At 38.1% G+C, this 71,478-nt stretch overlaps 5 protein-coding genes and 1 long non-coding RNA gene across 10 annotated transcripts; 2 read left to right on the top strand and 4 right to left on the bottom strand.

Moving 5' to 3' along the window:
• Positions 1–6,711: 6,711 nt before the first annotated feature.
• On the bottom strand, positions 6,712–9,388 carry LOC104451973 (receptor like protein 22). The gene is made up of 2 exons (XM_039314547.1): positions 7,297–9,388; positions 6,712–6,971 (listed from the first exon to the last, which is right to left on the bottom strand). The coding sequence occupies exons 1-2, from the start codon at positions 9,386–9,388 to the stop codon at positions 6,712–6,714; spliced, it is 2,352 nt and encodes a 783-aa protein (XP_039170481.1).
• A 13,301-nt stretch (positions 9,389–22,689) lies between these two features.
• On the bottom strand, positions 22,690–25,446 carry LOC104451972 (receptor-like protein 35). Its single transcript, XM_010066513.2, has one exon. The coding sequence runs from the start codon at positions 25,444–25,446 to the stop codon at positions 22,690–22,692; it is 2,757 nt and encodes a 918-aa protein (XP_010064815.2).
• A 12,986-nt stretch (positions 25,447–38,432) lies between these two features.
• LOC104449661 (magnesium dechelatase SGRL, chloroplastic) lies at positions 38,433–41,472 on the top strand. 3 transcript variants are annotated; one of them, XM_039315137.1, is made up of 5 exons: positions 38,433–38,746; positions 39,417–39,593; positions 39,789–39,947; positions 40,395–40,541; positions 40,994–41,472. In XM_039315137.1, exons 1-5 carry the CDS (start codon positions 38,597–38,599, stop codon positions 41,057–41,059), a joined length of 699 nt encoding a protein of 232 aa, XP_039171071.1. In that variant the 5' UTR covers positions 38,433–38,596; the 3' UTR covers positions 41,060–41,472. The 3 variants fall into 3 exon arrangements, with proteins under 3 accessions (XP_039171071.1, XP_039171072.1, XP_010062196.2); XM_010063894.3 differs by having other exon boundaries at positions 38,440–38,746; positions 41,022–41,472; XM_039315138.1 differs by lacking the exon at positions 39,789–39,947 and having other exon boundaries at positions 38,434–38,746; positions 41,022–41,472.
• A 5,314-nt stretch (positions 41,473–46,786) lies between these two features.
• On the top strand, positions 46,787–47,922 carry LOC104449660. The gene is made up of 2 exons (XR_726602.3): positions 46,787–47,164; positions 47,275–47,922. It is a non-coding gene; the product is annotated as an uncharacterized LOC104449660 (long non-coding RNA).
• Positions 47,923–56,716: 8,794 nt separating this feature from the next.
• LOC104449659 (TOM1-like protein 4) lies at positions 56,717–62,825 on the bottom strand. Of its 3 annotated transcripts, none has more exons than XM_010063892.3 (10): positions 62,618–62,825; positions 61,871–62,025; positions 60,987–61,065; positions 60,627–60,725; positions 60,427–60,540; positions 59,054–59,199; positions 58,528–58,609; positions 58,210–58,295; positions 57,944–58,135; positions 56,717–57,587 (listed from the first exon to the last, which is right to left on the bottom strand). In XM_010063892.3, the coding sequence occupies exons 2-10, from the start codon at positions 61,978–61,980 to the stop codon at positions 56,969–56,971; spliced, it is 1,527 nt and encodes a 508-aa protein (XP_010062194.1). In that variant the 5' UTR covers positions 61,981–62,025; positions 62,618–62,825; the 3' UTR covers positions 56,717–56,968. The 3 variants fall into 3 exon arrangements, with proteins under 3 accessions (XP_010062194.1, XP_039171474.1, XP_010062195.1); XM_039315540.1 differs by having other exon boundaries at positions 61,871–62,083; positions 62,618–62,806; XM_010063893.3 differs by lacking the exon at positions 62,618–62,825 and adding an exon at positions 62,305–62,582.
• A 4,266-nt stretch (positions 62,826–67,091) lies between these two features.
• LOC104449658 (NAC domain-containing protein 17) lies at positions 67,092–71,100 on the bottom strand. The gene is made up of 5 exons (XM_010063891.3): positions 70,626–71,100; positions 69,318–69,595; positions 68,932–69,234; positions 67,907–68,468; positions 67,092–67,564 (listed from the first exon to the last, which is right to left on the bottom strand). Exons 1-5 carry the CDS (start codon positions 70,822–70,824, stop codon positions 67,209–67,211), a joined length of 1,698 nt encoding a protein of 565 aa, XP_010062193.2. The 5' UTR covers positions 70,825–71,100; the 3' UTR covers positions 67,092–67,208.
• Positions 71,101–71,478: the final 378 nt, after the last annotated feature.

Genomic DNA, 71,478 nt, shown 5'->3' with positions numbered 1-71,478 from the left:
GCACGTTGTAATCCCGATGGTCGAGGGAGGCATTGTCGTGAAGAGTCATTAGTCATTTTGCTTGTCTTGCAATTAGTTTGGATATGCTTTTGTGAAGATGAAAAGCGAAGATTATCCTGTTTTTCAGTTTTTCAGTTTTTCGGATGCTTGAAAACATATTTTATTTGGGAAAATTTAAAAAAAAATTATAAGTACGATTTTGGTTGTAATGTTTCTTTGAAATTGAGAGGTTTCTTATCACCGTCTTTGTTTTGTTCACATAGTTACAATTTCGAAAACTACTTTTCTTCAATTGTGAGTTATAAGATTTAAAAAGAATCATTTTTCTTAATTTTGTTTGAATACATCTTCAATTTGAAACCAAACGTAGTTGGACGCCACAACTGGACTAGTAGTTTTTTTGTTTTTTTTTTTTTTTGGGAAAGAAAGAGAAAAGAGAGAGGGGGGTGGTTGTCAATTGTGTAGAGGAAATTGCACGGTTAGATCATGGTTGAATGGGAAAAGACACTGCTATTTTGTGAAATGCCATTTTGTCTTTGGACGTGTGGGTCTTAATCGGTCTGAAGTGGGTTTGTTCCTAATCCATCGAGAATCACATATCTCTATATGGATGTTATTAGATCATTTACTCTCTTTGATGGATCGATCTCCGTACTTCACCTGCCCATTTGGGATAATGACATCAACAACAACTCCTAAAGATGGTATGGACAAGTTTTCTAACCGCCCTCTTTCTATCACTTCACAGATATGGACAGTGGTCACATAAAGAGGCTTCGCTTTTCTAATCTAATTTTCTGTACAGATACATTGATAAGCTCCCCTATCTTTTATTTAGTACACAGTTTCAAAGCCCAATTGAAGAAACGTTATTCTATCTACCTGAAAGATGTAAGGTTTTTCAAATTACTCATGGTTAGTCCTAGCACGATGCTGCATCCTAATCCTATTTCCACAGCCCTTGGCTTGAGAATATCCACGAGTACTGTGAGGGCCTTGCCTTCAGGAAGCACGGAGAGTTCCCGTGGTGCCTTGGAATTAGTACAAATTTTGGATAGCGGAAATATGCACAATCTCGGGTTTCCATGCTAGGATTTTGCTTGAAATGTGTTGAATTGGTTCCCCGAGGAATAGATCTTGTTTATTGATTGGAAGAGACATATAGGACCTCTAGAGACGTGACATTTGTCAACTCAGTTGGGATCATCCCACTTAGTTCCTTTGAAGAGAAATCCAACCATCCAAGCTTTGGAAAGATTCCTGAAAAGCAACGTATGTGGCATTCCAGATTGATATGAGAGGTTAAGCCCCTCGAGTGATCATAACTCTCCCATCGAATTGGCAATTTTTCCACAGAACTTATTTTTTGACAAATCAATGGTCGTTAGGATCGCTAGAATTCTAACAATTGGCACACCCTGTCCTTTCATTGTTGCAGGCATGTAATCCTGGTAGTAACCTTGGTCCATGTACCGCAACTCCTGTCGATCCTGGTCAGCCGACATCATCACTTTCAGGTTTGCATAGTAGACGCTGGGCAGAGGACTGATGAGCTCATTGGAGGAACAGTCGAAAATGCGCGACTGCAAAAAGGGAAATGCAGTTCCGGGGTTGGCTATGGAGCCATGAAGTCTGTTCGATGGCAGGACCAAAACCCGCGGACTAGGAAGTATTTCCCACCATTTTGGGAAAGTATCGTTCGACTGGGTACCGCCAAGATCCAGCGCTTCAAGTTGCTTGCAATTGAATAGAGTGCGGTAATGGGCCTTCAAATTGATTTCCATTGAGGTGAAGACTCGTCAGGGCTGCATTTTCAGTGAACGTCAATGAAATCGTGCCAGAGAATCCATTCTCTTGCAAATCCAACACCCAGAGGCGGTCGCTGACGTTCAAGAGCAACTCAGGGAGTCCAAACATTACCTCGTAAATGAACGATCTCGGAGCTATAATCAGAGACCAAATCAACAGCAAGAGCTCCGACTAGTGCCGGCATTTGAAATCACGGTCGGCAAACGAGTTTTAAGTGCGACTTCCTCTCTACGAGGTCTCCGACCGCGGAACAGAGTTGGACGGTGCCGGCCCTGCAATCCTTCGGAACTTATGCTAGCGGTGACAGCGAACAGATGGCCACCTCCTAGACGACCCGCAATCCTCGAGGACAAACTTCCTATGAATATTTTCTTCCGGAATCTTGGATCTCACTCTGTGATGTTTAGAAAATGATGCTTCTCTCAAAGCGTGGATAATTCTGGAGCGGATGAGAATGGTGGATGAATCACCGCTACGCTGGTGAGCAATCGTGGAATCATTGCGTCCCTGCTCTCCCCAAATAAAAAAGGGAGCTGGAAAATAAAAATGAAGTCTTGTAATTGTAATTGTAATTGCTCCCGTTTATATATATGGGCCGCCAGCCCATTTCACTCCAAGGAAATCTCCTACGATTTTTTGCCATCCACCCTTTGTCCCAGTCTTTAAGAGATAGGGAGTTAAATGATTAAACCGTTGGGCGCCATGTAAGCCGGGTCATGTAGCATGGGAATCTTGGGAAAGGGAGGGAGTGGCACAGTTCAAGGTCGGATTAGGCCGAGTTCTATTGGGTTGGGCCCAACAGGCCGTGTCAATCTCGGTTAAACTGAGTTGATCCGGGTCTTTGCAATCTTTCATTATTAACAAAATTTCCTCAAAACACCAATACGGAAAATTCAGGCATCAATAATGATCCAATTTTTTTTTTGTCCAGGAAAAAATCAAATTTTTGTAATGAAATATTAACATCGCACCTTTTTCACAACAAATCCCTTGAGGTCAAGCCTAAGACCTTGGCGCTTGTTCTTGGTTCTTAGCGATAGTGCCCAAGCCCCGGAACCAAGACAACCAAGCTTAGGTCCCTTGTGGCTAGGTTCATGACTCGAAAGCTCAGGCTCAAGTATTCCAAAGCTAGGCACGAGACCTAAACGGTGAGCCTAGTTTCCATAAAAGAAAGAAAATAGATTGTTCACAATTCATGAAATTTTTAGGTTATGCAAATTTAATTGGGAAAGACCACCAAAACCCCAAACTTTGCTTTAAGTGACAGATTTACCTCAAACTTTTTTTTTTTTTTTTTGTGACACGAAAAACCCCAAACTTTGCAACCGTGATACATTTACCCCATTAAGAGCATTTTCGTCTTATTCTTTCTGTTTTTCTTTTATTTATTTTTCTTCTTCTCTCCGCGCCCGGCGGAGGGAAGCCGCGCGGCGAGGCCGCCCTCGTTCGACGCAAGCCCTCATCGGCGTCCGGCGAGGGCCTCCTCGCCGAGATCCGGGCGAGGGCCCTCGCCCAAAGCCGGGCAAGGGCACCCCCGGCGTCCCCGCGAGGGCCACCCCTCGCCCCGTCGGCGTCGGCGAGGGCCTCCTCGCCGCACCCTCGCTAGATCCGCGAGGGAGGCCCTCGCGGCGTCGGCAAGGGTACCCTTGCCGGATCTTGCGAGGGTCCGGCGAGGGAGGCCCTCGCCCGACACCGGCGAGGGCCTCCCTCACCGAACGCCGGCCTCCTATGGAGGGAAGAAAGAAGAAAAAGAAAAAAAGAAAGAAAAAAAATTTTAAAAAGTAAAAAGATAAAAATATCCCTATGATTTAGGGTAAATATGTCACAAAATGAAAGTTCAAGGTTTTTTGTGTTACAAATGAAAGTTTGAGGTAAATGTGTCACAATTAGCAAACTTCAGGGTTTTTCATGTCATAGAAAAAAAGTTTGGGGTAAATTTGTCATTTTTGGTAAAGTTTAGGGTTTTTGGTGGTTTTTTCCCAATTTAATTTGATACAACTTATTTGAAATTTGATTTTATAACATGTGCAGTCCTCATCTTACGGGAATAGGGCATGCCCCTTTAGAAATAATGAGAAATAATCATTTACGACAACTAACATATCTCTACATATCTCTATATAAATGCTATTACATCATTTACTCTCTCTAATGGATCAATCTTGTTACTTAACCTTTTGCATTTGGGATGATGATAGGCAAAATCAATTTTTAAAAAATTAGATTTAAAACTAAAAAGAAAAGCTAATATATATATATATATATATATATATATATATATATATATATAAAAACAGAAGAAAAAAATGGTAGGTCGTCGGTGGCGCTTCTTCCGCAGCCATCACCCTTAGCTAAAGGAGCTGGTGTGCCCTATTCTAAGTGCCCTCGCCCAAGCCTAGCGGGGGTCGCCGGCCCTTGTCTAGGGCTAGCAAGGCCTCGCCTAGGGTCGACAACAGCTTGTTGGCTCCTCCAACGATGGGTGGTGGCAACGGAAGCATCCATCGGCAACCCTACCATTTTCTTCTCTCTCTCTCTCTCTGTCTTTACAGTTTTGTTTTTTTTTTTTAAATAAAATTTAGCTTTTCCTTTTTTATTTTTAAAATATAATTTTAAAATTTTGAATAAAAATAATAAAACAATGTCACATGGAAAATAAAAATTAATTTGAAAATGCAACTAAGCATTTTCCCTTTGTCATATTGATAGTATTAATTTTAGGACTTGATTGTGCTAATTGAATAAGTTTTAGGACTTAATTGCATTTTTTATAAGTTTAAGGACTTGTTTATAAATTTTATAATTTTTAGTGAACATACCTCGATTATTATTAATGAATGAATAGTTGCTATGGTAATGGGTTCTAATTGCATAGACTTACCGGAAGAAATTAGTATGAAGTACCCATTACGTTAAATTATGAAAAACTATCTACTCCTTTTCTTTTCCATTTACTAATACTGGATATATTAAATTTGATTTACAAATTAAAATGGAATACTGAAAATGTGCACTAAAAAAGTGGACTCTCAGTCGATGTGAATATGTCGTGTCAAATTTGGATGACAATTTTGTAACAGAATTTAATATATTTACCATTATCCTTTTTAACTAGTCTGGAAATGTCAGTTTTTTTTTTCTTTTTTTTGGTCAAATGAAAATTTCAGTTTGACATGTTGAGTTTTCCCAGCAGAACCTCCTTGTCACCGAAACATTTACACGTGGTATCTGGTTTGACATAATGTACTTCATATTTTGACAAAAAATATACCACTTAATGTTCGATTATTTCATGTCAATACCATTTTCAAATAGTTCCAAAAACATTTTCTAAGGGCCTGCATGTTGTCTTTTTCACTAGTAAAAAGAAAAGGAATAAAAATCTGGCGTTCCAATCCAACTTGGATGCCCATTTGCTTGGGCGGTCCCCTTGATCAAATAAGTTCGGATTCATGTAATCGGCCTGGGTGGGTCGCGACATTTTGGCCAACCTGCATGCTTGTATTGGCTTTTTGTTATTCTACGCGTGTTGAGTGTGATCCAAAAATGCATAATTTATGCCATGAAATGGCAACATGCGTACCATATTTATGTTATCATATGCATAGTAACAAGTTCATTGATTTATCTCGATTTGGTTTCACTTTAAATTCATTAGACTAAAGTTAATTAGACTTGCTTGAAGTTACACGCGTTAATATATCCGCTTTTGGGAAATGGTAATGTAACTCTAAGACTGAGGTACAAGTCAAATTGTCTGGACATATAACCATTCCTCTTTGACCTTGTTCAATCTGTTAATCTTTTTTTCCCTTCGGTTGTCCATTTAATTGGGTTATATACTCGTATGTCTAATCTTTTAATACCTTTATCTTAGAAAAATCATCAAAAGGAGAGACCAAGTCAGAACATATAACCTATTATCATATAAATGCATTAGAAGCACATTCAAGAGAAAAGAAAAATTAAAAATCAACGAGCTATTAACCAATTGAATACGCCACCTAAATTCTCTTGCGATGCGTGAGTCTCTTATCTCGCATCCTTATGCGCACCGACCTCAAAATTAGTAAAACTTGATTATGAGGAGAAAGGGATGAGATTGGTGCATCTCCTGTCCACACGGTAACTTTTGAGTTTCTTTAAATTGTGATTTGTGGAGCAGCCCCCACGAATTACGTGTACAGCAACACCTGTTTACATCTTTGAGTTGCTCTTTGGCTTGCGACTGAGTCACCGTTATTGATTTTTCTGGTGAACAACGCCGAAGGAGACTCATAGTCACGGCCTGGATGGGGTTTAAGATAATTATATTTATATATATATATATATATATATATATATATATATATATATATTTTTTATGTGTTTTTGCAGCACATAACTATTTTTTTTCTCACATTCTCAGGGGGAATATGGGTGGAACGCGTAAGTTTCAGGAGTGGGTTTCGACTCCCACGTCCTACAAGAGGTAGGGCAAAAGTCTGAGAGTGAGTGTAGAGTAGAGAACCGATAAAAAAAAAAACTACTTTTTTTTAACTCATCCATGGGTAACACAGTTGGTTAAAAGTCCATATTTCATCGCGAGGTTGAGAGTTCAAACCCTGCGTTGCTAGCGATTTAAGTGGAGGGTCATGGTGGTGAGTTGTTGTGCTAGTCTTTTCGAGATATAGGGGCCCGGTCCTCAGGAACCATTCAGGCATGGGGGATATGTGGCGGAGTCTCGGTTACCAAAAAAAAAAAAAAAAAAACTTTTCTTTGTATTTTAGTTATTCCACAACTATTTACAAAGTCTTACGATTCCCGATTTAACACCACTACCTTTCACTTTTAACCTTCTTTATACAGCAACACTAATCAGCCACCGCAACTTCTATTTCATGTCCTCCTGACTTTCCTCTTTGCTCACAGAAAGGATCTCAAATATCGCAAATTACTCATGATCAGCCCGAGAACTATGCCACATGCTAATCCTATTTCCACAGCACCTGATTCGAGAATTTCTGCAAAGAACGAGTGTGCCCCGCCTTCAGGCAGGACAGGAGGCTCCCCTGGCACCCTCGAATTAGTACAAGTTTTGGACAACGGATACCCGCACAGTCCTGGGTTGCCACGATATGATTCTGCTTGAAATGTGTTGAATTGGTTCCCCTGAGGAATCGATCCTGTTAGTAGATTGGAAGAGACATTTAGGACTGCTAGAAATGTGAGATTTGTCAATTTGCTTGGTATCGTCCCACTAAGCTTATTTGAAGAAAGATCCAACCATTCAAGCTCGGAAAGTTTCCCCAAAGATGATGGCATATGGCCTTCGAGATTATTATGAGAAAGGTTGAGCCCCACGAGTGATCCTAGCTCTCCTATCACATCAGGAATCATTCCTTGGAACTTGTTGCATGACAGATCAATAGTCGTCAGGATCACAAGGATTTTGGGGAGAGGCGTTTCATGTCCTTTTTATTGTCGCATTTATGGATTCCTGGTAGTAACCTTGATCCATGTATCGCGTCTCCGATCCATCCTGATGAGTCGACATCATTGCTTTCAGGTTCACAAAATAGGCACTGGGCAAAGGACCCGTGAGCTCATTGGAGGAAAGGTCGAGAATGCGCAACTGCGAAAAGGGAAATTCAGTTCCGGGGTTGCCTATGGAGCTGTGAAATCTGTTTGATCGCAAGACCAAGACCTGCAGGCTAGGAAGTGTTTCCAACCATCTTGGAAAAGTGTCGTTCAACTTGTTACCACCGAGATCCAGCACTTCAAGCTGCTTGCAATTGATTAGAGAGCGCGGCAACAGGCCTTCAAATTTGTTTCCATTGAGGTGAAGACTGCTCAGGACAGCATTTTTGCTGAATGTGAGTGAGATTGTGCCAGAAAGTCCATTTTCTTGCAGATCCAACACTAAAAGGCTGTCGCTGACGTTCCCTAGACATTGAGGGATTGTTCCAGTGAAATTGTTACGAGAGAGGTCAAGAAATTGCAGGTCCTTCATTTCACAAATAGAACTAGGGATATAGCCAGTCAATTGATTGTTGGCTAGCGAGAAGAAGAGAACCGAATTTGGGAGTGGTGGAGGTAGAACCGGCCCTTGGATCAAGTTCGAATGCAGGTCAAGAAATAAAAGATTTTTCCATGGAACTTGTTTGAAGCTAGTGAGGGAGTTGTGAGAGATATTGAGATAAGACAGTGACTCAGTCCCGACATCCCACATCCATGACGGGATATTGCCATGGATTTTATTGCTCGACAGGTCCATCCAATCTACGCTGGTAGAATTTCTCAAGAATGCAGGGATTTCAGTAATATTGCAGCCAGAAAGACGGACTTTAGAGAGGTTCGGCAAGACATGCTCGGCATTTTCACTATTGCTGAGTGACAAAATGTTGTCTGAAAGATCAAGATCTGTCAGATTTTTAAGTCTCGAGAGCAATCGTAGGTCTAAAACACCGGTCAAGTTATTTGCTGAGATACTCAAGTGAGTAAGGTTCCCAAGCTGAAAAATTGAGCTCGGGATTGAGCCACCCAACTGATTACCACTCAGGTCAACATGGTCTAATGAGGGTGCAGCAAGGAACTCACCGATGTGACCACTGAGCCTATTGTTACTGAGGTCTAGGCTCGTCAAGGATGGAAGAGAGAACAGTGATGACGGTATAGACCCATGAATGAGGTTATTGGAAATGTCAAGTTGGGCTAGATTGGAAAGATTCTTTATGCTCGGAGGAATGGGGTCCGCGAAGTGGTTATGTGAGAAAAGCAGTCGTTGAAGTTGTGTCTTGTTGTCGAAGACATTGGGTATTGGACCTATGAAATTGTTGGAGGAAAGATCGAGCAGAGTGAGCCAATTGAGGTTGGACAGAGTCGGAGGAACCTGACCACTAAGCTCATTGAATGAGAAATCCAATCCAGTGAGTCGCGTTAGGTTACCAACTGACGATGGAATTGAGCCATTGAAATTACAATGGCATAGCCAGAGTATCTCCAAAGAGTGCAGGTCGCCGATGGACTCTGGTAATACTCCAGAGAAGCCTGTAAAGGACAAGTCCAAAACCTTCAAAGAGCTGTTCGAAGATGATTCAGGTAAGTAACCCGAAAGCTCCTTGTTGCCTGATAAATTGAGACATGTCAGCTTTGGCAAAAGGAAAAAGTTTGCTGCTAACTGGCCACGCAATTTACAATATCTGAGGCTGAGGAGTTCCAGAGATGGAGAGAGATTCATCAAGCGATTCAGGTCAATGCCAGACATGTTTAACCCATCGAGAATGAGCACTCTTAACATGGTCAGGTTTTGAAGCAGCATATTGGAATTTGACCCTGATGGCCTTTCTGATTTGTGAAGAGAAGAAAGATTGAGGGAATCCAATGTAGATAGTTCAGTGCTGTTTGAAGACCCTGCAGAAGAGTAGCAGGTCGGGTTTATGGGGGAGCAGCCAAGTTCAAGGCGAATCACATGACCTGTCATCTGATCGCACACGACTCCCTTCCATGAGCAACAATCCATGTCAGCATTCCAGGAAAGCATCTTTGGTACAGTGGGAATGCCGTCCGTTTGACAGAAGAAGGACGTCGAATTATTAGGCATCATTGTGTTCATGAAATGAAGCAAGTCAGACTTTTGATCAGGGCGACAGGGTACTGCTGCCCCTAGAGAGGAAGGAGAGAAAAATGAAGAGTTAAGGGCTTGAATTCCAATGAGGGATAAGAACAGAAGCAGGATGATCTGACAAGATCCTATCAAGCGTTCCATTTTTTATGTAGGGAGTAAGTGTAATAGCTGGCCGTGATGCCAACATTTTGCAGAGTTGGCTTATATAGATGTGTTGGTTACCCTCGTGGAAACCGCATAAACTAGGACTGCCAGGTCTTTGTTTAAAATTTTCCGTTATTCCTCAAAGGCATTGGACCACTTAAACTAGGAAATTCCTCCGTAATTTTCCTACAACCACCAAGAATCCTGGAGAGACTGATAGCTGCCCTCTATCAACCGTTTATTTTTGTACATGAGAAATGTGCTCGTTCCGAGCATGCGATTCTTTGTCTGCAAGTCAAAATTAAATCACCATTGGGATCTTCCTGGCATCTGTCCACAATATTGGAAAATCACAAGAGGAGATGATCCAATGTTCCACGGGATGCCGAAGATAATCCTACAAACGGGACAAGAAATGAAATGTTTGTAGAGGTCACTGTAAGTAACAGGACACCTTTGCTCAGCCCGAAGTGAACATTAGACAGCACTTTGCTTTTCCCCCCGTTTGGGTGTCAACCTCCAGAATAGATATCGATTGCTCTGTCTATTACCAAACAGGAAGAGATCGCTTCTTCTTGCTGATGGAGATCTCGTTCCAAAAGATTTAAGCTCCGTTCGTTTCATGAAAAATAATTTCCGGAAAACGTCTTAAGTTCTGTTCATTTCACGGAAAATAATTTTCGGAAAAACATTTTCTGGATTTTCCGGTGTTCGTTTGACAGAGCATAACTTTCTTTGGGGAAAATGTTTTCCATGAAAAGAAAAAAATCTTCCAAAATTAGGGGAAAATGTTTTCCTCTTTTGAATAATGAAAACATTTTCATCACTTGATCTTTCTTTTCTCACACCTCTACAAATCCTCACTTTTTCCTCACATTTCTTCTTCTTCTTTTCTTTTTTTATTCAAATTGTTTTTTAATTTTTTTTCTTTTTTTAATTCGAATTATTTTTAATTTCCTTTTTCTTTTATTTTCTTTTTCTTTTCTTTGTTTCCCATCTTCTTCTTTCTTGGCTAGTTGTCGCCCGTCGCCAGTGAACCTCGAGCTCGACGCTCCCACTCGCCAATCTAGGGAGTGGCATGCCTCGTGATCGTCGGCAAGCTCGAGGCTCGCCGGTGGTCGATCGCGGGCCATTGCCGTGACTAGCGATCGGCCAAGAAAGAAGAAGATGGAAAACAAAGAAAAATAAAAATGAAAAAATTAGTAATAGATTTTAAAAATAAAAATAATTAAAAATCAAGTTTTAAAAATATGAAAAATCCATTTTAAAAATAAAATAAATAAAAAGAGTATATGAAGAAAATATTTTCCTTACCGAATAGCAAAATATATTTTCCACTTCATTTTTAGGTTTCATCCGAACACCGGAAATTAATTACATTTTCTAGAAAAATGACTTGGAAAATATTTTCTAGAACGCCACATTTTTCGCGAAACAAATGGAGCCTAAGTCTTTGATGATTTGAGGGTGCATTTATCCTTTTTATGAGGTAGATTTGCTTCCTGTTGTGTACGGGGTCGAAGAGAGAGGTGCATTTTCATTTAAGTTCTTGCGAGTTGGTAGCAACGAGGGCTTTACTTTTTCATTTTATTCTTTTGGTCAGAACGGGGCTTTATTTAGCGACTTAGGACTAGGGGTTCCACAGATGCTTACGTTGTTGTTCAGACATCATCAGTCACTAGAACATTGCATGCGAAATGACGCCTGACCAGACCCCAGACTCGACTCATGCACATAAATCCAACGTTTGGGTCGTTAAAGTATGCGTAAACAAAATGATGTCGACGATGAGGAGGATTCTAAATGGGCCTCCACCCGAAGGACGTCTTGTGGTTCTCCGCTGCTTCCGTGCATTTGAGCTAGAAAAACGTTTGTAGTAACATAACGGGTCTGTTCAAGCGTAGACCTCAGCAATTGCGGGTCAGAAGGAGCTAGACTAACTATATTGGCAAATCGTCAAAAGTTTTAGGATTCAATCGGTCAAATTAGAAGTTTCTAACTAAATTGACATCCGTACGATAAATTTGAGACTTTTTGTGATAGTTACCCTGTCAAAAGCGAATCCTCAAATCTTCATGGCCAGCAGCAGCGCATTAAAGCAAGGGAGTCAAATCAAACGGACGACACTTAAAAAGAAGACATTGGATAACTTTAGTTACAAGTATTTTACGAAAAATAAGTAATTTAAATTTTATTTTTTTAGAATGAATACTTATATTGTTTAAAATAATTAGTCAATAAAAATTGTATTGATCGTTGATGCAATTTATATCTAAACATCTCCGTGGACAATAAATATATATTTAGTTCATCCATTTTTGCAAATGATAAAACTGATGATTTTTAGGAAAATATTGTTTAAATCATTTATTTTTGGGAAACAAATTGACCCTTAATTTTCAATATTTTTACCTAGACTAGACTAACTCATTTGGAGCAAAAATTTATCATTCTCAAAGAGGAAAGACATCGGTAAAAACCAAGAAAATCACAAGATATTTCGTGCAACTTTAATTTAAGATTGAAGGTGATAGATTCACACTCAAAGGACCCGCTCTCTGCTCTTGAAAATTAACCTGACCCCACTCAAGTTGACTAGAATGATTCACACTCAAAGGACCCATTTTGTTCGTAAAAATCAACCTGACCATTCACACTCAAAGGACTCGGTCTATTCCTCAACCCGACCCCACTCAAGTTGACTAAGGGTATGCATGACAAATTTCTATTTCTCTATTTTTTTTCTATTATTTGAAACAGGTTTGAAACAGAAATTTGTTGTTAACGCAATTTCATTTTCTGTTTCTGAACAGATTTCTATTCTAAAAAGTGATTTGAAATAGAAAGCTTAAGCTAAAATTTTTAGCTTTTCTATTTCTAGAACAAAAGTGAGAAATAAAAACTCTTCTCATCATTCACTCTTGTCGCTAGACAGCACCCACCCACCACCAGCCACTAGTCATTGGACGCCAACCACTCACCGTTGATTGCCAAATGCCGACCACTGCCACCTAGAAATAGAAATTTTATTCTATTATTAAACAAATTTCTATTTTTGAAATATAAATTTTAAGTTATTGTCAAACGTATTTCTTTATTCGAAAACTCATTCGAGGAATAGAAATAAGAAAATCAATTTTCAGTCAAAAATTGATTTCTAAAATAGAAATTTTGTCATGCACACCCTAAATAGATTCACACTCAAAGGTCTTGCTCTACTCCTGGAAATCTACCTGCCCCACTCGAGTTGACTACACTTAGATGGCAAGCCATTTTAATTCGTTGCTAGCAGGTTTTTAAATAAATTCAACACCGTCCTTAGCATGACATTATAAGGCTACATCCGAGGCCTCATCTGGACCTCCGAATCCTTCATATGTAAAGCAACTAAAAGGTAGAGCTTGGCATGGGGCTTGAAAAAGATATTATGCCAATGAGGGGAGGACAAGGCATGCAAAAGGGGAACGTTAAAATAAAGAATGCAATTAGGTAGCCCACCACATTAGCGGAAAGGCACAAACAGACCAACTAGATGCAACTCAACATGTCGTGAACCTAAAAGTTGAAATATGTATGTCATTTGTTGATATAAGCATTATCAAGATGATTTTGAAAATTTAGAAGAGCATTAGAATCGTTGGTTTCACTATAGCATGATAGAGACAGAGAGCTTGTTCTATTATGTACGATACTTCTTGAAATTTCGCAGACGGTTCCAATGTCTTCTTTCAATTTTCGCTTGACAAAAAATTAATAAAATGCTAATGTAGGATGTTTATGTATGGTCCTCTCATAAAATCCGAATCGCGTTTTTACAAAGACAAACCCAATGGAGTAATATCTACTATGATTTTCATTCATAGGAGTGTCAAGAGCTCAATCACTGATTTCCCGGATGCGTGTGTATTGACATACATACATACATACATACCTAGATATATATAATTGCGACAAAATTCCCAATAAAATTAGAATATAATTGTGCTAGCCGCCCTTTTTATTCTAATATATATTTTTCTAACTTTAGGTGGACCTAATTATACTAGTAACCAGCATATTGATATCGAATTTTCTTCAATGCAAGGATCTGGAATCTTGAAAGTGAATCTCTTGAGCATCTCACTCGTTCCAAACGTTGAAATGTTGAACTAGCAAAATTTATCAAACAATATGCACACCCATGTTATGTATTTTGAAAGTGTACTTAAAATAATTGAGATTTTTTTTCCCTTTTCTTTTCTTTCTTTTTTATTTTTTCCTTTTTCCTTATTTCCTTTTGCCAATCTGCGCCTCGGCAATAGTTAGCAGAGGTCACTATTCACAAGCAAGGGATACGGCGCCCTCACCTGACCCAAATTTAGCTAGGGTGTCACAGCCCTCATCTGCCACAATGAAAGCCCATGGGGGTCGTCGGTCCACAATAAAAAGAAAGGTAAGAAAACAAAAAATCAAAAAATTATCAAAGAATTATAAAAAATTTCCATGTGTGCTTAGGCAACAACTGTGCCACCTAAGAACGATGTGCATCCACATCAACTATTTCTAACGACGATTGGGCGGAAGAATTATATTGACAAATCGAAGATTTAAGACTAAATTAACCGAATTAAAATGTTTAGAACTAAATTAATATCCATACAATATATTTATGACTTCTTTTAATAATGATCCCTATATATGACATGTTGGCATGGCATGTTAAATTAAATATTCATTGTCTTCTTTTTCTTTTTCTGTTTTGGATAGAGAAATGAAATAATAATAAATTTGATTGGGTAAGACTTTCAAGGCAAATGACTTCCAGAACACCGTTCAACTACTTCACCAGCACGCTGCTTGGACTTCGGGTTCAGAATATTAGACCGGTTATATATGACTCACGCTTTTTCCATTTCTTTTGTGACTTTTGACACCCTCTATCACCTTAAATTGACCATAATTTACCTTGCACGTTCCAGATTTGTGATTATTTCTTACCTTTTCTTTTCTCTTTCTTTGGAAATTTTGATGCATTTAGGATTGCCAAAAACTATGTATCTGCAAATGGTTTGAATGGAACGTCTTATAATGCAATTACAATTGTCATAATTAGAAGCATTTTCTTTTGAATTTGCATGATAATAAGGGATGTTTAGAATTTTGAATGCATTGAATTTTGTCATTTTCTTAAATTTGTCTAAAAATCTTTACAAAAAATAGTGCATTGATGGCATGAAAAATAAATAAAAGTTAGAATATTAGATTCACCAAATAAAACGAAATTTAAATAGTTACAATACATGGATTACAATGTAATTATACACGTTAAAGTTAAAAATTAAACCGAATGCATTCATTAAAAGTAGTCGACGATTCTTTTATTTTTACTTGTACTTTGATTTTTTTTAAACTAATAGTTTGGAAAAGAGGGAAACCAATTTTGTCATAGAAGGGAGCAAAAGAAAAAAAGAGAAAACTGAAAAAGAAGAAAAAAAAAGTTAAGAAATAATCTTAAATCAAGAGTAAATCCCCATATTCAACCTTAAAATTTATTGTTTAAGTTTTTTTTTTCTTTTTGTCAGTCCTACTTTATTCCTACTCTACACTCACTCTCAGATTTTTGCCCTGCCTCTTGCAAGCGTGGGAGTCGAAACCCACTCTTGAAATTCACGCGTCCTCATCCCATCCCCTCTTGAGAAGGGACCTCCCCCTTCCATGTTGGAAGAGTGGCCACTGGAGCGAATCTCAATTGTTTAAGTTGAACATAGTAGATTTGTCTCTTGGTAAATTTGAAAGAAAAAAATGAAGGAAAAAAAAGAGTAAATAATCTTGAATGAAGTGGGACCCACAATAGATAATTGAGTTAATTCAAGGTCGTATGGGTGTCCAAAAGCCAAAAAATGGATGAAAAAGCACAAACCTATATGAATTGTTAATGGTGTTTTGACGGAACCCTCATGTAAGGTTCTTTAATGGTATGTCATCCATTATTAGATCCCGTATATTTTTCTTTTCTGGTAATATACCCAATAACATTTGAAAGGAAATTAGAGCATACATAGTTAGTAAAAAAAAAAAAAAAAAACAATGCACTAGTAATCTTATCTATCATGGATTCAAACGGTTGAACTTCTTAATCTCTTACCAACTATTCAATAGTGAGTAAGAAAAGTTGTTTCAGAAGATTTCTTACTAAATTGAAAATTTAATACCCCATAAAATCTTCAACTTTAGGTCCAATCCTAATTCTACTCTAATTTGTTTATCTCATAAAAAAACTCCAACATCAGGGGTAGTCCCAATTCTAACTTAAACTCTTTTTGTCAAAAAAAAAAATCATCAACTTTTTGTTTGGTCTTAATTCTACCACAATTTTTTTTTTTTTGTTTCATAAAAAAAATCATGAACTTCTACTTGAGTCCTAAAGCTGCCCCCATTGACTCTTCATTCAAAATTTCTCTTAACAATTGAGAGATTGAAAACTCCCAAGCGAGCTGCTCAAGTGTCCCGAGTTGAGTGTCTCAAGCGTGAGCTCTTTGACCATGAATGATTGAAAACTAAATGCAAAATCGAAAATCCCTAAGCAAGATAGAAGGAAGACTCTCTCATAAGTAAGAATGGTTGAAAAAACTAATCCTAATTGCTCAAATTTTAACCCAAATTTCAGATCCAATGAGATGTCATTTGGGCTTAAATAGAAATTCATCCTCAAAAGACATTTTCTTGGATATGAAATTTGGGGAAAAACTAGAATAATGATGTGAAAATGCCACATAATTGAAAGTGATTTTGAATGCAGGGTTAACTAGGTTAATATGGGACTCAAGTAAAAGTTGATGGTTTTTTATGAGAAAAAAAGTTGAAAGTAAAAATGAGACTTGATCTAAAACTTTTTTTTTTTTTTTTTGGTAAAAATGATCTAAAACTTTTGGTTTTTTATAAGACAAAAAATAAAATTAGATTAGAATTGGGACAGAACCAAAAGTCCAATGCTTTTTATTAAATGAAAAAAAGTTTATGGTAAGATTAGAACTAAGTTAAAATTATGGGTTTTTTAGGGTATTAGGCCTGCTATAAATACTCAATTTTAATTGTAAAATTCAGTTTTTTTCATTGCACGACATGCTATCATCCAAACCGCCTAATTATACCTAAATCACTGGGGGTGGCAGGCATTTGAGGCTGATAAAAGGGGCTGAAATGGTGGTGGAGCAGTTTTTTGGTAGAGTTTAGGAGTGAAGCAATTCGATTAGTATGTAGTTTTACTTGCACCCATATACACGGGTCAATTCATATGCCAAAATTACTGTCCAATATTTAAATCACGAAATGTTTGATCTACATCCTTAAGTAGTCACACTAGTTTTTTCCGCTATGACGTGCTTTGTTTAGAAAAATCATAGACTAAGAAAAGAAGAAACACATACAATATAATAATGGGTTAATACCCTAAAAAAACCCTCAAACTAGTACACCTGTGACAAATTTACCTCAAATCATTTTTTTTACCATGGAAAACCCCAAACTGGTACATTTGTGACAAATTTACCCCGACTGACTATAAAAAAACCCTAAACTGGTACATTTACGACAATTTTACCTTAAACTAATTTATTCGACCACAAAAAACTCTAAATTGATAAATTTGTGACAAATATATCATCCGCTAAATTAGATTAATACCACAAAAAAATCACAAAAATTGTAAACTGTGACAAATGATGCATAAAATCCTAAATCGATATACTAGTTAATTGTCACGTGTAATTTAACTTAATAATTTGACAATAAAATTTAATGAAAAATATCATAAGGTAAATTTGTCACAAGTATACTGGTTTGAGGTAAATTTGTCAAAGGTATACTAGTTTGGGATTTTTGGTGGTCAAAAAAATAGTTTGGGGTAAATTTGTTATAAGTGTAACAGTTTGAGGTTTTTCAGAATATTAACTCTATAATAATCTACAATTCTACATCATATATAACAAGTCATTGGGAATTCTACTTTGTAATAAGTAAATAAATTTTAATATAGTCGGACAAGGAGGAAATGAATCTTTGGAGTTGGTCTAGACAAGGAGAAAAATAGGTGGGTTTGACGCAGTTCATTCTGTATGAACACAACTAGAAATTTATAACATGGTTCTTATCATCTTAGCATCGCAATGCTGAAGATTTGACCGGCTCCCACGACTTGACCAATTTTGAGCATGGTTCTCATCTTCCTATCATCGGAAAGAAAGAAAAGCATATTGCAGAATAGGTACTAAAGTTGGGAATGACCGGCTCCAACGACTTGACCAATTGAAGTCTTTGGTTTAATGATTTTTTTTTTTTAATCTTACTTCCAAGATGTATTGGACCAAAAAAGGTCTTTGCTTAATGTTTTCTTTTAGCTAACTTCCGTGCGGTAAATCAGGGTCCATTAATAATTTCAACCGAGAAAAATAGTCTTGGTAATTCGGTGGTCATTAAACAAATTTTGAGTGTTTTCTTAATTCGGTGATCATAGTCATTACATGAATTTGACTATAACGTTTTTAATTCCATAGTGCTTTTGAATTCGGTGGTCATTGCCATTAAATAAATTTGACTATAATATTTTTAAGAAAAGATTATCTAAAAAGTCCTAAATATATTATACATATCATTATTTAGTTTTAACTTTTTGATTTGATTAATATAACCTTAAAATTTTTGATGATTTTCAAATTTAGTTTATCTAGCTAAAATTGTTTACATGGAGGACTGGTCAACTTTGCTCATCTTACATGACATGATCAATGATATGTGTTGGGAAAATATGGCTTCGAAATAGATTGAACAATAAATTCGGATCTTTAGAATAATCAAGTCAGACTTTGATACGTGATATTACTTTCTTTAAGGATTTATTTGCCCTACAAAGTTGCTAATGGTCACCGGCAAATATCCTCCACGATACAACAAAGTTTCAGCAATTTTAATATTTCTTTAGGATCTCTCTAGGAAAAAAAATTAAAAAGATGGCTGTAGTTTTTCAAAAAGAATGCTTGAAAAAATAAAATTGGTCACACACTCTCTTCTAGAAAATTGACATATATATATAAATCAGTCTTAAAAAAGTAGGCACCTCTTCGTGAAAAATTGCAGAGTGAACAAATGTATCCTTTCGAAAAAATTGCCTAGATGAACAAAGGCATCTATACCACCGCCTTAATGCCCACGATGGTTTGGGCTCTCTCCCCCTCACGAATGGGAGAAGTTCAAATCCCCTCACGGTCGCTTGGGGTCTTAAGTGTGACGTCGGAGTGGTGGGTCATCCACTAGCGTTACTCCAGGGTTTACCCACCGCCGCCGGTTGGCTGGGTTCCCAGGTATAAAAAATGAACAAAAAAAAAACAAAGGTGTCCGTCCATTCAGAAGAAGTTGAAAAAATGAATAAAATTGAACAAGTATTTTTTTCAAAGGTTGTCTTGAAGAGACACAAACAAAAATTTGGAATAATTAAAAATATATATTATTCTTATTATTTTTTAATAAATAAAATGTCGATTTTTTTAATAATTTCTGAAAAATCTCAATAAACAAAGAACAGTCTTTGAATTGTTTAAAATTAATAAGATAATGTAAGGAAAAAAATAACGAATGGATTAGTGCTAATTAAACCGCAGTGCATCAAGTGCTAAGTACGCCTAATAATCGTGTAATTGCGCACGCTGGTATGGTGGAATCTAGCCCACACTCGATCATTTCTTTAGGTACGCTAAAGAAACCCCACACTTATTAATTAGCCAACTTCCTTCCATTTTTGTTATGTGGGATAAGGAAACTTACACTTAGTTTGTTTTACAAACAAACTTCCAACAATATGATGTAGTCAAAAAAATTTTATTTCTTTCTTCTTTTGACTTTTCGTAGTTTCCTAGTGATGAACTGAAGTACTCCATCGTTTTTACCAAAAAAAAAAAACTGAAGTACTCCATCGACAGCTCTTCTTCTTCGCAGTCCCACGTTCCCTCCGCCCTCCTCTATTTGCGGTCGAGCCCGGCGACAATGAGATCTAGGCCACGCTGTACGACCTTGAGCTCTGCCGCAGAGTCGTGCCCAAGCTCAAGATCTAGCTTTTGGTTCAGTGGGCGTTGAAATTTCTTTTTCATTTTACAATAAATTCAGGGGTCGAAACTTCTTTTCGTGGAGTTTGAACTTTTTCATTACCAACTTTTTCCTTAGAAATTAATAAGATAACTTTACCAAAAGTTGATCTTTAGTTTTTTAAGAATTGGGTTCAGCGGTGATTCAGACACGAATTGAATTAAGTAACAAGGATCAAGAATAATAAAGGAAAATAAATGCAAATACTAAAAACTAACATAAATTGATAAATTAGAAACACATAATTTTTTGTTGATGATCGTGAATGCTCTACAATGCGCACGCACTAACTTTTATTGTTTACACAAAGTAACTTCTAATAGGCAGATAATATTTTTCATGCTGTTACAAACAGTTACAATTACAATCAATGAACTTTATGCTCTATGATCACATCTCACCATATTCACAAGCGATTGCAACTCTTTAAATATCGGTGGAATTAACTACCAATCATATATTCATATTCAATTGGCCTCCTCACTTGTCTCCTCTCATTTCGTGTCCAACACTTAGTAATAATGGTCAACAATTGCCATCCTACGTCAACAGCTCTATATCATGGTCAGCATTAATCATCATAATCACCAACAAGCGATTTCCGTCAAATAGTCTCTCGCGCTGTTGGAGCATCATCAGGCATTTATAATGAAAACAGAAAAGGTGTGCTGACATTGAGTGAATAATGTGAGAACAAAAGAAAGTAATAAACAAATTCATGCGGCTGCATATATCAGGAGTTGTCCCAGATCAGTCAAATGTCACCTTTTTCAGCATAACCAACTAATCCTTAATTAATCTAATTATAGAGCAGTGCCCAAGCCCTTCAAAGTTAAAACACCACCCTGTGCGTATCTTGTCCTTTCCTTTTACAGCCTTTACAATTCTGTGGTTCGGCTGCATTATTATATTCAAATGAGATCGAGAGAGAAACTATTGCATCAAAAAAGACCGCGCCATTTAATATGTTGCCCACGTGTTCTTTATTTTTTTTTATTCGGAATGTTGCCGAAGTTCACAAGCACCCATTTGAAAACTTAGACCACCCAGAACTACTAATCGAAACCAAACTGCAAACCTTACCAATGAGAAGATACCATTCATTAGTATGCCGTGGCAATGACAAGCCTTCTGAGACATTTTCCATAAATTAACAAGGACTTGATATACAATAAACCCATCTTCTCAGTATTCTCCAAGATAAAAGAATTCCACAATTGTGGGAAAGCTTCACATATCTTAATTGGCCAAAGTTTAGGTTGAGTTATCTCATAGCAGAATATCGGCCTTTCAATTTTCTCTCTCTATATCTCGTTCTCGATTTCTCTCGTTTGCATGATTCTTCCGTGAAGGCTGATGCTGTTTTCAAGTCTTCTTGTTTATTTGCCCTTGTTATTTTTTCACGTATGTGTCGTCTGCACCAAAATAACACGTTTGCATGAGAAAAAGTAATTTTCCTCATACAATCTGATGAAACAAGGAATTTACGAGTGATAATTGAAAGAATTTTAATTGGTTTTTCCCTCAAACAATTGTTGATATGTTTTCTTTTCCTTATACAATCCGAGAAAGATAGGAACTAAAATGGGTGCCAAGATAAGGTGGAGGTCAGGGCAGCCGTCGAGAACGCTGTGGCTGAGGATCAAATGATATAATTCAGGAAGCAAAAATTGCGCGATCAAAAGAAGTGGCATTAGGAGGGATGTGAGCATCATCAAGAAATAGGAGAGGGGTCCGGAACGGCATTCTTAGAAATAGGCGAGGAATTGGGAACGTGTTCATTGATCGGTAAAGGTAGAACAGAAGATGCATATGCAGACGCAATTACTCGATTAGGAAAGTGAACGCTTGGTGAATATGAAGATCCAAACACGATAAGCCCTACGCCCTGAAGGATGACAAGTGAAAATACATTGACGAGTAATAGACGAAAAACTAATGTTTAGACGGTGAGGTGTTACTGGCATGACAAAGACATCCAAAGACCCTCCGTTGCATGTAAAGTAGGTGTTTCACGAAGAAGCAACTCCTACGGTGACGATTAACTAGACATGACGGGGTCAAGAATACAAATAATCCGATGGTGATCCTCCGCGAGAGATAATTACCAACCAATCCTCATTTATTATTTTTATTTTTATTTTTTATTGCGTACTATTATCTTGATAATCTTTATTAATTGAAAGGTTGTATTTGTTTATTCGGTATATTAGAAATGATAAAATTCGGAATTATTAAAAAATTAATTATTATTTTTTATTTCAAATTTTTATATGTATTTTCAAGATAACCTTTAAAAATATACCTATTCACTTGCAACATTTTCTAAAGGGTTGCCTCTACTCATCAAGACTAAGATAAGTATGTCAGTTGTAGAATAAATGAAAATGAAGTCTTTTTGAGTTTTTCTTTCCAAAAATACATCAATCATTTTAATTATTTCTCTTGAGAAACCCTAGACAAATACTAGAATTACTATTTAGTATTCTCAATCGAGATTGTGTTGTATCTTAGAGGAAATTTTCTGGTGACCATTAACAACGTTGTGGGGATAAATAATCCCTTAAAAAAAGTAATATCACACATTAAAGTTTGATTTCATTGGTCTTCCCAATCATTCATCATATTTGCCCCATGGTAACTTTCGAGTCCCTTAACTTGTGATTTGTGAAACAGCCCCATGAATTATGTTTACGATGACACCTATTAACGTCTCCCACGTTGCTCTTTGGCTTGCAACTGAGTTGCCGGTGTCGATTTTTCTAATGAACACTGACGACGAATGCTCCTCGTCACAGCTTAGATGGGGTTTACGATTATCATCTTTTTTGTGTTTTTGCAACATTCAATGAACTTTTTTTGTATGGAATATTATTTTTTGAAGTTATTCCGCAACTTTTTACATAGTCCTAAGATTCACCATTCGCGTGAACGAGTCACACCATTGGGCAACACTGTTTTACACTTCCAATCTTTTTTTCTTTTTTTCTTTTTATGGCAACACTAATCCGCTACCATGGCTAATATGTCGTGCCGTTTGAAGGCCCCATTGGAGAAATATGTTTCCTAGCTATCTTTCTGACTTCCCTCTTTGCTCGCCAAAAGGATCTAAGATATCGCGAGTTGCTCATGACTAGTCCAACCACTATGCCACATAATAATCCTATTTCCACGGCCTCTGGTCTGACAAAATCTGCAAAGAACGAGTGGATCCCGCCTTCAGGCAGGACGGGAAGCTTCCCCGGCGCCCTGGAATCTGTGCAAGATTTGGACAATGGAAACCCGCACAATCCTGGGTTCCCAAGATAGGATTCGGCTTGAAATGTGTTGAATTGTTTCCCTCGAGGAATCGATCCTATTAATTGATTGGAAGAGACATTTAGGACCTCCAGAAATGTGAGTTTTGTCAATTCGATTGGTATCGCCCCACTAAGATCATTTGAAGAAAGATCCAGCCATTCAAGCTCAGAAAGGTTGCCCAAAGATGATGGTATATGGCTTTCAAGATTATTATGAGAAAGGTTGAGCCCCTTCAGTAATCCTAGCTCACCTATTACATCTGGAATCCTTCCCTGGAACTTGTTGCTTGATAAATCAACGGTCGTTCGGGTCAGTAGGATTTTTGGGAGATGCACTTCAAGTCCTTTCATCGTCACATTTATGGAATCCTGGTAGTAACCTTGGTCCATGTATCGCAACTTGGATCCATCCTGATCAGTCGATATCATTGCTTTCAGATTTACAAAGTAGGTGCTGGGCAAAGGACCGGTGAGCTCATTGGAGGAAAGGTCAAGAATGCGCAACTGCGGAAAGGGAAGTTCAGTTCCGGGGTTGCCTATGGAGCCGTGAAGTCTGTTTGATCGCAAGACCAAGACCCGCAGGCTAGGAAGTGTTTCCAACCATCTTGGGAAAGTGTCATTCAACTTGTTACCACTGAGAACTAGTGCTTCAAGTTGCGTGCAATTGATTACAGAGCGCGGCAACAGGCCTTCAAATTTGTTTCCATTGAGGTGAAGACTTCTCAGGACAGCATTTTTGCCGAATGTGAGTGAGATAGTGCCGGAAAGTCCATTTTCTTGCAGATCCAACACTAAAAGTTTGTCGCTGATGTTCCCTAGGCATTGAGGGATTGTTCCAGTGAAATTATTGCCAGAGAGGTCAAGAATTTGTAGGCCCTTCATTTCACAAATAGAGCCAGGGATATAGCCAGTCACTCGATTGCTAGCCAGCGAGAAGATGAGAACCAAATTCGGGAGTGATGGCGGCAGAAATGGCCCTTGGATCAAGTTCGAATTCAGGTCGAGGATTATAAGATTTTCCCATGGAACTTGTTCGAAGCTAGTGAGGAGGTTGTGAGACACATTGAGATAAGACAATGACCTGGTCCCAACATCCCACATCCATGGAGGGATATCACCGTGGATTATGTTGCGCGACAGGTCTAAACACTCCACGCTGGTTGAATTTCTCAAAAATGCAGGGATTGCAGTAATATTGCACCCCGAAAGACTGACTTTTGAAAGTTGCGGCAAGACAAAATCAACATTTTTGCTATTGCTCAGTGACAAAATGCTGTCCGAAAGATCAAGATCTGTTAGACTTCTGAGTCCCGACAGCAATCGTAGGTCTAAAACACTGGTCAGTTTATTTCCTGAGATACTCAAATATGTAAGGTTCCCCAGCTGAAAAATTGAGCTTGGTATTGAGCCACGCAACTGATTACCACTCAGATCAACATGGACTAATGAGGGTGCGGCAAGGAACTTGCCTATGTGACCACTAAGCCCATTTTTACTGAGGTCTAGGCTCGTCAAGGACGGAAGAGAGAACAGTGATGATGGTATAGACCCGCCAATGGGGTTATTGGAAATGTCGAGTTGGGCTAGATTGGAAAGATTTTTAAAGCTCGGAGGAATGGGGCCCACGAAGTGGTTATGTGAGAAAAGCAGTCGTTGAAGTTGTGTCTTGTTGTCGAAGACATCGGGTATTGGACCTCCGAAATTGTTGGAGGCAAGATCGAGCAGAGTGAGCCGATCAAGGTTGGACAGAGTCGGAGGAACCTGACCACTAAGCTCATTGAATGAGAGTTCCAATCCGGTGAGTCGTGTAAGGTTACCGATTGATGATGGAATGGAGCCATTGAAATTACAATGGTATAGCCAGAGTATCTCCAGAGAATGAAGGTCGCCAATGGACTCTGGTAATACCCCAGAGAAGCCCGTGGAGGACAAGTCCAAAACCTTCAGAGAGCTATTCCAAGTTGATTCGGGTAAGTAACTCGCAAGCTCCTCGTTGCCTGATAAATTGAGACATGTCAGCTTAGGCAAAAGGAAAATCTTGGCTGCTAACGTGCCGCGCAATTTGCAGGAACTGAGGCTGAGGACTTGCAGAGATGGAGACAGATTCCTCAAGCTACTCACGTCAATGCCAGACATGTTTAACCCATCGAGAATGAGGACTCTTAACTTGGTCAAATTTTGAAGCAGCATGTTTGAATTCGACTCTGATGGACTTTCTGCTTTGTGAGGAGAAGAATGATTGAGGGAACCCAACGTGGATACTTCAGTGCTGTTTGATGACCCTGCAGAAGAAGAGCAGGTCGGGTTTGGGGGCAAGCAGCCAAGTTCAAGGCGAATCACATGACCTGTCATATGATCGCACGTGACTCCGTCCCACAAGCAACAATCTGTGTCAGCGTTCCAGGAAACCATATTTTTTTCACTGAGCCAAATGTCGTCCATTTGACAGATGAAGGATGTCGAATTATTCGGCACCATCGCCTTCATGAACTGAACTAGGTCAGACTTCTGATCAGGACGACAGGGCGCAGCTGCCCCTAGAGAGGAAGGAGAGAAAAAGGATGAGTTAAGCGCTTGTATTCCAATGAGGAATGAGAATGGAAACAGCATAATCAGACAAGATCCTGCCAAGCGTTCCATTTTTTATTTAGAGTGTGAAGTGCAATAGCTGGCTGTGATATCAACGTTTGGCAGGTTGGCTTATATAGATGCTTTGGTTACTGCTGTTGAAAGCGCCCCCTTAAAATTTTAGACATCTTTCATGGACTATTAGGTCTTTGTTTAAGATTTTACATTACTCCACAAAACATTATATCACATCAGGTAGAAAATTCCTCTGTAGTTTTCCACAACCACGTACGATCATGGAGAGACTCATAGTTGCCCGCCGTCAGCTGTTTATTCTTTTAAATGTGAATCGCACTCATTCCGTGCATGTGATTCTTCATTGATGGGTCAAAAATTAAATCACCATTAGGATCGTTGAGCATGAAACGCAACCTGGCATTTGTAATATTGAAAATCCCAGGGGGAGATGATCCAACATTCCCCCAAATACCGAAGGCAATCCTACAAAAGGGATGAGGAATGAAGTGTTGTAGAGGCCCCTGTAAGTGACAGAACACCTTTGTTCCAACCCGAAGTGAACATCGGACAGTATCTTTGCTTTTGGACTTAATGTATCCAGCATCGGTTGCTCTTTGTCTATTACCAAACAGAAAGATATTGCTTCTTCTCGTTGATTGATCCATCGTACATTTATCCTTTCCTTAAGGTAGATTTGCGTCTTGTTGCGTACGACAGTCGAGAGAGACGTACGTTTTGCTAGCAACGAGGCTCCATTAAATGACGGGGGACTAGAGGTTCAGCAAATCCTTACGTCATTGTTCTGACATCAGGATCCCTCCAGTATCGCATGCGAAATGACGGCTACCCAAACCAGACTTTGTGCACATGAATCTAACTTTTGGGTTGTTAAAGTTTCAATAAATAAAATGATGTTGACGATTAGCATAATTCTAATTGGGCCTCGCTGGAGCCGTTGGGAAATCCGAATGATGTCTCTGTTTCGGACATTGATCTTATGTTACATAAGGCAGAAGTCAAATTTCTCATAATTCAATATTGCAATAGGGAAGAAAATCGTTAATAGTACATAACTGGATTGGATGGAATCAGACTAGATTTGACTAAACTCAATGTTGGGAACAATTGGGAACAATTTGTCAATATATGGTCGACGCCAATGTTGACGAATTCTTTTTATTTTTCTGAATTTATAATATTTATTGATTTTTTCTTTTCTTCATCAGTTATACCCTTTTCTTTTTTATTTCACTTCTTCTTCCATTGGAGACCAAGGAAAAAAGAAAAAGAAAAATTGGTTGATTAGCATTGATTAGGACCTATTTGTTTTAGCTTAATTAAAGGTAAAAAATTCTTTTATTTTCCATTTAACATTTACAATAATATTTAAATTCAAAAAAAGTTATAGAAAATTATATGTGAATTTAAGCATCTATATTTTTAATTTGTGAAAGTTTCTAGTGTTCGGGATTCATTAAAAATAATTAAAGTGTGTAAATTGCTAAGTATTTCTTAAAAGAAAGGAAAGGTAATACTCTATCAATATTGACTCTTGAGTCCTAAAGTGATGTTAAAAGGCTTCATCTCAGTTTTCATTCGGATCTTGGGATCCTCGAGATGTAAAACGATTAGAGGATATTCCTGAGAATAGGGTAGGAAAAATAAGCTATACTAATTAAGTTATAAGGCGTGTGAGTATCGGCACGTTAAAATAAAAAATTCATTCTAACAGCCTGCTCCACAAATTGAGAACAGGTGCAAGAGGCCCGTGTAGGGAAGAAATTCCTTTTTCTTAATCAAGTAACTCTTTAACCACTTCGAGGATCCAAGAAAGTTCCTTTTTTTTTTTTAAGTTCCTGGTTTGAATTGCTAAGTATTTATTAAGAGAGAGGAAAAAGTAATACTCTCCATATTGACCTATAGAAAATTTAGAGACATGATAATAATTCTATCCAAAAACATACCTTAATGCTTCCCCGTTCAAAAACCACTGATTGCGGATTTGACAAGTTGCAAACGAATCTACGTTCTTTCCCTCCGAAGGAGAAGATTCTTTTACTTGATTAGCGTTGATTTAGGATCAATTTGTTTTAGCTCAATTAAAGGTAATAAAAAAACTATTTCCCATTTAATATTACAATAGTATTCAAATCTTAAAAAAAAAAAAATATGTAGGAAATTGTATGTGGACTTAGGAATCGATATTTTTATTTTGTGGAAATTTCAAGTGTCTCGGACTCATAAAAAATAATTAAAGAGTGCAAACTGCTAAGTAGTTTTTGAAAAAAAAAACGTCAAAAGTAATACTCTATTTATATTGGCCCTCAAAAAATTTGGAGACATGATAAATAGTAAGCAAAATGTGTGAGTCATTTATAATACTTCGCTAAGTATCTTCACATTGTAAATCTCAATCATAATAGATATGGAATTATTACAATTTTGGTTATATTAATGAGTGTCCAAATACTAGTTAAGGACGTATTGTATGAGATAGCTCAATTTCAGAAGTTTGAGTAGCACATAAAACGATCTAAGTAGTTACATCAGTAATTTTAAAGTGTATCCTGAGACTTTTTCTTTTTCATATTTTCTTAATTCATATCTTTTGATAGACACATTTTGAATTTTTTTGAACCCGAAGCAATTGAAACTTTCATAACATATAATTATTGACAAGCATATTTGCATATACTCGCTTCATTATTTTTTTAAAACTGTAATTTTAAATTTGATGAGAAAAGCAAAAAAAAAAATTACTTTTTATTTTTACTTAATCCCAAACATACAGATCCTAAAATTTTCAAGTTAGTTATTTAACATATATACTAAAGGCTGGTCAACAAAATTCTCATATACGCGGTGTTGCCACCTGCCATTTTTCCTTTGAGACTAGACAGGTTTTAGAACGGGAAAGGGGAGAATTAAGCAAGAAGATGAAACTGGAACGGGTTCAAATCAGAAGAAAGATCCAAAAAGAAATTTCAACGAAAATATTCAATAATATATACTCCATTTATTTTGTAAAAAAAATGAATAATTTAAAATTATTTTTCTAGAAACGATCGATTGTATTACTAAAAATAATTAGTCAATGAAAAATTGTACTTATTGTCAATGTAATTATGCTTAATCATTTTTGCAAACAATAAAAGTGATAATTTAAAAAAATGTTTTGTAAATTATTTATTTTTCGTGAAATAAATGAACCCTTAATTTTCAATATTTTCTTTTTGACTGGACTAACTCATTCAAAGCAAAAAACTTCTCATTCTAAATAACTTATAATTGGAAATCCTATCAAAGGACAAAAGAGATTGACAAAACCAAGCAAATCACATGATATTTTGCGAAATTCTCTTATTTCAAGATTGACGGGGATAGATTTCAGACTTCAAAGAACCGCTTTGTTCCTAAAATTCAACCTGACCCCACTCGAGTTGACTAAATGTCGATGACATTTAACCAATTTAGTTCGTTGTAGTTAAAGTAAATCGAACTTGATGTAACTCAACGTGTTGTTAACGGAAAAGTTGAAATGTGTGTCATTTGTTGATGCAAGCATTACCAAGAGGATTTTGAAATATCTAGAAGAGCATGAGAATCGTTAGTTTCACTCTAGCATGACAAAGAGAGAGAGTGCTTATTTTCTCCCGTGTAGATTTTAGATTCCAGAGAACCACTTTGTTCCTGAAAATCAACCTAACCCTGGACCTGAGCAGGTCTTTAAAAAGCTCTGACCATCAGGAAAGTCTAGGTAGAGGCCCGAGTCCGAAGTCTCGATAAAAATATACCGGCTCCATTGGTTCTCCCGTCCACACCCCCCCTTACAGGGTAGGGGAACCAGCTTGGATCCCCGTGAAGCCTTCCCGGCTGAAACACGCCGGCGTGGTTCAGGGAAATGAAAGGTCCGGGGAGAACTCTCCCGGGTGGACGGACGGACTAAATTTTGATGACATTTAGCCAGTTTAATTCGTTGTAGTTAAAGATAGAGAGTGCTTATTTTCTCCCGTGTAGATTTTAGATTTCAGAGAACCACTTTGTTCCTGAAAATCAACCTGACCCCACTCTGACTAAATTTTGATGACATTTAGCCAGTTTAGTTCGTTGTAGTTAAAGTAAACTGAACTTGATGTAACTCACCATGTTGTGAACAGAAAAGTTGAAATATGTGTCATTTGTTGATGCAAGCATTACCAAGATGATTTGAAATATCTAGAAGAGCATGAGAATCGTCAGTTTCACTCTGGCATGACAAAGACAGAGAGCTTGTTTTATCCCGTACGATACTTCTCGAAATTTCGTAGACTGTGACAAATGTCTTCTTTTAATATTCATACTCGACAAAAAATGAATCGAATGTTAATGTAGGATGTTTATGCATGGTTCTCACATAAAATCCGGATTGTAATTTGACAATCACATAAAATCCGGATAGTAACTCCACAAAGACAATGGAGTAATATCTAATATGACATTCCTTAAAATGGGAAAATTACAAAAAAAAAAAAAAAAAAAAAAAGTCCTAAATTTATTATAAATTTTCCAATTTAATACCATAATTTTTTTTTTTTGGCATTTTAGTCTTAAATATTTTGCAGTTATACCAATTTAGTTCATTCAGCCAAATTTGGTCAATCAATGTCAGTAGACAACTTTTTAATAATATTTTTTTTATTTCTTATTTTTCCCCTCCCTCCTTCTTGCTTCAATGACTGGCCCTCCCTTTGGGGCCAATCACCAAACTAAGGCGACTAGCCAATGGCGAGGTCACCTTGCTGTTGCTAGTGGCTAAGCGAGGTCAACCTCGTCGAATCTGAGCAAGGGCTTACCTTGCCAATCCCCTGGCAAGAGCTTGTCTCACCAAATCGGGTGAGGTCGACCGAGCCGACTAACTTAAATTGGCCCTCCCCTTTGCTTGGTTGCCGACTAAGAGGAAGAAGAGGGAGGAGCAAAAAAATTAAATAAAATAAGGAAAAATAAAATAAAATAAGGAAAAATTCACAAAAGTATTATTAAAAAATTGTTTGTCGGTGCCAACCGACGTCCATGTCAATATTGGCCAGCCAAATTTGGTCAAATGGATTAAATTGATATAATTATAAAAAGTTTGGAACTAAATTGGCCAAAAAAAGTTTATGACTAAATTGAAAAAATTGCAATAGGTTTATAACTTTTTTGGTATTTTTTCCATCATTAGAGTACGAAGACCTCAACCACTATGTCTATCATGCCATTTGTCATGAAATTCCCCAAGAAAATCAGAATCCGATTGCCCTAGCCTTTTTTTTTTTTTTTAATTAATCTAATATATTTTACTAACTTTTGGCAGACCTAATTATACACGTAACCTAACCATCATGTCGACATCGAATTTTCTTCAACATAAGGATAAGGATCTGGAATCTTTAGAGTGAATCTCTTGAGCATGCCGACTTATTCCAAATGTTGAAAGGACAAACTAGCATAATTTATTAACTACGGGCGCAACCCTCTTATGTATTTTGATAGTGTACTTACAATAATTGAGTTATTTGACATCAATTTGTGTTAACTTATCCGGATTGTTATTATAATTCAGTTCAAATTATGCTAGCGTAAAAATCATAATTTTTATTTTACTAGCTAATTAATTGCCTCTTTCTGTAACAACAAAACAATTGTTTTCTCTTTATTAAAATATGTTAATTCGTGTTATTGATGTCATTCATGCCATATTTTCACTTTTTTCTCTGTAATTCGCGTTTTGCCTCAAGTTTTATAAAGGGTCATGTCTAGTATTACCATTTTTTTCTATTTTAGAGGATGAATTATGTTATTACAAGGAAATAGATTAATTTGAATCTAGAAATGTAATAGATTGATAGGATGAGGTCGAGGTTACATTGACCTTTTGTATCTATTATTTTCTTCTGTAAGATTACATAAGATTATGATTTTTTTCTACATTAGCACTTCGCTCCTAGTGAACTTAAATTAGAGAAGATTGACATTGACAAATATCATTGAGGGTTTTTTTTTTTTTTTTGGCATATTACGGTAGAAAAAAACACTCAAAATGACTCTTGTATTATACTAAGTTTACTTAAATCCATTCGAGCACGAAATTTCTAATATTATCAATGGCAGTTGATAAAAGTAATATTTATAATGTAAATGGGGAGAAATTACCAAAAATGACTTAAACTTATTATATAAATGTTAATTCAGTTCTAAATTTTTTAATGATTTGCTAATATAATCCTTCTAGTCATTTGATGACGTGGACACCAATTGCCCTAGGTGGCATAGCTAACATTAATGTAAAAAAATTCTGTAATTTTTTTCTTCTCTTTGTTTTTTTTTTTTCCCTTTTTCTTATTTCTCTATACAAATCCACGGCCTAGACAATGAAAGGGCAAAGGTCACTAGCGACGGTTAAGGAATAAAATTCAAAAATTTTGTTTATGCGAACACCGATCATGTCACGTAAGATGACTAACATCCATGTTGCAACAAAGCATCACATCTTTGTTTGTTTATTTTGTTTTGGCTAAGAAAGTAAGTAAATAGAAAAGGGGGATTAATCCTATTACACACTCAAGAGACAAAATTAGTTATAATATCCAATAACTATATATATATAATTGGTCAAAAAACTAAAAAATAATTAAGTAATAAAAATTGAATTTAAAAAAAATGTATATTGGTCAAGTAAAAATGTTTAGATTTTAATTGGCATTCGTATGATAATAAGTTTAGGATTTCTTCTAATAGTTATCACATGTGTGATGTAAGACATGATGGCATGGCATATCAAACCAAGTCTTTGTCTTTTCTTCTTTTTCTTTTTTCTGTTATTTTATAGAGAAATGAACTAATAATAAATCTGATTAGGGCAGATTTTTAAAATAAATATGACTCAGAAAACACTGCTCAACTACTTCACCCGCACGCTACTTAAAATTTCGGGTTCAGAATATGAGACGAGTTATATTAATCCCCAATATAAGGTACTTTGATGGCCCGCCATCCATTATTGATCTCATATATTTTTCTTTCCCAGTACCATCGACTGACCCAATAACATTTGAAAGAAAATGAGAGCATTGGATGGTTAGTTTAAAAAAAATTACACAAATTTTTTTTATCTATCATTGGTTTGAAGGGTTTAACTTCTTACCCTCTCACCAACCGTCAAACCAAGGATAAGAAAAGTCGTCCTGGAATATTCTTACTACATTGACAATTGTATCCTATAAATACTCTATTTAAATTGTTAAGTTCAGTTTTTCTAAAGCAATCAGACTACTCTGTAATTTCGCTTGCACCAACATACACAGGTCATATGATATAATAATCTACAATTCTACATCCCGCATAATTAGTCGTTGGGAGTTCCACTTTCTAAGAAGTAAATATTTTTAAACATTGACTGAAAAGAAGGAAATTAATTTTCTGGAAGGTTTGGACAAGGAGAAATCAAAATGAAAAGGACTAGCAATTTTGAACATGGTTCTTATCATCCTATCATCGAAATGCTGAAGACTTTAAAATTGTTACCTATCAAAAAGAAAGAAGAAAAACATAATGCAGAGTTGGTACTAAAGTTACGAATGACCGGCTACAACGACTAGACCAACTGGAGTCTTAGTTTAATGTTTTTATTAGATTATTTCCAAGATAAATTCAACCAAATAAAAAGGTCTATGTTCAATGCTTTTTTTCAACTAACTTCCAAGCAGTACATCAGGGTCCACTAATAAATTTGACCGGTTTTTGTAGGAAATTGGTAATATGGACACTAAGTGTCTTACTTGACACGGTGACATTAACGTGACAATTTTTAATAATATTTTCATAACTTTTCAACTTCTTATTTTATTTTTTCCTCTTTTCTTTTTTATTTTTCTTTTCTTTCTCTTTTTGCTTGGCAACCAGCTAGAAGAAGAAGGGAAGGAAAAGAATAAAAAGAGTAAAGGAAAATATAACAATTTGTCAAAATTTCAAAAATATATATTAAATTATATTTTAAAAATTAACGTTAACGTCGATCGTATCGCGTAAGACGGTCAACATCTACGTTTGTGATTTCTAGCTAAAGTCGGCCAAATGGATTTAATTAGCAAAGCGTAAAAAGCTTTAGGAATTAATTGGTACGATTAAAAGATTTAAGAATGAATTGACAAAAATACAATAAGTTAAAAAAAATTTGGTCAATTTTCTCGAAATTAACCAACAATCAGTGTCTTTGTATTCAATCAGCCTCCTCACTTTGTCTCCTTTAATTTCATGTCCAACACTTTGTGATAATCGTCAACAAATCGTCATCGTACGTCGACAGCTATATATCATGGTCATTCATAATCATCATGGTCACCACGCGGTGTTTTTGTATCAGTAGTTTACGATAACACAACCAACACTTGGCTAAATTTGTCAAGCGATTATCGTTAACTTGCCACTGTCATATATCGACAGTTGTATACTACGGTCATAGATATATATCCTAGTCATCAACAAGTATTTCCATGTTGGTAACTTAACGAAAGCCAAATCATACTTGATAGAGCTTTATACTCATCTAGATCGAGGCTATGTCGACTACAAAGACATGGTATTTTGTGTATGTAAATTACGCCCATTTTTAATTCCCTTAACTATTTGAAGAGGTATGAATGATTACCTCTCAAAAGTATGATAGGGTACCTCTCAAAAGTATGATAGGGTACGAATTAGACCTCTCACACTCTGAACTCCATAATTTGACGGTTACTTTATTATTACCTTGTAAAATTGGGACACTTACAATGATCAACACGCTTCACGAACTGTCAATAGGTGAATCGACGCTTCTAAACCATTGCTTCTTTTGACACTATATAAATACGGATTAATATTGCGAAGAACTTCAAATTGACATGTTTATAATAAATTTATTTTTAAACTAATTTTTTGATAACAAAAAATCATAAATTAGTACATTTGTAACAAATTTACCTCAAGTTAATTTGTTTATCACCAAAAATCTCAAATTTATACATTTATGACAAGTAGACCCTTAGTTAATTTCTGTTAAATTAAGAGTAAAACCTCAAATTAGTATACCTATCAACTATCACGTGTCATCCAACCTAGCAATTTGAGAGTAAAATTTAACAGAACAAGGAGTGAATTTATCATAAATGTACCGATTTGGAGTTAGTTTGAGGTAAATTTGTCATAAATGTATCAATTTGAGATTTTTAATGGTATTAACCTTATAAATCCTTGGCAAGATCTCCTTGTTATTTTTACTTTTACCCTCATTGCGTCTTCTTTTGGCGCTAAACCGACACATTTGACTTTCTAACTTCGCTTTGATTCTATGTCCCATTCCATTCCATTTCATTGCTTCAATGGCTCCTAAAAATCAAGCTGCTGCATTTTCACCTTCGACTTATCTACTTCGTTTTGACGCACTCAGGGAAAAAAAAAACAACCATCACGACTGTCTTCTCCAACTCCTCAATGAGCCCCAAGAGGATCCTGAGCAGGTGATCTTGGATCCTTGTCTCATGCATCTTCGTATTCCTCTATCCCTTAGGGGCTGTTTTCCTTGTTTCACCGAAGAAAAGGTTCCTCTTCATAAGGCTTCCATCATGGAATATGTGCGGACCATCAAGTTTGGTCGATTTAGGGTTTTTCCTTCTTTCGATTTGAAGTTCTATCCACGACATCCGAGGATCGTGTGCATTCTACTAAGGAAAAGGCCAAAATCAATGTGGCTCTTCAATTTTGCTGCTTTGATTTGAATATTGACCTAGGTTTTGTAGGTGCCATTATAGGTTTTTCCTAGCATGCAGTGTTGAGAGATATTTTCTGAGTAAAGCCGGTCAAAAAGGCCTATAGGCTCCATTTGGGAACCACTTTCTCAATAGACTTTGGGCCTCTAACCTTTAGGGAAAATATGAGTTGTTTTGCAAAAAAATTTCCAACCCTTTTGGCCAAATGTTGGCCTTGCCAAAGCTTAAAACCCAAGGTAGATTTGGGTGCAAGGGGCGGCAGGACCAAATCTGGTTGCAAGGGGCTTATAGAGGTCACGTGACTCAAGCAACATTTGCTCGAGGTCGCATGACCTCCATGAGGGATTGCTGGGGTTCACGCAACCTGTCGTAAAGGTCGCACAATCGTTGCAAGTGTCAAATTTGGGTTGCCGACAACCTAAGCTTTTTGCCAAAGCCAGCAAAGGGTTTGAATTTTTTTTTCTTTTTTTCAATAAAAATAAGAAAAGCCCTTTGCAAGAATATTTTTTCCAACTATTTTATCTAAAGTTGTTTTACATAGGACTTTTAAATTATAATTTAACAAACACAATTTGCATTTCGAAAATTCTCTTTAACTTAAAGTCATTTATATTTTCTCAAAAACTTTACCCAAAAGTTTAATCAAATGCAGCGTAAATAGTCTTGGACAATTATCGCTCATGTACATAGAAGAAACCAACAGAAAACAAACTATAGCCGTCCCATATTTCTTGTACCCCTGTCAAATCCAGGTAACTATAATTAAAACTTTGTTTCTCTTCATCCCAGCCGGTATCCTACTCAAACCTTCACATTCTTTCACTTGCATCTCGTTTCATATCTAAAAACTACCGGTGCTATAAGAACCTCATTAAATTGGTATCGGAAGTTTGTCCTATCCACCCGCCTAAAATTATCCACCTAAATATCCAACACTAAAATTATCACCAACTCCACCTCACATTCATTGACAATTGCTACTGTCGATGGAAATAACTATAACATTAGAAGGACTACTTTCTTGATGGCTCAAGATTTGTGGACATTGTGGAAAAAGGACATGCAGCTAGGAAAGAAGGTTCACGCATTTCGAAAGAGATGCTACAAAAGGATGCAAGGATTCTATGTGTTGTCTGGCAAGCTACGAAAGGATGCAAGGATTTTATGGCCTTGTTTGATTCAACTTGGGAAATGAGTTTTGGGAAAATCCAAATATCTTTTATCTAAAAGGTTTTGGGGAAATGCGAATTGTGTTTGGAAGAAAATTCTTTGCAAAGTTATTTTGACGTAAATAGTGTTTGGTAAATCTTTTTATAAAGGGCTTTTGGATTTCATTTTTCTTTTTTTTTATTTAAAAATATTAAAATATTTACTAACTCTAGTAAAGGTAAGGGTGGTTTTGGAACAATGAAAAGAAATCGAAAAACTAAAAAAATTATGATAATAGTTTTGAAAGAAAAAAATAGCTTCATCATTTCGTCAAATGTTGAAAGCCCAAAACCGATGCTTATTAGTATTGGGCTTTCAATTTTCCCAAGATCGCATTTGATTGAAAGCCCCTTGAACATACTTGCTAAACACCCCAATATTTTCCCAAGGGGCTTTGGAATTTGAAAGCCATTTAAAAAGCTGAACCAAACGCACCCTATGCGTTGTCCAGCAAGCACTCTCAAAAACAATATTTCTAAGAATAATCATTGGAAAGAAAACTATAGAAAGGGCATGGGATTACTACAAAAAGAGTCCCAAGACACAACTAAGGTACGCATTATTAGACTTCAAGGGAATTCGGGAACACTAAAATGAAAGATTATCGAGACCATCCAAGTATATTATGGAAGATTAGAACAACTAGTAAATCAAATGAGGGCTTCTGAAGATGATATCACTAACTAGGGGTAGTTTGAAAAAGAATTATTATCATGAAAAGTCCAAATTGGTACATATGTGACAAATTTACTGTAAATTAATATTTTTTATCATTAAAAACTCCAAACTTGTACTCTTATGACAAATTTATCTTTGTTAATTTCCATTAAATTTTACCGTTCAATTATTGAGTTAGATAACACGCGCGTTGAGAGGTGTACCAATTTAGAATTTTATCCTCAGTTTGTCATAAGTATATCAGTTTATGATTTTTCGTAGTATTGATCCACTTTGATAAAAACTAACATAGTAAATTTTTCATAAATATATCAGTTTGTGATATTTGATGGTAAAAAAAATAATAATTAAAGATAAATTTCTCACCGGTGTACTAATTTATGATTATTATTTTTTATAGCTAGGATGTGATGTAAGGGGCTTTGGAATTTTCTTTTTTTTTTGGGGGGGGGGTGCAAAAGGATGTGTATGGAATTGGATAGCAAGACAAAGAAGACTTTTCCCTTATATTAACTCAGAGTATGGAAACTTAATTACGTTCAGAAAATTCCTAATTGTCTTTATTATTTGACATTGAGAAATTTTATGTGTGATCAACAACATTACTAAAGTACCAATAAAATACGAAAAAATATTGTTAATAAACGTTTTAATAAGAAGAGTCGCAAAATATGCCAGAATTTTCAATAATTGATAATTTTCCCCAATGGATCACATTAAAACTTGTGTTTTCTGTTATTTAGCATACGAGACAAAATGAATAGAGAGCGTAAAAAAGGCACTTATTAAAAAGATTTATTAGATTTGAAAGTCTTGTATATATATATATTAGGTGTTATTTTAAGAAATGAATGGAATCTTTCTTTCAACGGAAAAAAAAAGAAGGAGAATGATTTTAGACAAGAATAATAAAGGGAGAATGATTAATGCCTTACAAATAATTGGAGTTTCTAAGCGCCGACTCTTGAAAACAATTGTTGAAGAGGGAATTTGTCATGTATTTAATAATTTATACAGATGGGCCGGGTCGGAACGGGCGATGGATAAGTGGGGGGGCCCATCTATCGTCACAGCGACAGCCACGTCGCCACATTATCCACAGCCTCAGGGAAAAAAACTACGAACCGATTGCTGACCTGTCAAGACGGTTCAACCTTCTCCACCAATCATTTTCCGCTTTCTCTCCAAGGGAGAACAACGGGTGGATCCAGCGACTTGTGGACGATTTTGGACCGTCGTCTCGTGGGGGAGAGGCGATTCACAGTCACAAGAATTTCTTCTGCTCTCCACATACTCTCTCTCTCTCTCTCTCTCTCTCTCTGTCTGAGGGGGAGACAATGGTGGCGGCGCGTGCAACATGAAGAGAAGAAAACCAGTGTTATGCACCCCCCATGGCCTCCCATTTCGCTCCCTCTGCCTTCTCTCCAACCCCAAACGCCGGCGTTTCTCAGCTCCGGTCGCCGAGGAGGCCGCCGCCGCCCCCTGCCGTGCTCTGCGTCCAGTGCTACCGGGGATCTCCGTACAACACGCTCGTCTCTGAGGTATGCCCGCATTGTCGTGTAATGAAGGGCTAGTTCGCTCGTCTCTGCGTTTTTGGAGAATTGAGCTTGTGGATTTCGGCGGAGGAGTTGTTTTCGGATTCTCGCATTGTGGTTTGGTTGAGTAGGTGATTAGCGTAATGGGTTGAGTAATTTTGCACAGTCGAGAGAATGGTTTTGAAGGTGAAATGCCTGCTGCATTTTGGACGCTGTAGTGTAATTATCATCTTGGTCATTGTTTAGTCCTGCAATCAGTGAGTGAGCTACTTGGAATGATTCGTCGCATTGTTCTTCGCTTTTGAACTTGGAGGTACATTGATGTGTGTGTGTGTGTGCGTGTGTGTATCCGCAACACTCGTCACACACTCTTGTGGAAGTATTTCCAACGCTTCAGATCTTAAGTAAATGCCTGTTCTGCGTCTGGGTATCTTTCTCCCCTGAGAGATGCTTTGCTCTGCTCGAGGTATGAGATGCTTGAACCATCCTGGTCGGGAGTGGTCTTGAACTGAACATTTGTTAAGGCATTCACGTCACTTTCATAGCTTTGTCTCGAGGTTTCTAATTGCTTATTTCCGGAAGTGCAGAAGCACATTGCTAACTGTGCTAGAATTTTCTTCTCGTTAGCCTCCAAAGCCAATCTTTGCTTCCGTTCTGATATTCTCTGAGTTCGTAGGCTGTTAGGCTTTTGGTCCCTCCAGCAAGATTCGAAGCTTCAAAGTTAAAAGTCGATTTTACGGGAGGAGAGTCCGACAACTATTCTGGAATCATCCCGAGAACTTACATCTTATCTCACTGTGACTTCACCGCCAATCTGAATTTGACCATCTCCAATGTCATCAGTCTTGATCAGGTATATACTTTCCCTTTGCAAATATTTTCTGACCTCTCCTGTCTCATCAACAGAACAAACATGATCTGGAGGATTATCATCAGAAGTTTAGTTGAATGTGGCACATAGAATAGACATTTTCAACTTCTATTAAAAACTTTAGTTGTTAACTGAATTGCATTTCTATGAGCTCAATTTGGCTTGCCTTGATGCCAGTTAAGAGGATGGTACGAAAAGGATGATGTGGTTGCTGAGTGGAAGTCAGTCAACAAGGAGATGTGTCTGCACATCCATTGCTTTGTTAGTGGTCCAAATCCCTTTTTAGACCTTGCTGCTGAGTTTAGATACCACATTTTTTCCAAGGAGATGCCTCTGGTAATTATCTACTCTGTGTTCTTCTCCAAATGATACGCATATCATGCTTAATCGTTCACAGTCGCAAGAAAATGCATATGAGAACAATTAGAGATTTAGTGGTGACTGCTGTACAACAATATAATGCCTGATGTTAGTTGCAGAGGACAGGGGAGCAAATCAGAAAGCTATTCACTGCAGAATGGTATTATAGCTTTAGGGATATCTTGAAGGCATGAACAGTTCTCGTGGAAGAACTTCCTCCGTAGAGTTTTGAGCAGAAAAAAATCTACTTTCTTGTCCAAGTTCAATCCTCACATATCCTCAGCCATGTGTGCATGAAAATGCTTATATATTTTTTTTATTCATTTTAGGAAGATTCTGTTTTTTTTTTTAAACAGTAGTATACATCGATGACTTTTAATTCCAGGATGACAATGAAAAGGATCTCTCTTCCCTTTGAACTAGGTACTCAAAGCCGTGTTGCATGGGGATGCATTACTTTTTACAGATCATCCAGAGCTAATGGATGCTCCAGTATGGGTTTACTTCCATTCAAGTTCTCAAAAGTACAACCGCATAGAATGCTGGGGGCCTTTCAAGGATGCTGCACAGGTAATATTCTTATACTTTCTTATCCTTGCTTTTATAATTAGTATATTTGCATTCTGATCAGACAGAGACTTCCATCTGTTTGAAGTGATACAGTGGCATCAGTTTTAGGTTTTCACATTTCACATCACACAGAAAAATTGTCCAGTGCAGATTGTAGGGAATAATCAATTCTTGTTTAAAATCTGTTTACCCTGAAATCTAGGCTCATTAGGCACCACTCGATGAGCTTGTGCTTTAGTGTTTTTGTGCAGTGGTGTGATTCAGCCTTTTTGTTGTTAGTTCTTTATAAGCAATTTAACTTTGGAACTGTCCTTATTGCTCTTCTGGAGGGAAATGACACTGCACGTTTTCTATCCTTTTTCCCTCTACATTCACCATTCTCTCCATTTGACAGAGTAGTTTTAAGGTATTTCATTAACAGAACTTTCATAGGATCAAACTGAATGCTGTATACTTTTGGCTATCTATGGTGGAGAACAGAGAGAACAAATTCAAGGATTTTCGACGGGAAGCAATGATGATTCCCCTGTGCCTAGAAAGTGGAGGGGCCCCAAATCAATCTTCCAAGCTCTGTTTGCCTTCCTTCTGTAAATGTGCAGGCAACACAGTGCCACTGGCCCCCTAAGAGCCCGACTCAGTTTTCCCACATAGGGCAGAGGATGACTCAGCTCATTGGTAACATTGCAGAGAAACTTCACTGGAGATGAAAAGGTCAGATGGCATTTAACTATGATTATTTGATCCTGATTCATTTGCAGCTAACTCATTCATCAGCTGGAAATGTTGAAAAACTGGTGCAATTGTCACCCATTCCTTTAATTTCCTTAGGCCAGCAGCTGAATGTATTTCTTGCTGAAAAAAATGTACAAAAAAGATACAACTAGATTCTCAATCTGAAATCATGAATGCAGAGTTTCACATTTTTAGTTTCTCCCCGTGCCTTTTTCCCCCTCGGTGTGCTTATCCCCTTATTAGGGTGTGCCCTTTTTTGGGTGTGGAGCTTGAGCTCAAGCTCGAGCTTTGTGGGATCGTTGCTCGAATTGAGGGTAATGAACTCCTGTAAAGTGGGCCTATTAAGGTCTATTTGGTAACTATCCCCTTTTTTTTTTATGTCTTTTTGTATCTTGGAACAGAAATCAATTTAAGAATGTTAGCTAATTTGTCTATTCTTTGGAACATATTAGTGATAAAGGAATAGATTTAGAATATAAACAAAAAGTAAAAAATGTTCGTTCAGTTCAGCCTTTTACTCAATGGCAATGGGGAGTGATGATGAGATTTATAGCCCAAAATCCAATTGAACCTATGCTCTACGAAAGCCTACTTTGCAAGTCTCCAAAATTGGAGCATAAAGGTCCCGTTTGGTTCAGCATTCCCAAGGGGCTTTCAGCCCCGAAAGCCCATTAGGAAAAAAATTTGGTGTTTGATTCAGCATTTGGAGGTATTCTTGGCCAAATGCTGATATTTGAAATGCTGAAAGCCCAAAGCAAGTGAAGACCTGTTTGGGCATTCAGCATTTGCGGAATGACAATCCTCTTATTAATGAATTTCTTTTTTTCGAACATATATGACAATGATTACTATCATGAAATGACTCTTTCTAGTCAAATTTGTATGAGAGAAACTTAATTTTATATTTCTTAACGAGTACCTCTCTTTTTATATGTGGCACTTACTCAAAAAAATTAGCATTCATAATCGGTCACTTCACCATCCACCGAATAAGTTCACCTTCTTTTTTTTCTTTTTCTTTTTTGTCATTTTTATCTTTTGACAATCAATAGCCTAACTTTTTATCAATACACTAGAATGATCATTAATTAACGAAGATGATTAATACTACAATAATTTTAAAAAAAATTATTCAAAGTTGAAAACAAACCTAAAAGTACCCTAGGCCAAAAGTTGAACTTTGCATCTAATCTATAATCAAATCTTTTAATATAATTTTTAAATAAATTTACTAATATATCTTTTACATTACTCTCAACATGAAAATGTAAAACTAAAAACTTAATTTGATCACACTAAAAGGTTTTTCAAATATATATTTACCAAACAGTCTTGCATTTCCCTAAAACACTTTTCAGTTATAGTTTACCAAACAGTTTAGTATTTTAGAAAATCCCTTTACCTCAAATGTATTTGCATTCTCCTAATGGCATTTCCCCAAAATCGAACCAAACAGTCCAAAGAGGCGTACAATATGTTTTTGGGATAGTTGAACAAGTCGGTCATATATAGGTACTCAAACCGAGACATTATTTTGCAGATTAATTTAGGGATTATTTTTAGTATCTCTACACTTTTTCGCAAATTAATGAGATCAGAGTTAAGAGCCAAAGATTTTACGGCAAAGCAATTTTTTCCTTTTTCAAATCTTTACTGGTTTTCAGAAATATATAGTCTCCACATAGATAATTTTCACGTAAAGACATCTTGTCACCGTACTTAATTTTCTACAGCAGAAGACTTTCGCCCGTAGAAGTAAGTGGAGAAAAAAAACTAATTTCCCTTCATCATTTGATTAATCTCTCTCCCTAGATTTTCGCCCCCACATATTGTACACTGAAAAAAGAAGAAAAAAGCAAGTTATTTTTAATGGACAAATGTATATTGAACATTTATTAATTCCGTTACATCCATTTTCTTCGCTTTTTCTCTCTTTTTCCTAATCTCATTCTCACTCTCAAGCTTTTGCATCTCAACTTCATCATTAATATAAACCACTGGGATTCGCCCCAGTGGCCACCCTTCCAACATGGAAGAGGGAGGTGAGGGGTTCAAATCTCCACCTTCTCATAGGGATGGGGTGGGACGCGTAAGTTTCAAGAGTGGGTTTTCGACTCACACGCCCGCAAAGAGGCAGCGCAAAAGTCCGAGTCCAAAGTAAGTGTAGAGTAGGAATAAAGGTAGACCGACCGAAAAAAAAAAAAACTTCATCATTAATATAAAGAAGAATATTTGCATGTGCACCCGACTCTCGCATGCTCTAGTGCTTCATTAAATATAAATTAGAATATTTAATTATCAAACCACACTTTCATATAACAATCTAATATATTTAAGGGTTAATACCTTAAAAAACCCCAAACTGGTACACTTGTGATAAATTTACCCCAAACTATTTTTTTGACCATGAAAAACCCCAAACTAGTACATCTGTGACAAATTTACCCCGATTAACTATAAAAAAACCCTAAACTGGTACATTTATGACAAATTTACCCCAAATTAATTTATTCGATCACAAAAAACCCCAAATTGGTAAATTTGTGACTAATATACCATCCAAAAAATTAGATTAATACCACAAAAAAATCACAAAAATTATAAACTATGACAAACAGAGTGTAAAATCTCAAATTGATATACCGGTCAATTGTCACATGTTGTTTAACTTTATAATTTAACAAGAAAATTTAACTAAAACTAACAGAGGGTAAATTTGTCACAAGTGTACCAGCTTTAGGGTAAATTTGTCAAAGGTATACCAGTTTGGGGTTTTTGTGATCAAAAAAATAGTTTGGGGTAAATTTGTCACAAAAGTGTACAGCTTTTTGGTTTTTCAATGTATTAACCCTATATTTAAATAGTTGGTAATATTTTCGTAAAAATTTACATGATATCAAATCAAGCGATCTGAGTTCAAAACTCTCCAAGTTTTTTTTTTATTTACTTTTCTTATTGTATATGTAAAAAGAGAATAGTTTAATATTTAAATATTAGACCGTGCCTTTATTAGAGCAAATAGTGGCCTCGCAAAATTTTACGATGTATATTATACAGATAAATACAGAGTTTCTCATACGGGAAAATTTTCTTTTAAGCATCTCATATTTTATTATATAGATTTTATATTTAAAGTACTAAAGAACGTTTTTTGAAGTTGTTTATTACGGTACAGCACCAATACCTAGAAAACAAACTGTTGTCTTCCGCATAGCTTGTTTCTTTTTTGTAATAGTTACACGATTAGAGAGTGCGTTTGATTCATGGAAAATAAATAATTTAAAAGATATTTTCTTTTAAAAAAATAGTTACTTATATTACTAAAAGAAAATAGCAAATAAAAAAAATTTCATCATTCACGAAAATATTTAGATATTAATTATTATCAATAGTGAAACACATCTTACCGATAATCATTTCAAATGATATAAGTAATTATTTTTAAGAAAATATTTTCCGGATCATTTATTTTTCACGAAACAAGCGAAATATGTTCATCAATTAAGAAGAGAGAAATGGGTCATTTCGGCAGATTCGACAGTGGAAAACATGACTCTGACATGTAAGTATACATCATGCGTTGAGACTATCGTGATGCAAGCCGCAATCGCCGTGCATTGCCCGCTAATCCGAGGGTGGTCCGATGACAGCTGACTCGTGTAATTAAAAGAGCAGAGAACATTTTGGTGATGTCCACGGTACACTTCTTGTCATCGTATCAAGAGGAGGTAACGATTCGTGCTCCAAAACATCAACGCAACACGTTTTCGTAGGAATCTTGGCGACTCGGACGACATCAACCGACCGAGTTAGAGACATGAGATGAAACCGTGGGTTAAATTTTAATCCGCGTTGGACTAACGACATTTACATTATTACATCGATCCATTTCTGAGCCCAACTTTTGTCTCTCCCTGAGGCGTAGCTTCTTACTCGAATTCTTCACAGCGTAGGCGTCTTCTGCAAAACATTCATGTGGATCGCGTAAGTAAAAACAGAGAACGATGAGTCCACAAGGATCGCCGGACGCCGTGAAAATCCAGGGAGTGCGTGGCTGCGTTGTCCCCCCGAGGAGAGGATCCGTCAAGCGAATGACCGCTGCGGACGCCGCTAGCTTCGTCCGCGGCATTGAGTTCGTTGCCGATAAGATAAGTCGCCTCCTCTGACGTGACTGCCGAGGACAACCCTACTCGACACTGTCGCACTTATATTACAAGGCACGAATAATGTGCAAGCCCTTAATTTCCATTTTGATGTGTATTTTCCTGTTCTTTGTTGTAAGAATCATTAGATAAATACGTAATTTATTATTTAAATATTTTATCACTCCCCCTTGTTCTTAGTCTAGTCCTTTTAACTAATATTAAGTGTAGACATATTTAAATAGAGGAGCAAATGGAATCTGGAAAGATTTGAATTCAAAATTTCTTGCTTAAAAACGTTGTAAGATTCAATTTTTATATAAGTTTAAACTATTAGAATTGTTCACACTTTGATACCACATGGGACTACTAAAAACTTTAGTTATTAGATAAATTAGTGATTTAATATTTAAATATTCTATTACTCTCTGTTGCCCTTAGCATGGTCTTTTCTTGCCCAATACTAAAAGCAAGCGTATTAATTGGAAAAGCATATGAGGTTTGGAAAAAGTTAAAACCCCCTACTCTAATACCATATAATATTTTATGAACTACTATCAACTGTTATAAAAACTTAAGTAGTTTCACATGCTATCAAAGAAGTTATAAGTTCAAATCTTTTTGAAGTTTCTATTTGCCTCCCTAATCACATATTAAGCCAATGTTTATCTACCAATTTAAGTTTTTAAAACAGTTAACAATAATCTCATAAAATCTCATAATATTCACTTAATCTATAAGTGTTAATAACGCTGACTAGACCACTACTTCAATTGGCATTGACATGACTAGACTGCGATGATTTCTAGCTAATATTAGCCTAAATGACTAATTGGCAAATCGTCAAAAATATTTAGAATTAAACTGGCACAAATGTAATAAATTTAAGATTTTTTTGATAATTTTTCCTAGAAAAATGGGCGTAGCTAAATAAATGGTTCTTAGTAAACAGGTATAAGCTTCACATATGCGAGATTTAGCTTAGTTTGCACTAGAGGTAATTAGTTTCCTCTCTTCCGTAACTACTAACAAAGCAAAATGTAGATTACATGCAGTAATCCAACAATCACTAACCATGCTTTGGACGTGTGCTTTCTAAATCGAAGATGTCAATTGACTTAGGAGACGATCCTTATGATCCCTATCAGTATATACCCCATTTTATATAGAATCGTTTTGTGTTGTCCCTCTCCCGGGAAAGCCATAACCAAAGGGACTGTTTTGGACAATAGTTTTATTTGATCGGGCTACAGAAACATTGCTCCGAAATGTCGCTTCATTGGCACCTGGACGAAGTACGAAGTTGCTCTGCCTACACACTAAAGTGGCCGTAACTTGGCCCCATCTGCTTAAGCCCCCCTCTGCATGAAGGTGACACGAAGGTTCCTCCCCTCCCTCCACATTTCTATATTTCTCCGTGCAGTGACGCTTCATGCAAACACACGCACGCACGCACATACAGACCAGAAGCGATACCCCGGTGGAAGCAGGAGGTGAAGATGGAGCTGGAGAGGCCAAGGCTAGCAGCGGCAACACAGAGAGCAACAGGCGGTGCAAGAATGGCGAGGTTTCCGCCAGTTAGAGGGAGCATTAAGAGGAAGATATTCGCGCTCTCGTTACATGGGGTCGCATTACTTTTCAGAGATCATCCAGTGCTAATAAATGCTCCAGTATGGTTTGCTTCCATTGGAATTTTGAAGAAGTGCAACCGCGTAGAATGCTAGGGGGTCTCTCAAGGATGCTGCACAGGTAATATTACTATATACTTCCTTATTCTTACTTTTATAGTTCTGATCAGTCGGGAATTCGCATATGTTTGGAGTGAATTGTATCAGTTATTCATATTTCATATTGCGCAGAAGCATTGTCCAGTGCAGATTGCAGGAAATAATCAATTCTTACCCTGAAAATTCAGGCTCATTGGCATCCAATGAGCTCGTGCGCTAGTGTGTGGGTGCAGATTGGACTATGGTTTGTAATTCAGCGTTTGAAGTTTGTTGTTAGTTCGTTATAAGCAATTCGAAGTTCAAAACTGTCTTTATTGCTTTCTGGAGGGGAATGACACCGTGCGTTTTCTGTTATTTTCTTCTATATTCTTCATTCTCTCCGCTTGACAGAGTATTTTTATTGCCTTAGTGACAAAAATTGTGTAGTATCAAACTAAATGTTTGTGTACTTTTGACCTTCTTCTAAGTTCTCTTTGCCTTACCTTCTGTAAGTGGGCAGGCAACACAATGCCAATGGCCCCCTCTAAGCGCCCGATTTTCGCACATAGAGCAAAGGATGACTTAGCTGATCGGTAACATCACTGGAGATGAAAAGATCAGGAGCCACGTAACTATGATTATTTGACCCTGATCCCTTCGCAGTTAACTCATTCGATTAGCTCGTAATGGTGAAAAATGGTGCAATTGTCACCCGTTCCTTTAATTTCCTCACGCCAGCATCTGAATGTATTTCTTGCTCAAGAAATGTACAAGAACAACAACTAGATTCCCAATCTGAAATCATGAATGCAGAGTTTCACATTTTTTGTTTCTCCACAAGCCATTTTTTCCCCTCATTTGGAGCGTTTATCCCCAGTACTTTTTGGGTGTGGAGCTCGAGCTCGAGCTAAGTCGGCCTGTTGCGTGAATAAGGTTGTTGTTCAGCTCCTGTAAAATGGGCCTACCGTCCGCCAGTTTTCTCATCTGCTCAGCCTTATTGGTTCAATCCTCGTGTAGTTCAGCCTTTTTCCTCAATAGCAATGGAGGGTTATATTTGATTTATATAGCCTAAAATCAAGTTAAAACCTTTTTTATGCGAAGGGCCACTTCAATTATTGTAGTTGAGGTTCTTGAGGGGCAATGTACAAGTTCAGAAAATCGGTGCATTGAGGTGTGACAATATTTATTTGGGATATTTGATCAAGTTGGTCATACTGAAGTACTCAATCTGAGACATCATTTAATTATCCGTAGTATTTCTACAATTTTTCACAAACTAATAAGATCAAAATCATAGTAAAGAATCAAATTTTTTATAGCGAAGAGTTTTTTTTTTTTTTAAATCTTTACTGGCTTTCAGAATAATATAGTCTTGGTATAGATAACATCATCGAAAGACAACTCTAAGAAATTGATCGAGTGGGGAATGCATTCAACCTCCTCATAGGACTTATATTAAATTACACACTTGCGCATTGTTATAGAGCCATCCTACAAGCACAAATCTGAGTATCTCGAGTTATTTTTAGTTGGGATTTAATCGTGTGTCCAAAAAGTTTCAAACGCCTCATTGATTTTTTTTAAAAGAAAGGGCATGACAGAATGATGATGTAAATTTGAGATTGTCAAAGCAAATCCATAGAAAATGAATAAAAACATTTATGAATGGATTATTCATCTTGAGGTCAACATCTTGTCACCATATAAGACAATACGTCAAAGTCCTATATATGGTAACTCTCAACTGATCAGCTTATAACCGAATTAACATTGCTTCCAGCGTCAATGGAATAATTTATTTTTTTCTTGCGGCCGGCCGGGATAAATTAAACAGTTTCAATATCTTTATAATACATCTTCAAAAAAATATATATCTTTATAATACATTTTGATTTAATGACTTTTGATGTGCTTTTCCAACAGGAGTCTCCACTTAGGAATAGAAACAGTAGTTCACGCATTGAATGATATCACGGGTCATGCTAATTATCATTTAAATTACGTCTCTTTAATCATGCAAAAAATGGTTTCCGCTACGCATTTCCGACCCTCGAAAATAAGTTTAACGAGGAAACACAAAATGCAAAATTTTTCATATGGATTTCAAAGACAGATGCTTTCACCAATCCACCGGAAGTTCATATGATGAAATTGGGAATGTCACTATTTTAATACGACGCTTTGTTTAGCATTATAACTTTTTAAACGATTAATACGACACTTTAATATGACATTTTCATGTGGATTTTAAAGACAGATGCTTTCTTCGTTCCACCAAAATTTATCTGACAAAATTGGGAATGTTATAGTTTCAATATGACACTTGCTTTAGTGTCATAACTTTCATACTACACATAACTAGAGACGTCAAAATGAGTAGAAAACCCCATTTTTGACCCAATTCAATGAGTTTGGTCATATATGGGTTAGTCAAATTTTAATAAAAGGGTTGTTAATGGGTTTGAGTTGTACGCTTAATTATATATGGTTTAATTGGATTTAAAGAAAAAAAAACCCCATTTAACTAAAAAAAGGTTATTAATTAAAGACATTTAAAAAATAAAAAAAAAAAAACAGAGAACTCTGTCGAAGAGAGAAGGGAAAAAGCAAAGAAACAGAACCCAAAACAATCCCCCTGCGTTGTCGGCGATATTTGCATCATTGGCCTTATTATCTCCAATTGTTGCTGCTTTTTAGATGGACATCCAGCCTTGCTGTGCCCTTTCTTGTGGCAGAGTGAACGCTTAATTTTTCCACCAGCTCTACTCATCCTGTTATCTATGTCTAGAATTTCTTACAATTTCATTTTCCTTTATGCCTTGCCAAGTTGTTTCTTCAGTATTAAAGGCTTAACGGCTTCATGGTTTGTTTTCTCTCAAAATCTTTTGCTTTCGATGGGCTGCATCATGAATTAGTACAAAGCATTTTTTGCTTGTCTTGTACTAGACTTCTTGGTATTCCTCAGGATTGTGATGCTTAGGCAGGATGGCAGAAAAGACGTGCACATGATATTCCAATTACTTGTCAAGTTTGATAAGTTAAGACTTTTGCATTTCTATTGAACAATATACTTATCATCATTATTCATAATCTCAAATCCCTTATCGCCGTTACAAACTAGATGACACAACCTATGAACCTACTTGCAATTATATCATCATCCATTTTCTTGGCCATTCTAGAACCACACTATCTAGCCCACTTTGCACTTTCATCTCTTTATCTTTGCACCCTAATCATTATCATGACATTTGAAGTTCTTTATATGATAATCAATTCCCATTGATTAGGATAATATTGACATTTTCATCAATATATTCCCACTCACCAATGACAAACTCCATACTATAGAAAACATAAATCGGTGCAATCGTATTACCCACGGCAACATTAATATTATCTCAGAAATCACAAGACATAAAGAGGTGATAAATTTCGAATTAGTCCACACAACCACATCAAACAGAAGAAACAAAAACTGATTTTTGTCGGTGAGTGGAAAAAAATGACAATCTAATTTATAAATCCCAATAAATCACATCTTCCCTATTGCAACATTCATCATCGTTCTTCAAGTCCTAAATTTTTTTATACGAGCTGCGGCCATTATCCAGTCTTCAATCTTTGTCTGGAGAGAGAGAGAGAGAGAGGAGGGAGGGAGGGAGGGAGGGAGGGAGGGAGGGAGGGAGGGAGAGTAATGCAACTGCTGCACCTCAATTAATTCATCTTCTATTGCGACGTAGTGGATGGTCCTGTTTTGCTTCCCTTTGCCACTATGGATTTAACTCTCTTTGAAAAAAGTGACAAGGAGTATGTTCCTATGAAACTGAGGCCATGTAGGGTTTGTGATTGAACATTTGTTGCCGGAGTTAAAAGTTATGACAGTAAAGTGAACTTCATATGAGTTATAACACCATTAATATCATATTCCCTATCAAAATTTCTTTAAAGTGCTATTAAAATAAATAAATAAATAAATAATTATTTCCTTAGGTAATGTAACATCGTTCATATGTGCCCCTTGTGCCGCAATTTTGGTATTAATTCACATGCATTTTTACATCTTAGATGTAATTGATTGATTGTAGCAACATCGGATTCAAGTCTGATTATCTTTCTGCTTTCTTGCGCGTAATTTTCTGCTACAAGAGACTTTCGCCCTTAGAAGTAAAACGGAGAACCGAGGATTTGTTTGGGGCTGAAGGGGAAGGAGGGAGTAAAATAAGATATGGTATGAAAAGATGGGTTAGAATTTAGAAGTTTTCGTGAGAAGTGGGGGAGAAAAACCTAATTTTGCCTTCATCTTTTGATTAATTTAATGTCTCTGGCCGGCTGAAGCTCCGCCGGCTGATTATGGCCCTCGTTTATTTTACTTTTAAGAAAGAAGAAGGGAAAAAGCTGGTTATTGTCGTGTTTAAGAAGATAACTCCTCTCCTATTCTTTCAACCAAAAAATATTTCATATATGTACAAACCTATAAAAACTTGGAAAATTAATTTGAGATCATTAAATACCCATTAATTTATTAACATCCAATTTCTTTGCTTTACCTTTTTCCCCCCTCTCATTCTCTCTCTCTCTCTCTGTCTCTCTCAACCTTTTACATTTCAATGTTACTGTCACTGACCAAAAAAAAAAAAAAAATGTTACTGTCGATATAAAGCCAAGTGTTTGTATATGCACTCAATTCGCACATGTTCTAGTACATGCACCAAAACTTTTAGTTTCTCATCCGAGATAAATTTCTTTAAGCATCTTATGTTGGATTATCGATTGGAACGTTTACTTACTGTGTGGAATGTTTATTGAAGTTTGTCCATCACAGCAACCCCTCCCTGAAAAAATAAAACTAAAAAACGTTGACTTCGGTAAGCGCCCTTTTGTCTGACAATTATTTGACAGAAGTTGAAAAAAGAAAAGAAGAAAAAGGTCATTTCGATTTCGACTGGCCGGCTGTGGAAAATAATGGTCGGGAACGTGGCTTCGCTATAACCATCGATAAACTAATCCATACAAACACGACACATAACGTGCATCATGCGTTGAAACTCTTGCCGCGCAAGCTGCAACAGCGTCCATTGCGGAGACTAATCCGAGGATTCTTTCGTTTTCTTGAGGTGTTCAGGAGATCAATCTGAGGATTCAAAGTGCATAAAAATATCGTCCGTCCGTCCACTGAACATCGACTTATATAATTAACAAGAAAAGATAATATTTTGTTATGTCCGTGATCCACTTTTCTAGTCATCATATCAAGAAATGGGGATACTTCGTGCCCGAAATATCAGTGCAACACATTCACCGAGGGAGCCGAGTGGTGAGATTTCAATAAAATAGATTTCTTTCTTCTGCTTCTTTGTTTTAGCTGACACACCATAAGCTTAAGCCACGGTGGAAAACGACATATATATGGCATTGGTTCCAAACGGATCCATCTCTATGCCCTATTTTTGTCTCTCTCCGATCTCATCTTCTTGCTTGCATCCTTCACCGCGCCTATAAAACCTTACACGAGATAAAAGATACCAAGCCGGTCACTTGCTCATGCACATCGCATAGACAATCGAAAGAGAGCACTGAGTTCAGAGGGATCATCAGATGCCATGAAAACCCGAAGGGCACATAGCTGCGTCGTCCCTCCGAGAAGAGGATCCATCAAGCAAAGAATCGTTGATGGTGTCATCCGCAGCATTAAATTCATTGCCAACAAGATAAGTTGCCTACTTCGACGTGACCGCAGAGGACAACCCTAGTCGACACCATCGTACTTCTATTACAAGCAACATACCATGTGCAAGCCCTTCATTTCCAATTTGATGTATATTTTCCTACTCTGTCTTTGCAAGGGGGCGGTGGAAGTATAGTCTGTCCAATAGTCCGAAGAATCATCAACCGGGCAAATGTTTTGTGAACGAACCTGATATAGATTGAGTCATTATCCCATGAACCCGACAAATTTCGAGCTCAATCCATGTTGATAGTCCTTGGATCCTATAAACTTCTCGTGAGATTCACTTCTTCGGTAATTGTACGTAAAAATGCAATGGATTGCAAGTACGAGCATTAAAGATAATCTCTCAAAATGAGTGTAGCTAAATAGATGGTTCTTGGTGGATGTGTAGGAGCTTCACACATGCGAGATTTACCTTAGTCTGCACAAGAGGTAATTAATGTCCTCTCTCACGTATCTTCCGTAACTGTTTAACAAAGCAAAAGAGAAGATTTCGTGGAGTAATCCAACACTATCAGTACATATCCCATATCATTCAAGCTTGTTTTTGTGTTCGCCCCTATCCCGAGAAAGCTATAACCAAAGGTACAGTTTTGGAAATTAGTTATTCGTGATAGGGCAACAGAAAAGATTGCCCCGGAGTTTCACTCAATTGGCGCTTGGACGACGTAGGAAGTTGCTTTTCCCACACGCCCAAAAGTGGCCGCAGCTTGGCCCTGTCTGCCCAAGACCCCTCTGCATGAAGGTGACACGAAGGTTCCTCCCTCCCTCCCCTCCACAGTTTTCTGTTTCTCCATGCAGTGATGTTTCATGCACACACATACACGCACACACGCACAAAAGAGTGATACCCCCGTGGAAGCAGAAGGTGAAGATGGAGGAGGTGGAGAGGCCGAGGCTCGCGGCCGCAACGCAGAGGGCGATGGGTGGTGCAAGACTGGTGAGGTTTCCGCCGGTTAGAGGGGGCATCAAGAGGAAGATATTCACGCTCTTGTATCGACACTTGAAACTCGGGAGCAAGTTCGCTCTTCGCTACCTCTGCGAAAGCTGCCACCACCATCTCTGTTAGTATCGCACATCCATTTATCTTATCATCTTGATGCTTAGAAACTTCCGAGAATGCGAAATTTAAGGAACATCCATCTGATCTCACCAGTCAGCGACTCTCAAGGGCATTTTCATATCGTTTCATACCTTATATATATTTGCATGACATATCGCTAGAATTGCGAGTTTATAATCATGTTTGTTATCTGAAATTGATGAGCACGACCAGTGACGTGCATGTAAAAGTTTATGTGGGAATTACTCAACTTCGTTCCTGTTGTTTTTTATTGTCTCTGTTCATGTTTCTGCAATTATAGAATTCAGATTGTACCGTGCTTGTTGTGTCTTCTTGAGTGGAGAAAACTGATTTAAGAAATTGTGGGGTTAGCAACGAATTATAGGAAATCGAAAGAAGCCAATCACATATCAACTGGCAGAAATTAAAAATAAAAATAAAAAAAAGCTCTTCCTATTGATAGAAAAGGATCTTTGATCCTAAACCAATCTTGCCTGAGATCACAAATCCTAAATTTGTCTATGAAGAGACGTGATGCTTAGGCTAGCTTCTTTGATGAAATAAGGTAAGTTTCGGGGATCATCTCCAATCTCAGAATGTGCTATTAATTCCACTATACACTTTGTTTGCATACACAATGCAAATGCTCGATCGAGCTTAGTTTAGTGCCTTTGAGTAATTCTTATTCTTTCTTTAAACCTCCCTGTGCCTCTTTTGAGCTAAATCCGTGGTTCGAAGTCTCATCATCTCAATGAGAGGTAATTAGTGTCCCTACTTCCCTCACACACCACCTCAAACGAATTTCTTTCATCTTATCCTCTATTGACTCGCATCATTTTCCTCTTTTAGGACATGCATTTCTAACTGCAACTTTCTTTCACAACCATGAAAGAATTCGGTTCTAGATAAGGATCGAAAAATGCGTGCAAAAAATAGGGAAAGAAATCATACGAAGGAGGCGTCTGGTTATTAATCAGAATCAATGTGTTGTACTTATTAAAAGAAAAGAAAGCACCTCCTAAATATCCCTGCAAATTAAGATATATTTGCCTTAAACACACAAGGCTCTCACCAAGTAAGCAAGACTAGCAAGGCTGGCTGGCTATAGACGCCAACTAAAATTGGGCAGGCATCTCATGTTTCACTGAGTGGAAGGCTTACAATTGCATTAGCTTATGACTAGCTTTGAGGACTCTCTTCTGCTCTCGTTGGGAAGAGACTTACTTTGAGTAGGTAAAGACTGGCCTGGCTGGCCGATTAGGTAAGGGATGAGATGCGAAATTCTTGGTTGAACTATAGGAACCCTAGAACATAACTGGCTATAAAAATGTCTCTCTCCACCAATCCATCCCGCTCCTTGCTCTCGTAGGAAAGAGCAAGACCCTCGTGAGGAGAAGTTGAGAATGGCACCTAAAAAGCAACGCCGGAAAATGGATCAGTGATGATCAACAACTAAAAAAGGATGGTTGTACCACTACCTAAGTGCTAGGAACAGACTCAAGTTGCTGCATCCCTTGGCCCCGTCTCGTTTTGATCCGGGCGAACAGATAACCAGGCAGTACATGAGATCATAGACTGCCCCATGATGTGGGAAAAAAAAAAAAAGAAGAATGTTGGCCAAAGAAATTGTCAGTTGATGGTGTGGAATCCACCTCCGTAGGTCCCGCTGACCCATCTTTTCACACTGCAACTCAAACATGGCAGAAAACGCTTAAAGCTCAAGGACAAAGGGTTGATGCGGACTATACCTGTGTTCACATCGCTGTCTTATGATGGGGCGGCTTTTTAGCTTTTGTTGTTAGATGTTCATTCGCTGGGCCAACAGTGGTCCCAAGGTTGTTTGTGGCACCCACGAGCTTGATATCCACTGGAAAAAGCAGTAAAAAATTGTCCACCGGTATCAATCTCTATTGGTTCGAAAATGAAATCAGACCTATTCTTCCATCAGTAGATGAGATGGGTATCCCTCGAGTCACTTGTGTTCTAGGTTGTAGTATTGAGGGAGGGAGGAAAAGACGGATATTAATTAATTGGCTAATTTTCCACGTTCGCATGCCAGAACATTTGAACAAAGCTGCCCTTCAGATGGGTCAGTCGGCAATAGGATTTGTCATTCCTTAGATTTGAAATCAGCCATGGATGGATGACCATGTTATCCAATTGCTACTTTGTTCGGTTGTTTGCTTTTGATGTGGTCAATTCGACATTGGCATGGTACCTTTTGTGGTCGGGATCTCACGGGTCCGGGCCTCACATTCTGGAATCAAATTCATTTTGCGGCTAATTCTCTATATAGAAAACCGAGCTTTCGTTTTCCCTCGTCAACTTTCATTGTGGAAAGACGCCCACAAAGTGACTTACAATTTACTTTTTAGCATTCTAAATATGACTGTTCGATTTTGAACACCCCAAAACTGTCAACAACAATACATTCGCCACCATTAAACGTTTCGAAGAGTGAAAAAAGTATTAGTTACTGAGATTCATAAATTTCTAGCGTGTTTAAGGGGCTACCAATGAAATGATTAGACTTATTGACATCGATTACTAACATATATAAAAAATTACCATCGTCCATCAAAAATTACCAACCACGGCTTAAACCAACTCCGTTTCAGACGTCAGACAACTCATCATGAGTACAGCAAGTCGGAAGTTATCAAGTTCTAGGACGTATTCTTTGATTTCTTTATCCAAGAACACATTCAAAGGTCTTATTAAATTGACGATCCTTGTTATTTGCACGTAATTTGACTAGACCCGTTAGCAACTTCTGATAGATAAAGAGAGAAGACAGCAAGTAACAACCAGGTAGAAAAGTCAAACATAAACTACTAACAATCAAACAATAAACTCTCTGATAACACTCGAATGATACATACAGCAACAGCAGCTCCTCCAAATAACCAACTAAAACATATACACAAACCATGATGACCCAAGTTCCCACAAGAATTTATTTACCTGACATATATATCTCTGAGAAAGGGATCGGTAAAATAGCTGAAACCCTGTATTCGGACATGTCATCAATATCTCACGCTGCTCACTACTTAGAATGACCTGTTAGGTTTCGAGGATGATGACGACGAGGACGACTTGGCTTTTGCGAAATCCACGAGATCCTTGAAGAGCGCATCTTCTTGTTTCGCTTGCTTGGTTGGGGTAGACGAATTCAGAGACATGTTCTGAGTGTGACCCACCAAGCTGTCGTAAGAGGAACCCGATTCACTACTTGAATGAGAACTTCCAGGGAAACCTTGCTTTTGGTCAAAAAATTGTTGCCTCTGATTGTAGCGCGAAGGTGGTGGTGGAATAACTGTAGGAGACTGAGTTGTATCCCAGGGAGCTGGAGGAAGCCGGTCAGCGGATCTGCTCAATGGGAGAGGCTCATCATATGCAGGCTGACGATCATAAATGGGTGAAGTTTCTGGGCTTTTGCCATATGAAGGAGGAGAGTAACTGTTGTCCAAATGATTAGGAGGTCGAAAAGGCTGCGATGTATCGACGAAGCCTTCAGATTTGTAAGCACCACCACTGAGAAAGTCCACCGTGCCAGAATCTCCCGAGATTGGCTTCTTTGATGAGGGTGGAGGAGCAAGTGGGTTCAGTCGAGATGGTTCCACTTTAGTGTTGACTGGTTTTCTGTTGTGACCATTGTCCCTTGATGACCTGCAAAAAGTAAAAGTGAAATTTCTGAGATAAGTGATAAGGATTTGGTAGAGCTTTTCAAGTTCCATGGTTTAAAAACTTCAGATAGATCAAATTCACTATTTCTTAATGCTTAAAATAACCAAATGCACTGCCAAAAGCCTAGGCTAGAGATATGAATCGTGCTTTTTACACCTTCCACAGTATGCACCATATTTTTTTTGGGCGAAAAAGGATTAGGAAGCTCTCTGGAACTTAAGACAATTCAACTCTGTGACATTACGCAAGACAAGAAAATATTTTGATCTATCACCCAATGCAATTAGCACCGTCATGTGTCAATCACATTCCCAGCGGCACTAATGCAGATGTATTACCTGTGAGATAATTGGGCAAAGTCATCTTCCGATTCATCATCCTCATGGTCTACATTTACCAGTGGCATAACTGGTTTTACACTTGATACAACCCCAGCAGTAGAAGTTCCTTTAGCAATGTCATCATGCCGGCTAAGTACACGCTGCAAGTTGTCATTTAGCGCCAGTCCTTGACATAGAAGGTCCTCATCTCTGAAAGAACAAATTTCACTGTCAGGACAATTCTCATGTCAGAGAACCCTAGAAAGGATTATTATTATCCTTACGTAGTTTCATTCACAAGAAGCATGACACGCTTTTGATAAGAACGGCACTGATCAACAAGGTCAACAATCACTTCATCCTTCAAACCCTGCCAAGCATTCATAGTTGTAAGAATTTGAATTTAAGTGACCCTTATTATGAGTTCTTCTAATAAAAATGCTAAAAAAAGGAGCATAAAAGATTAGGAGAATTAATACATAAAAAATTGTTAAGCAGGTGTTGCAGATAAACCACACTTTTGAAACATCAGAATTATGTTTCCAAAAAGAAGTGGAAAGAAGCTAAACTGTGTATACAAACAAGGTGACATGGATCATTACCTCAGGTTTCTTAGCATCCACCGCTCCAAGCATTTCCATCAAAACATCAGCTAACCCCCGAGCATTTTGTATCTCTAACAAGCTGATTATAAAAGATATTAGAATTCTAAACTGACTCTAACCAACTAGTTTATAGTTCTAACAGTTTGCTGCGCAAGTCACTTCAGTGAAGAAACACTTTTTACATAGCCTGACAACTGTTAAAACTATGCCTATAGCAAATGTCTACACTCAATCACTGGCAGATGTCAGAGCAAAGCACTTCTTGCATGCCCATGCAGACATGCACCCAAGCACCAACATTCACGCATGCACAAATGCTCACACTTACACAAGGAAGAACATAAGAGGCAAATTTGAGAGGGACAATGATATATTGCTCTCTTTCAAAAACAGAGACTCCCATGCAAAGATAAGAAGGAAGAAAGGAGGAGCAAATTCCAACTTGTAAGTGGCCAGGTAGCTCAGGGGACTTGCATTTTGACAAAATTAAGAGTAATGGGATTGGATGTTCCTTGAGAAGTACCTAAGACCAGAAGCATCAGATTGAAGTGAGGCCTGAATAGCAGCATCTTCAAATTCTGGAGGATGGTGAAATATGGGTTGAGTTTGTGGTGGTGTGAACAAAGGAACAGCATTTTCTTCTCGGGGTGGAAATTCAACTCCAGCAGCCTGTTAACAATTGACAAGATCAATCTAGGAACTGTACATTAAGATTACCCAAAACACACAAGCCGTAACAAACACATATCAATAGGAAAGGCCCATTATGTTAAATAGGGCAACAACAAGGGAAAACACATCATGCAAGTCTTTTATTCTAACGTTAAAATTTAAACACGTCCATCCACATACACAAGTAGCAATTAGATTTTCTCCATCCCAATCTTCCTGAACCAATGTCTTCCGATAAAGAAGTCCAGAGCTCAAGTACATGAAATTTTATAATTAATGGTACACCATAGCTATGTACATTGACAAGAAAGTGAACCCAAGTTGAGTCAGTTTATATGAGGGAACAGCAATGTCTCCAAAAGGCGCACTGCAAGGAAACAAAATCATAATGACCTTGCCAGGACACTGTTGCTAAACATTCCCACCACAGAAAATCTAAATTTCCAAAGACCTCCGGTGATAAATCATCTAAAAAAAGCTTCATTTGTCATATCCTCAATAAGGAGCACTAAAACTTTTTCTCAACCACAGTGATTTACATCCCAACTTTTCTTGAGTGTACAGGAATCTGTTGAAGCATTCTAATCTCCCACTGCTCATTTGTTTGCACATAAGGTGCTTGAGTGCATAACATTTCATGCCATAAACCATCACTAGCCTTAATCCTGTCTTATGGAAAATTCTTCTCATGCAGTTATGCAGCACAGGGAACAAAGTATCCTTCCACCTATAGAATGTCCCCTATACTTAAGGGGCATTATATGACCATACAAGGTACAAAATAAGCTTATCGACTCCATCCATACAACTGGTATCTTGTGTGCAAAAGATTTCTCTGTCCTGCAAAATGGATCCATACTATCAAAATCACTCACTCTCTGTCGGTTGTTACTCTCCAATTCGCACCAGTGTGTCCCTTTAACACCTACACACCTCAAGTATTTTCTCTAACTGACTCAGAGGAAACTCTTAGGTTCTAAAGTTTCTACAGATATTTGAAATTCACGCTTATTTTAGCTTGAATATCGTCAACCATGCTATTTTATTTGCAGAAAGCATACTCCAAGAAATATAATCTAAGTTAATCTTAGCAAGCTCAGTGACCAATTAAAGTTGTAAGGACAAAGATGAAACAACATAAGGAAATTATACATGAAGGTATTTCTCAGATACACTGATGCTCGAATAGCTTCTGGAACTAAAACAAAAATCAAGTGTAATTACCCTCAATTCGTTATAAGCTGCATAATATTGGGGATACCTCCCCCCAGGTCCACCTAATGCTTCCTGCCATGTGTCGATTAGAATTAATATTTTCTCCCTTACACTCAAATCAGGCTGCACATTAAACAAAACATCCATCAGAATGTTGTGTGACACAGTAAACTTATCAAAGGAAATTATTAATAAAGAGGTAATTTGACCTTTTTTTTAACTATCTTAACCATATCATGCAAGATATCACGCTCAACAATCAGCTGGAAAACATTCTCGCCACAGTTTTTGCTGAGAGCCTCCAATGCCTGGGTTAAGACATGAATAATAAATCATTAGCTAAAGAAACCGATCTGTTGGAAGTTAATAACAGGACAGAGCAAAAAACATCACTCAACCGGAGCAAAATCAAGATATCGAGAATTCAATCATAATATACACATATTGGAAAGGCACTGCACACACCAGGACACACAACCGCTCACATCTTTGCATGCAAATACACATCAATCACTAGCTACATATACATACATAAATACAAAAACAAATAAATGCATAAAGAGACTTACAAAAAGGGCCAGAATTTGTATTTTTGGATGTTTGCTGGTAAGACGCTTTTTCAATACCTTCAAAGCGTCCTTAGATTGGCTGCAGAAATTCATTTATAGAAAAAGTTCAGAAATGTTTATATACAAGAAACCAGACCGATATGACAAAGAGTTAAAAAAGACACCCTGTGCAATAAGCAATAGATGAATCCAACACATTTCTTTTTCAGGGAAAAAAAAACTGCCACATGTATCCAGATGAGAAAGAGCAGCTAAACTTTATCCTGACAGTCCAAAGGACAACTTATAGAATGCAAAAAGGCAAACTTCATATGTTGGCATACCATTATGCATCAAGCATGTCTTGTCAAGGACTAGCACCTGAATTATCCAGAATCTGATGCCCAAATGCAATTCACATCATAATTACACGTTGTTAAAGAGGAATTATTTTTGGAAGTCACTAGCTCCCAGGTGTTTTTGTGTGTCTTGAAAAATTTGAATGACGGTCTATTCGTGACCGTGTTTTTAGCATTCATTTGATCATTTTAACATTGCTAACTATCTTCAAGCATATTCATCAAATATCAACAATGTTCGGGCATATCAATTGAAGAAAACGAATTAGGAAAAGGAAGTCGACCCATTTTCCTATGAAATAAACAGAAGACCAATATGATCAATCACGAGAAATATGCAGGCACACGTGGATAAAGATTCAACTGTGGATTCATCAGTGTCGTTTCCATTCCAATCCCAGCCAAAGGCGCGGATATTACATCCAAAAGAGAAGATATCAGGGAAGATAGAGGAATATAGCCGCGCCACAGAGGACTGCCAAAGCAATACATCCGACGAAAATTTCCACCCAAGAAACAGCTGCAGAAGAGTAAAAGAGTCATTACCGAGGATCCATGTTGATGATATCACAGAGATCCATATTGATAGCCCAGTCAGGGCCCGACAAACTGTCGCTCGTTGCGCGCTCCGCGCAGGCCACTGCATTATTAGCCATCGGTTCCTGCACCTTCTTAATTCCGGTCTGGCTTATCCACGACAACTAAGAAACAGAAAACGCGGTCACAATCCGAATAACCAAAACAAAACCGGCAAGACGGCTGCAACGAAAGCAGAAAAACGAGATCAAGAAGTAGCCGACGATCCGATCATTACTAATTAGGCACCTCCAGCTAATTCCCCCGCCCCCTCCCTCAGAACTAGGTCGCTTTCGAGTACCAAATCGAGGAAAACGCCGCAGCCGTCCAGACGGCAGGCGGGCGGACCAATTTTGACCCGGCGCAATCCAGCCGAAAAACCACACAGCCCGAGCTCGAATTACCTCGACCGCCGGCTCGATAGCACCTAAAGCGAGACGCTACGCGGAGGATCGGCAATGAGCTGAGCACACCTCACCAGTGACCGACCGGACCGGAAAACGCAAAAGGGAAAGAAAGAAAGCCGGAGGGAAAGCGAGCCCTCGGCGCAACCGGAGAACCGAACCCCCCGGCCGGAATCGACGACCGCGGTCCGACGGTTCTCGATCGCCGGAATTCCCCAGCACCCCAGCAATTCCGGCGACCGGGGATCGGAATCGGGCGGCCCCCGGGGGGGAATCGGACGGCGAGAAAGGGGATCTCGAGGAGGAGGCTTACCGGCGACGGAATCCCGGGGAGCGGAGCGGGAGAGGCTGGTGGAGGAGATTGGGGATTGGGGAGGAATGAGGAATGATGGAGGAGAGGAGAGAAGATATGGAGGTGGGAATGAATGTGATGACTCAGATTTCTTCTTGAGGAGGTTAGAACATAGAGAGAGAAAGAGAAAGAGAAAGATGGGAAAAGAGTCAAGGGTGGACAGGGCGCTTTAGCCGCTTTTATGAATTCCTCTTTTCCTCTTTTCTTTCGCCTTTTTCTCTTTTGGGTAAGTTGGGGTTTTGTTGCCTCGTTCGATGGGTTAATCCATTTGTTGTTAAGACACATTTATCGTAACTTAATTTCCATCTCATAAGAAGAAAAGCCCCCTGACCAGAATTCTCGACGCACCTACCCAAAAATTGATCTGCACTAACGAGAAAATCTAAAATTCTAACGACATTCGCTTTATATCTCGTTAGAAAATGCAAACGCAACGACGTAAGTGGCAAAACGATTTTTAGATGATTGAATTATGAATAAGACAGATTGGATATGGAAGATTTACATGTTGGTCGAATTCATTCTTAATCGAGGGTCGTTTTGGATCTTCGAGATACTGATTTGAGATTTTTTATTTTTTTATGGGATGAAAATCAGTTTGGAGGAGATGTTGAATGAGAATACCAATTTGAAAATACTCGTCAAGACAGAGACCAATTCCGGGTAAAAGTTCATACCTCAAGATCTCTTTTCCGAAATGAATGCCTGGGTAAGCATGTTGCAATGATATTAATTTAGCATCTTAATATTGTTGACCCTAGTCCTGGTATTAAAATAAAAGAGAAATATGCTAACATCGCTCTCTGTTTTTAAAAGATAGAAAAGATAATGGAGTTGGTCGTCTATGGAGCAGTTTGCGTCTTTTTAACTTTTATTTTTTAATTTCGACAAAAAATCTTAGAAAATCCATGAAACAGCAAAAAATCGGATGTTTTAATACTAGAAAGGTCTTACTCCGACGTAATCAAAATTGCCGTCCATATTATTTTATGTAAATCTCGAAATAACCAAAAGAAAACCTTCATATTTTAATCGGCGAATTCATGCGATCTCAAAGCATCGGACGACATCAAAATAAAATGTAATAAATCTCCTGTGGATATCGCAAAACCTATGCAAATCTTTCGAACGTCGTTTTTGGGTTAAAAGATTTTTACCGGAGTCGAACTGCTGACATTGTTTACTCGCTTCGCAAATGAACGGAGGACCGTGAGGCGACGTGCACGACGGGCCAATCAGGACCCGCCAAATGGCGCGGCGGGAGCGATTTCCACTGGCTCGCGCGTGACCAGCGAGCGACAGGCGGGGCGTTGTTATTCCTTTTCCTTCGGCGGTCGGTCGGGCGGGCTTCCAGAGGTCTACTGGTTTGACTTTTGTTTTGGTGATAACGAGACGACGGGGCGTAGGGAAGGTAAGGCACGTCATCTACTTTTGGTCCTAGTGTGGAACCGCGGACTTTTATATGCTCGACTTGTATATAGAATAATGAGTTTAGATAAGGCGAGATATTGCTATTATATGCTCCATATTACTTGTTAAGCATGCTTAATTCGTAAATTAAAAAAAAAAAGGAAGAAATTTTGAGTAAGGGTTATAAAGTGTCATTATTCTTTTAAAAATTAGAGTCTGAAGTAGATTCATTCTCAAATAAAAGCATGAATTAGTTATTTAGGCTTAAAAGTAAGGGCTTGATTCATTGGCCGGTCAAATATTCGTCGGCCAATAAGCACGTGCATATCATGTGTATATTCCAGCCTTTGTGGTCATGGCGATTACCCTCACCGGCCAAAATGAAAGAAAAAATTAAGAAAAAAGAAAAGAAAATAATAAAAATATCAAAAAGTTATAAAAAAAAAAAAATTCATCTAGCATCGACCGTGTCACATAAAATAAATAGCATTCATGTCAGCGGTTTCCGACTTAAATTGGCCGAATAGACTGAACCGGTACCAATATAAAAATGTTTAAAACTAAATTAGCTTGATTGAAAAATGCAAGAAAAGATTAATATAAATACAATAATTCGAGGTGTACTTTTCCCGATTACAAATAGTGTGGCCATAATCAATACACTAGAAACTGCAAAATGTGCTAGTTGATTACTCGGTGAGCATTAAAGCGACGCCCAGCTAAAATCCAAATGCTCGCCTCAAAGTTGGCGTGTGAACGGCTGGCGGGAGTGAGGCTGCATTTAATGATTCTGGGGGAGTGGGAACCGCATTTTTCCAGCGCTCCCAAGTGAAACCGAAGGAAGTCAACGCCTCCCCCCGTGCATCGATTTCACACTGCGCCGTGGTTGACCGGGTCGTGGCCGGAGAATTTGGTGGAATTCCAATCCCCCATGTTGTCATTTTGACGTGGAGTAGAAACTGCTAGATTTGACCATGACTATTCTCGAAGAATGGAGAACAAAGAAGATGATGATGTGGCAAGTATCGTATATACAAGTGGTTCCTTTAGCTCAACCATTCGATACAAGGATTGGACCATGTAGGCTCGATTGTAGTAGAAATCCATGAGCACTTCCTCCTCCTCCTAGCTTCCCCCCGCATGTGTCCACCTCGTCTTCATATGAGTTCCCCCCTATGTTCCTGTCATATACACACGCGAAAGAAAACCTTCGATGTTGATCTGTAATCAAAAGGAATTTATTCTTAGAGTTATGAAAGAGCTATCATGCGTGCAATAGTGCATTTTTAATCCGCTTTGTAGTTCACTTTTGTGTTCCACATCGAATCAAATGCTCATCATCAATGAGTAATTAAAAAAAGAATATCCTGTTGTCAAAACTAGTGGTTCTCGTGTTAGGTTGAGACGTGTAAGGCTAACAAAAGATTGACCAATTCGATTCAAACATGAAGTTGGGCTTGCAAAACTCAATCCGTATAAATATAAGGTTCAAAGATGTAAACATTTCTGCAAGAATATATCGTGTGATTGGTGGGCCTGGTGTCTTCTCGTCATCAAGTTAGACCTGTTTAATGCGTGGTACAAGAACTGAGGAAGACTTGGTAATGCTCAAGGTTATGTTTACATATATCTGATAATCAACAGTACATATCAACCGATTTCCCCAACACATCCCAGGAGTTGTACCGCAACACGATGTTGTCCGGTTAAATTAATAGTGGGAAGTCACGGGAACGACAAGGCTATGCACGATGATAAATACCCATTGAATTAGATCAAGAGCCAAGCAATAGGACAAAGCGCGATGGTATTGAAGAAGAGGTGCCCTCTCGTTTGGAAATTACCTGAATATCAGAATGAATTGACTTTTTCGCTCTCTCTCCGCACAACACAAGTAAAAGCAAAGTTTTCTTTATTTAGAAAGGGTGAAATCTTACATTCAATTATCCTCGTCTATATCGCACTCAAATCACCAATTTTACAATGGAAATACTAATTCAGCAGTACAAGCTACGTCCAATAATACGATCAATCTCTATCAAAAGGCCAAATAAAAAAGAGATTTTAGGACTAAAATTCGTTGGGCATGATGGTATACAGGGAATTAATGAAGAGATTCCAAATTATTGAAGTTCCGATTTGAAAAAATAAGAAGTTGTAGATTAACATTAACTTCAGAAATTAAAGTAGGTGGAACTAAGAGGAATGACGTATTCCCGCAATCGAGGATCACTGGATCTTTCTCTGGCCATAGACAATCCGAGGTCGAATCAACTAAGTAACGTCATACCATAGAAATGTCAAATCACCTTTTTCCAGAAACCAATAATAATAATAATAATGACGCTACCCGACCCTGAGCCGTAAGAAATGGCCCGTGGTTCAAAGTCAACACATTCACGTCAACCGTAATGTCGCATCCAGCGGTGTCGGGCCAACATCAGCAGCTAATTTTGACCAAAGAAAGTCTACCAAATATTTATCTCAACCACACAGAGAAAGTGAGAATTCCTTCGTTGTTAAGTTTCGACCAGGGGAAAACATCATCCTCGCGGCCCAAGACCATGCGTAATCAATCGCTAGACCAGCTCATCGATAGGGAAAAACCGATAGTCAACTAATCTCTTTTTTTTTTTTTTTTTATTCTTGCCATAGCTAGTTACCTAATTCAGAATTAAACAATTTGCTTCAACATATAAGCTTGGTAACCCGGTCCATTTCGTATCCCAAAATCAGGGTAAAAGCCGCTAAGAAACACACAGACCGTCAAAAAAGAGGAGCAAAGTTGCACGCATGGTCACCGATATATACCCTCAACCACATTCCGGATGCCAATGGACCGAGAGAATTCGACCCGTAGCTTCAGTGAGGCAAATGACAAAATATTTTACTAGTAAGCCTACCATCTTAATTCTACTATCACCAAAATAAGCCAAAAAGCATCATCGAGCGGTTTCCGCTGTCCAGGAAATCAAAGAGAAGATCGGTCACACCATAGATCGTCATTCCCGGAACACAGAACAGGTGCAAGGAATATCAGAAATTTTATTTAAGAACCAGCAGAGCTCACATATTCCAGCAATGTACCTATGTACTTAGACCAGCATAATTTCAAGACTCCCATCATAGTTCATGTACTTCATCAAGACACAAATCTTTCCCATAATCTCATACTTCCTATCAACACCCCTAAAATAGCACCCAACACACCAATAACAAAAAGCAAAAAGAATCCCCTCCTACTGGACTTGACGACTGCATCACCCTTAACAGCACTCGCATCTGCAGAAACAGAATATACTTTCAACCTACTGAAGCTGGACATCCTACCCAGTGCTCGACTTACAATTGCATTCTCAGAAGCTGATGCTGGAGTGGTAGGTATTGAGTCCACAAAATCCCAAATTGCAGAAGAGAATCCACTCATCACACCACCGCCCTCTTCGATTTGGTTTTGACTTGATTCATTGGGCAAGCTACTAGAACCGCCTACAAAACCTGAAAACAAATATACAATGACCACCGCATCAGCACCTGCCAACGCGAGATACAACTCCCTCAGGAGAAAAAGATGACAATGATAACACATATGTCACACTCAATTAGCCAGCAGTATGCAAAGAGAATACTTGTGCTAGAGGAGCTCATGGAGCTAGCACCAAATCCCTTTTGCATTTCACCATGTGGACTGTGACAGTTCTACCAATACCATCCATCCCATCAGGAGCTTTGTGTGGATGGCGAATGGAGAGAGCCACTTTATCCACAATAGAAACAATGACAGAGAACTCAGTGGCAGCTAAGAAAATCATCGATATCAGATCTTGTATAACCATGTACCTGAAGGACACGGTTGGACCCCATGGACAACTTCAGCTGAGGTGTAACCTTCAAATGTTTGCTCATGCACCCACAACTGACTGGTAGTCTGCTCAACAACATTTGAGATGGGAGGTTGCTGGTGGTGGTTATATTGGTTTATTAAACCATTATCAAAACAATTCATCTGGGCAGCCCCACCATCTTCATGATTCATGGATCCAATGTCACGAAGAAACATGGCCGCATCATGAAACATATCAAGTTCACTGAGCCCATCTAAATCATTAAACTGTAGATCCTCCGCAGGTTTCTCCTTAGCAAAGAAGGAGGGGTCATTATTGATGAGATCATCAATTTCCAGGAAGTCCTCGCTTACACGAGTCTCCAAGGTACCACATTCAGGAGCAAGTGTTGTCTCCGAAGCTTCCTGCACTTGCTGCCACTGGGATGCTCCAAACTGGGTCAAATCTATGTTGGCCAGACTTCCATTCCACGGAGTACTCGGACCATATGCAAAGAGTGGCTCTGAAGCGACTACTTCTCTGGATGACTGATCTACCAATGTACTCTGCGCTTCTTCCTAAAACATGACATGAAATATCAGTTGTGTACATCAATACATTTCGAACAAGAAATAGTCATTAAAAAAAGCATGAAGCTATTCCAAAGATGCAATTAATCCATTTCCTCAGCCAATACCAACACCTTTTTGCCACTTTAACAGTCTATTTGATACCTAGATAAGAACCAAGTACCAAACAACTAAGAATTAGAAGCAGAAGCCTTTCTTTGTATTATACACACAATAGAGGTCGAACCTAAAGCAAGTTATGAGACACTGCATGCATCCCAATAAGAACGTGCTTATTGGATATACAAGAAGGATAAAATTGGCACTGCAAAGTCTATGACACACAACCAACCAGTATAGCATTCCAAACTCAACATTAAATGAGGTCATTATTAACAGGAAGTTGAATGTCTAATAGTTAAACAGCCAACCCAGCATACTACTGAAGGATAAAACTGATTGAAGAACCAACCTGGGGTAACAGATAATCACAATTATTATATCGTGGTTGCTCAAGTTCAGGCTCCTCTGCAATTTCTTTAAAGAACTCTTCAATATCATTTGCTGGAGGCAGGACCTGATTGTTGTTACCCACAATGTCTACTGAAGAAACTGGAGGAAGTTCTTTTGGACAGATCTCCTGATCAACAACCTTTGTTACAGCAGAGTAATCATCATCTGCCCAGTCTTCCTCCTTAAACGGTGCCCCATATTGCTCTCCATTCTTCGGTCCAGGTCCACTTTTCTTGAAAACCTTATAGAGAGCATAATAGTCCTAACAATATTAAGAGAAAAAGCTTCAGTATAGATGATAAATAAGGAAGAACTGGTAATTTAGCACCTCCTCAAGTGGCGTACCTGCACATTTTGGCATCTCTTGAGCTCCTCTTCATCTAGAGTATATTCATGCATCACCCAGTCAGTTCGTTCACCATTAGGTGCTCGACCTATGTAAAAGACTAGGGTCTTCTTCACTCCAACAGCACGGCCATTGGATGCAATGTTACGATCCTTTCCTGTTGCTTTCCAATATCCATGTCTGGTTGCTCTATTTGACCTCGCTGCATTAGGATATTTCCTGTCTCTATGACTGAAAAAGAACCACTGCCTATCCCCACTCTTCAACAAAGATTGGCCTGCATCACAATTTCATGTCAGGAAGTTGTTGTGATAGCAGATCCATAAGTTGGAACTTTGCAGGCAATTCAAGGGAGCCACACAAATATTTTAAAAGTTCTTCTGGAAGGTATCTTAAGAAAACCAGTAATTAACAATCAAGAATTAACAAAACTACTGATAGGAAATAAAGCACATGATAAGCAAATCTATGTTATTCTAGACAATAAAAACAAGTACGTACCACCCCTCAACATCAGCTTTCCTACTCTAATATTTTCCAAACAGAACAGGAGATTGATTTCAGCACATTGACAATAAAAGAAGAGGCGTTCATGCAGGATCAGTAAGAAAAGAAAAAAGGAACTAAACACGATAAGTAGATGACAAGAGAACAAGTTACCCAAGAAAGATGAAACAACTAAATGCAAAACGATCGTTTCTGCGTTAACTGTCACTAGACTAAACTAACCCAAGACAAAGCTTTGGCCGAACCAAGCCACTGCTAGAGACGGTTGGCATTAAAGTAAACCAATAAGGCGCTCACCATACTAAGGCTTCACGATCATCATTCATGAACGTACGCAGATTCATGAAAATGGCATCACCCATATGTAAGCCGCCTCTCCAACTATCATCAACTACCACCACTCACTCTAAATCAGCTAACCCACGACACCCCATCATTGAGCAACAGGCCCGCAGCCTGCGACAGTGGATGCAGGAAACAAGCCACGTATACATGCGTACATACAAATGACATAAACGGATGCCTAACCGATAATAAATACTCCTGCCAAAAAGACAAAAACATGTCGAGAACAGACACAAAACCATGAATCCAACCCAGAACCCATCGCGCAAGTGCAGACGCACAAACATAGAATAGACGCAAAAGGACACGACGATCGGCGTGAAAAGGCATCTTCAACGACGTACAGATCAAGTCAACGCAGGCGAGTGAAAGCAGGACAGAACACGAAAAGAACAAAAAAACAAGAAAGTACGCAAAAAAGAAAAAGGACATCGCGCGGCGGCAGATTCAGTTACCAGGCAACTCCTCAGGATCCCACTTGTAGACATCGAGCTCGGGGATGATGTTAAGCCGCAGCTTGCGCCTGCAGATCTTCCTCTTCAGGTAGTAGAGCACGAGCTCCTCGTCGGTCGGGTGGAACCTGAACCCCGGGGGCCAGGACACCCTCTCGCTGCGCCGGACCACCGCCGGCGACGCATCCGCCTCCACCGTCATCGTCGATCGCCCCGGACTCAGCCGCCTGCGCGCCAACCGAAGAGAGATCGATCGATCGATCGAACGAACCTCCGACGGAAGCGAAGAGCCACTAGCAGAGCGGGGCGGCGTGGACCGGCGGAGTGAGAGTGAAGAGTGACGATCGACGATCGGCGATCGGCGATCGGCGCGACGAAACCCTAGCAGAGGCGCTGAGGGTTTCGGACGCGAGGAGGAGGAGGAGGAGGAGGAGGAAGAGGGAGGGAGGGAGAGGGAGGAGAGATTTGGGAGATGATCTTTTTGCGGGGTTTTTAGTTGGGCGGTGAGCGATTCGTCGGTCAAAGAGGGCGGATGCGAAGCTTCGTTGAAATGGGGCTTAATTTTTCCCCAATTTCCATCTTTTTTCTTTTCCTTTTTCGTTTTTTTTTTTTTTTTTTTTGGTGGGGGGGATTTTTTTATTGTCTTGTGAAATTGTGTTCACACTGGCAAATCTCGCTCTGTTTTCTTATTTATTTTCCTTTTTTTTAAGTAGCTATCCACCGTTTTCGAAACCCCGCCTCACTCCACGGTCCGCATCTAGCTCGATTTCAGTACCATGTCCCCCGGGCCAACCCCAGCTTTGGGTCGACTATCGAGTTATCAGATTTAGGTTAAATCTGTATTAACATGTATGTA

Source organism: Eucalyptus grandis, chromosome 6 (assembly GCF_016545825.1).
Source record: "Eucalyptus grandis isolate ANBG69807.140 chromosome 6, ASM1654582v1, whole genome shotgun sequence".
Classification (NCBI taxonomy): domain Eukaryota; kingdom Viridiplantae; phylum Streptophyta; class Magnoliopsida; order Myrtales; family Myrtaceae; genus Eucalyptus; species Eucalyptus grandis.
This window is presented reverse-complemented; position numbering and strand designations above follow the sequence as displayed.

Bases quoted from the DNA above. Each gene is read 5' to 3' on its own strand.
- LOC104451973 (XM_039314547.1), bottom strand. From the start codon at position 9,388: ATGCCTAATAATTCGACGTCCTTCTTCTGTCAAACGGACGGCATTCCC. The intron at 6,972-7,296 runs GTTACTACCAGG...ATCTACTAACAG, and splicing joins GACGCGATACATGGATCAAG to GATCGATTCCTCAGGGGAAC.
- LOC104451972 (XM_010066513.2), bottom strand. From the start codon at position 25,446: ATGGTGCCGAATAATTCGACATCCTTCATCTGTCAAATGGACGACATT.
- LOC104449661 (XM_010063894.3), top strand. From the start codon at position 38,597: ATGGCCTCCCATTTCGCTCCCTCTGCCTTCTCTCCAACCCCAAACGCC. The intron at 39,594-39,788 runs GTATATACTTTC...CCTTGATGCCAG, and splicing joins ATGTCATCAGTCTTGATCAG to TTAAGAGGATGGTACGAAAA. The intron at 40,542-41,021 runs GTAATATTCTTA...GGTGGAGAACAG, and splicing joins CTTTCAAGGATGCTGCACAG to AGAGAACAAATTCAAGGATT.
- LOC104449659 (XM_010063892.3), bottom strand. From the start codon at position 61,980: ATGGCTAATAATGCAGTGGCCTGCGCGGAGCGCGCAACGAGCGACAGT. The intron at 60,726-60,986 runs GTAAGTCTCTTT...GTCTTAACCCAG, and splicing joins TACAAATTCTGGCCCTTTTT to GCATTGGAGGCTCTCAGCAA. The intron at 58,296-58,527 runs GTAATGATCCAT...AATGCTTGGCAG, and splicing joins TGGATGCTAAGAAACCTGAG to GGTTTGAAGGATGAAGTGAT.
- LOC104449658 (XM_010063891.3), bottom strand. From the start codon at position 70,824: ATGACGGTGGAGGCGGATGCGTCGCCGGCGGTGGTCCGGCGCAGCGAG. The intron at 69,596-70,625 runs GTAACTGAATCT...ATTGTGATGCAG, and splicing joins GGATCCTGAGGAGTTGCCTG to GCCAATCTTTGTTGAAGAGT. The intron at 69,235-69,317 runs GTACGCCACTTG...TAATATTGTTAG, and splicing joins AGAGATGCCAAAATGTGCAG to GACTATTATGCTCTCTATAA.